The 55,793-nt window shown below is 40.8% G+C and overlaps 2 protein-coding genes across 3 annotated transcripts in view; one reads left to right on the top strand and one right to left on the bottom strand.

Annotated features, from left to right (window-relative positions):
- ALDH7A1 (aldehyde dehydrogenase 7 family member A1) overlaps positions 1 to 13,786 on the bottom strand; it is a 17,739-nt gene extending 3,953 nt beyond the window's left edge. The window contains exons 1-13 of the mRNA XM_031588766.2: positions 13,553 to 13,786; positions 13,376 to 13,429; positions 13,100 to 13,165; positions 11,599 to 11,679; positions 9,807 to 9,930; positions 9,084 to 9,216; positions 8,458 to 8,502; positions 6,032 to 6,109; positions 5,239 to 5,336; positions 4,256 to 4,297; positions 1,600 to 1,694; positions 685 to 769; positions 339 to 445 (exon numbers count right to left, since the gene is read on the bottom strand). Coding sequence (XP_031444626.1) covers positions 339 to 445; positions 685 to 769; positions 1,600 to 1,694; positions 4,256 to 4,297; positions 5,239 to 5,336; positions 6,032 to 6,109; positions 8,458 to 8,502; positions 9,084 to 9,216; positions 9,807 to 9,930; positions 11,599 to 11,679; positions 13,100 to 13,165; positions 13,376 to 13,429; positions 13,553 to 13,738 — 1,194 coding nt within the window. The 5' untranslated portion in view covers positions 13,739 to 13,786. The remainder of the gene's footprint in view (positions 1 to 338; positions 446 to 684; positions 770 to 1,599; positions 1,695 to 4,255; positions 4,298 to 5,238; positions 5,337 to 6,031; positions 6,110 to 8,457; positions 8,503 to 9,083; positions 9,217 to 9,806; positions 9,931 to 11,598; positions 11,680 to 13,099; positions 13,166 to 13,375; positions 13,430 to 13,552) is intronic.
- Positions 13,787 to 34,680: 20,894 nt separating this feature from the next.
- Positions 34,681 to 49,094, top strand: FEM1C (fem-1 homolog C). 2 transcript variants are annotated; one of them, XM_031588765.2, is made up of 3 exons: positions 34,681 to 34,904; positions 35,143 to 35,804; positions 43,410 to 49,094. In XM_031588765.2, the coding sequence occupies exons 2-3, from the start codon at positions 35,261 to 35,263 to the stop codon at positions 44,717 to 44,719; spliced, it is 1,854 nt and encodes a 617-aa protein (XP_031444625.1). In that variant the 5' UTR covers positions 34,681 to 34,904; positions 35,143 to 35,260; the 3' UTR covers positions 44,720 to 49,094. The 2 variants fall into 2 exon arrangements, with proteins under 2 accessions (XP_031444625.1, XP_031444624.1); XM_031588764.2 differs by having other exon boundaries at positions 35,078 to 35,804.
- The last annotated feature ends 6,699 nt before the right edge of the window (positions 49,095 to 55,793 follow it).

Genomic DNA, 55,793 nt, shown 5'->3' with positions numbered 1-55,793 from the left:
TGAATCTTCAACATTTCTCAAAGTTTGATACAGTGAACCCAGGAATAGAACAAATTCTTTGTTATGAGCCCAACTGTCACCATTTACATTGCTGTCAGTATTTTCACCATCCTCTGAGATGGAGGAATAGTGCAGGGAATTGCTGAAAATTCATAGCCATTTCTTGGTATTCTATATAAACCTATCTTTACTGTAAGCACAGGACTCCAATTTGGACATTTCGTGACTGACTGACGTCCTGACATAAACTGAAATGCAATCTTGGCCTAAGCCACAATGCTACTGTATTTTTTTTCCTTAGAAAATTAACTGTAGAAGGGAGAAAAAAAGTAACTCACCTTTCCACCATAGACCACAGAGCCACCTTGTTGTTTTGCTTGTTCTACTGCATCAAGAAACATTTTCACTGCTTCTTTAGTATGAAGAGGACCATACAGAGTGTCAGCTAAAGAAAAATCCAAATACATTATTTCAGGAAAACTGTAAACTTTTAATAACATTCTTACAAAATCTGATGAGTAACTATTTAATCTGCCCAAGTGATTGGGCATGAACAGTGCTCAATGAACAGTGATAGCAGGATTCTTTATCTCCCTTTCAGGGCTTGTATTCGCTTTAGAATTTAAACAGAAAGATGCAAACTTAAATGTCTCCTAAACCCATGAGTTGGAAACTGCTACTTACAATCCCACGGATCACCGATGCGGACCTGGGCATAGGCCTTCACAAGCTTTTCCACCACCTCATCATGGATACTTTCATGGAGGAACTAAACAAAACGTGGTAAGAAGATTGTAAGCCAGCAAAGCCTATGTCATTCCTCCTGAACTACTACTGCACTTTGAAGAGTGCCAAAGGAAGCGTAAAGGTAGCGCTGCTCATATTTAGCAAATACTGTGCTTAAATGAATACAGTAGAAAGTTTGAAAACAGGAGCACCACCAAGAAGGCAAATCATGAAGGTTTAAAAGAAACAAAGGTACAAAAACCCATTTTAAAGTAACTCCATTAGAGACTTATGATTATTCCACACAGTAATTATAATGTTTTGTCATAAGTGGACAAATTTTCAGTGATTCCTCAAATTACAGCAATAAAGTAAAGCTACATCCTTTTTGACAAAAATGAATCTAATCAACACAATTCTGAAAAGACTATGGAGATGCACGTTGACATTGTAATACTTCTACATTTCTTCAAAATGGTTGGTTTGAAAAATTGGGGGGAAAAAAACATCAGGAGACACATGCATCATCCTTGCTCTTCTGAAATTCCACAAAGAAAAACCTGAGCAAGCCACAATCAAATTTAAGTTCTGGCAACAAAAGTGGAAACAAAGAAAACATAAGCATTCTTTTTCTGAGTTTTAGGACCATGTGAGAAACACATTCACAGAAGCCCTCTGGTGCTAGAATTATAGTGACAAACTATAGCTATCTTCTTTTCCTATCACCACAGTGATATCAGAGAGAATAAAAAACACCTAGCAAATATTTCTTATTCTCCATAATATAAGTCACCGATAGGAATTTCCTGAGCTAATTTGGAATTAATTTTTGAAGTCAGATCTATCCAAACCAGTTCAGTTAGATTTACACACCAGTCTTCTTGCAGTTGTGCATCGCTGACCCGCTGTTCCCACAGCAGCAAACAGAGTAGATGGGATGACTAGGTTCAGGTCTGCATCTTCAAACACTTAACAGAAGTTAAACATCAGTATGTTAATAAAGCAAAGAGATAAGGTGCAGAGTGGTGTTTAAGTGCTGAAGGCTCTCTAGATTTGCTAGATTTAAGACACTAAACAGCATGCAATAAATTCTAGCAAGCTACTAAAGAAGTATGAAGAATAACAGCAATAGCACAGCACGTGAGTGCACACAAAGGATGCTCAGAAAGTAATGCCTCTTATTTCATTATGTTGACCCATGTTGGCAGTGGTATGGCAGTAGGGACTGAACCTTCCCACAGTTAGTCCACTACATCTTGTTGCCATGGGGCAGATGGCAGCAGAAGGGCAGTCGGATAAAGTGGCACCTGTTACGGAAGTGTATATAAAACAAATGTCTAACTGAATTCTTCCGTGAGGTAAAAACTGCACCCAGTGACACTCAACACTTGCTGAACATTCATGGAAACCAAACAGTGGATGCTACCACCGTGAGGCAGGGGTGGCATGTTTCAGCAGTGGTGACTGTGCCAAGACGCACTGTGTACAGGACAGTCACACACAGCTGTCACACCACAAAATGAAGAGCACCTCAAAGAACACATTTGCACCAATCAGTGAATTACAATCGGGGAGTTGTGTTCAGAGGTGAATATCAGCTTCAGTGTGTTGGAAATGATGGTGAATATCACAAAGTTTGCACCATGGGCGACAGAAACAGGAGTTACAAGGTATGCAGGTTTGTCAGGATCCACTGAACCAATGCAAAGCTGATGCTAACAATCTCCTGGATCACATCATTACCAGAGATGAAATGTGGTGTCACCACTACAAACCATAGTCAAAATGGAAGTCAATGAAATAGTGAAGCATGAATTTGCCATGAAAGTTCAAGACATAGCCCTCAGTGGGTAATGTGATGTTCAGACTGTCTTTTGGAACAGAAAACAATCCTTCTGGATTTCTTGAAATCCTGTCAAATCATCCACTGTGACTGCTACAACACAACACTAGGAGGACGGCTCAAACTTCTAAACATAGAGCAGAGAAGACAACCTTTCTCTATAGACATGACAATGCCAGGCCCCATGGAGCAAAATGACATTCTCAGATGGACTGTTCTCACACACTCCACACAGAGTCTGGATTTCATGTCTTCTGACTTCCATTTGATTGGGCAGATGAAAGAAACTGCACAAGCAACATTTTCCTAGCAGCTATGCAGTCAGAACAGCTGAGAAACAGGGGCTCACCTCCACTGGTGCACATCTGTATGAGCATGGCATGCAGGCACCTGTACATTGCTGGCAAAAATGCATAGCTAATGGTGTTGACTATGTTGTACTTGAGAATCTGCTCTACCAAATAGTGTTACTAAGCTCTTTGTTACAGTTTCCATGGACATAAATAGGAGGCATTGCTTTCAAAATGACTTATGTACAAAAACACCTCAAAATTCCCATACTTACACACCTGAATTAAAGGCACATGCAATTGGACATAAACAGATCTCGAAACTACAGTATAGAGCTCATTTTAATTTCATAAAGTACAACTAATTTCTTCTCCACATTCCCTGCATGAGAAGTCTAGTAGCATGAAGAGAAGTGTATACACGTGGCACACAAAAAAATAGTAGTTACAATGCACAGCTACCCAATGTAAATGTAAGATGAAAATAAGCTGAAGAAATCTGTGGCTAGAAGACATGGAAATATTTAAAGTAAAGCAAGTAAACATAAGACCCAGAGGATTCCCAAAATATCATTTAGTTGAACTGGACCCACAGAATTTGGGTGAGACAAATCTGAGTCAAAGTCCAAGCAAGTAAAGTTTAAGCCTTCATTCAAAGTCAACTTCAGAAAGAACTGGACTTTTATATGAAAAAATAAGCATTCTTCTCTAACTATACAGCAAGTTCATTCTATTCTGTACAAGAAAAAAAAAAGACTGCTCAAATTGGATTTTTGAAAGTGCTTAATATTCTAGACAGGCAATTATATTGGTTCAAATCACAAGAAAGGTGAAGGAAAAGGCTTTAACAAAAAATATGAACAGCAATTTAGGTATTCAGTTGGTTCATATTTTCTCTCTTTCTAATGTTCATTTTTACAGTATTTATTTTATTTTTACCTGTTAATAAAAACATGATCTAAATCACCTAAACCTGTGAATCAGGCTATTGAAATGAATACCTATGTGCTCTACTTCCAAATATTTTAAGTGGTCAAATATTGTCATAGATGTCATTCATATGTCTGTGCATATGTACATGTCCTTTTACTCTGCAATGCTAAAAATTGTGCTCAAGTGTTCAGATCCTAAAGTCAAATTTCACTAACAGCATTGTTCACAACCCCATGCTATTCAATACAAAACTAACAACATGAGTCTGAACTCTCATTTTTATCCTAAATCACTGCCCCTCAGCAACACCAAAGACAGAAAAAGATAATAAAAACACACAAAAACATTCTACTGAGCACTTTTTAAGTTCCAATGACAGAAAAAAAGAACAAATTGTTACAAACACATGTATACTAAGTTTCAAATAAGGTCTATGGGCCTAAATTTCTACACTGCATATTACCAATGATGGCATTGTTTCCTCCCAGTTCCAGCAGACTTCGGCCTAATAAAGACATACAAAAATTACATGAGTAGTACATGTATTCAGTATGCATTTCAGCAAAGTCATCAGTAATCGGATTTAGATTTCATTCCACTTTATTTTCTGGACAGAAATTTTTAGGCATCATTGTCAACAAACTGCACTAGACAAAGGAGTAAATTACATTGAATACTACATCTATAACAGACTGAAGAATGACACCTAGAGCACAGCTGGAAAAGAAAGAAAGCTTAAAAAAAAAGAGGTAAAATAGCACTAGAAAGGAAAAGAAAAAAACAAAACAAGCTACAGAATAAATAATACAAGGCAGATGAAGATTAGGAGGTGCTGTGCATACTAAAATGAATAAATTAACACTTCAGCAGTCTTAGTTATTTCCCTAGCAACTGCTTTATCTCAAATCTGAAAGAAGGAATCACCATCTACTTCTGAATGAAAGTTTGCAATCTATTCTGAATTTTTTTTGGCACTTAGGATAATCTTGTCTACAATATATTCTTTTTAAAACTAAAAACTTAGAACCCTGCAACCGTGCATGGGATCACACCTATGCAATTTTTATTGTAGGTTTTTGAAGATGTATCTTAAAGGTCCCAGGTCTTTTCCTATATTTATAAGGAGCAGAGGTGAAGGGATATTTTTTCATGAATGGATGACTGTCATTTGTCAGTCTCTGTAAGAAAGTCACAAGAGCTTACTCCAAATTAACTGCAGTAAAATGGATTTTTGGAAATCTTGGGAAAAAAAAAAAACAACTGAATTGTGACTGAACTAGAAAAAAAAGCAGTAGCTAGATCTGAGGCGTTTCCTCACCTTACCTTCATCAAGACGAAGAAATGTTAAAACAGGAGATAGGTGAAACAAGTTGTATTTTAAAATCCTATGAGGTTTACCCTAACTTTCCCAACCACAAAAAAGAGAAATAAAAGACTCCCACTCACCGAATCTCTCCTGAACCATGAGCGCTACCTGCTTGCCCACTTCCGTGCTGCCAGTGAAAGACAGCAGGTCCATTCTCCCATCTCTCGCCATTGCTGTCCTGCACAACAGGACATGCCACCACATTTACAGGAAGAGAAAACAGCTGGAAAAGCTGCTCACACTTCCCATGTAAACCAAACATTGGGTAAACGACTGAAAAGTCATCTTAAAAAAGCTTCTTATCACTCAGAGAAGAGGGACAAGACTGCTTCCCTGCCTTGTTTCATGCCACATAATAAGTGCATCACCTGTACCATTAAATACATGCCAAAGAACACAATGAGATCAGTTTCAATTGTTCTGTTCCCTAAGAAGATAAGCATCCCTACGACTTTAACAGCTATCATCTATTTCGATATCACTTCTCTTGAAATGCTGAGCTATGCATTTGTAGTAGAAATTTACACATTTTAGAGCCTCCAAGCAATGTTACACATCCACGCACAGGTGCGCAGCTTAGCATAAGCATGGAACATGGGGAATCATTCTTCTCTACAAATGGTCTGAAAAACTGATGGACTAAAAAAAATAAATCAAAAAAAGAGTAAGATGAGTGGAATTTTATGTAGGCCATATTCTTTGGATGTAACTACATGCAGTAGAATGACAACTGAGCCACATCTCTTCATCTCTTCACTTAACTGGAATGCCTGGTAAGTTACTTGTTAGTAGCTAATGTCACAATAGCAAGTTGGAATACATAGTATGTTTATATTAGATACATACTCACAAAATACAAGAAACGTTACCTACCCAATGTCTGCTCCACCACAGACCAAAGAACAGACAGCTCCAGGTATCTTGTTATCCTCCAAGACTTTGGCAATTATCCTAGAATCAAAAACATAAAAAATTCAGTTATCCAATGGGTGCATATAATAGGCAATGAGCTATTAAAGACACATGAGAAAGCTTCACATTATTATTATTATTATTATTATTATTATTATTATTATTATTATTATTATTATTATTATTATATTTCCTTTTTTTAAAGCAACAGTCCTGCAGATTTTTACAATTTATACAAGTTTATACAATAAATACTCACTCAAGAATGTTACAATCATTGCTCGGGCAGAAAAACACTTGAAAACACATTCCCTATGCATCCACATAACTGGCACAGAGAAGCATTAGAGCACTGTATAAAAACATCATCCCTACAATCTTTCACCATTAGAAAGAGATGTTTACATAACTTCAAGAAGTTACTTAAAAATCATAGAATCACAGGAGCTAGAAGGATCCTCTGGAGATCATGTAGTCTACCCCCCACAGGATCCCCAAAGTAGGCTGCACAAGAAAGAGTCCAGGGCCTTGAATATCTCCAGAAATGAGGCTCCACAATCTCTCCAGTGCTCTGTCATCCCCACAGTAAAGAATTTTTTTTCTCAACTTCATATAAAACCTCCTCTGCTCCATTTTAAGCCTCGTCCTCTCACTGGGCACCATCAAAAAGAGCCTGGCCCCATCCATTTGACTCCTACCTTTTACATATACGTAAGCATTGATAAGATCCTCTCTCAGTCTTCTCCAAGCTAAACAGTCCCAGGCATCTCAGACTTTTCACACAGGGGAAAAATTCCTGACACCTACTCATCTTTGTGGCTCTCCACTGTAATCTCTGTAAAGAAAGATGGGTAGTTCCTCATCTTTCTTGAGCTGAGGAGCCTGCAACTGGACACAGCATTCCAGACATGGCCTCACCAAAGGCAGAGTAGAGGGGAAGGAATCACCTCACCAGACCTGCTGCCAATTCTTCTTTTTATCCTCCCACGATACCACTGGACTTTTTAGCCACAAAGGCACGCTACTGGCTCACAGCCTACCTGTTGTCCACCAGAACACACAGATTCTTCTCCATAGAGCACCTTTCCAGTAACTCAGCCCTTAATCTATACTCATGCATGAGGTTATTCCTCCCCAGGTGTAGAATTCTACACTTGACCTTATTCAATCTCATCAGGTTCCTCTCTGCCCAACTCTCCAGCCTGTTGCAGCACTGCCTTCTGGTGTGCCAGCCACTGCTTTGCAACGTCAGCAAGCTTGCTGAGGGTGCACTCTATCCCTTTCTTCAGGTCACTGACAAAGATGTTAAAGACCAGACCCAGTATTGATTCCTGGAGAACATACTGCTAGCTACAGGCCTCTAAACAGACTCTGCATCACTCATTACAATCCTCTGAGTCACCCAGATCTCAGCCCACCTCACTGTCCACTCATATATCCCACACCTTCTAAGCTTACCTACAAGGATGTTACAGGAGACAGGGTCAGAAGTCTTACTTATGTCAAGGTAGACAGCATCCACTGCTCTCCCCTCCCACAGAATTCCACCAGGTTGGTCAAGCATGATTTCCCCTTAGTGCTGACTACTCCTGAAAACCTTATTTTCTTTCACTCGCTTGGAGATGACATCCATAATAAATTATTCCATCACTTTCCGAGAGATAGAGATGAAGCTGAGTGGTCTGTAGTTTCCTGAGTCTGTCCTCTTGCCCTTTCTGAAGACTGGAGAGACACTGGCTTTGTTTCAGTCCTCAGACACCTCTCCTGTTCTCCATGACCTTTCAAAGATGATAGAAATTGGTTCAGCAATCACTTCTGCCAGCTCTCTCATCACCAATAGGTGCATCCCATCATGGCACATGATGGCACATGGATGTATACAGGTCGACTTCGCCTTGATGATCTCTGACCAAATCCTGCTCCACCAAGGGGAAGTTTTCCCTTCTTCAGGTTCTCTCTCTTACCTCCAAAATCTGAGATTCCTGAGGGTCAGTCTTAAAAATAACAATATAACAACACTGAAGCAAGGAGGCGTTTAGGAATGCCTTCTATACATCCTCCATTACCGAGGCACCCATCTGATTCAGCAGCACACCCACATTTTCCCTAGCCTTTCTTTTGCTATTAATATACTTAAAGAAGCCCTTCTTGTTTTTCTTGATCACCTTTGCCAGACATAATGTTTGCAAGAGGTCTGGGGCCATGTTCTCCGGTCCACATTAAAGTTACAAGACTATAAAGGGCAACAGTACAGGCAACAAGCAATATACACTGTATATTCTTACATTATATGTTACAAGGGAAAATAAGTTCACACCACTAAGCACTATCACCTAGAAGATAATTTGTTTAAAAAGGAAAACAGAAAGCAGGGAACCAGAACTCACTTTGTAACAGCTACACTTATGAGAGATGTTGTGGGAGCACCTTTCCTGGAAAAAAAAAAAAAGACACTGTTTTCAATTCTTCAAATGAAAAATAGTTTAATTATGCATTTATTATGGTATGTCAAATACAGCATGCTTAAGCTGGTTGTCAGACAAATGTTAAGGCAAGAACTCAAATGCTTCTGTACAGCACTGAGCATTTAGATCTGATGAGCTCAGCGTGAACTGGAGAGGTGCTAGATATTATACCGAAGCAGACAGATGGAAGAGAAGCAGGAGAAAGCAAAGTTAAGATACTTAATTTTATCTCTACCAGTTCTGAAAAATACTGATTTTTTTATTACTATCAGTGTTGCTAAACCTCAATTTATGTTTTCACGTCACGTTGCCATTTGACTAAATCCTGAATGGGTCTGGATCTCAATACCTCATTAAAGACATTAACAAGTTTACAAAAAAAAACCCACAATTTTGACTCATATACCTTACAAAAACAGAAGTTAGTCCTACATGAAATAGAATCAAATATATGGAAACACGTGAAATATGATAACAGTTACATGCCTGAGAAAACAGTTCTGCAATTTTAAAATACTGTTACAGCATGCTGGGCAGCTATGCCTTACCAGAGACAAGCATTTCCACAGATCATTGCAATTGCACTGTTCCACCCATACACTGCCACAGGGAAGTTAAAGGCCGTGATGATTCCCACTAACCCAACAGGATTCCACTGCTCTATAAGAGCATGACCAGATCCTGAAGGAAAAGACAGACCATACCATGATTTGTATCCATTCAATGAATGCATAAGATGCTATGAGGAGAGGGCCTGTCATCATTCCTCTGTTTACCAGAGCATTAGCTTGTAGAGAGCTGTATTACAAGGGCTCTGCAGCTCACTGCAGCAAGATTAGCTAGACTGTGGGGAAAAAAACTAACAATAGTGAGAAATTTTGCTATTTTAACTACTCAGTTAATAGAATGTTGGTTGCTCAGTAAGTAACAGCTGACAAAAGACTTCTCATTGTTAAGCACACTTTACATGCTTTCCTCCAGCACCTTTACTACAGAGATGGCAAAGAGAATATAATACTTCATGGAGTAGAGGAAAAATCTCTTGCTTCTCCTGATACACGCCATAGGACAGACACTTCATTAGGAGGCACTACTGTGCACATCCATTTATAGACAATATGCTTGATAAATAACTCAATATGCTTGATAAATAATCAAGGAGATTTCGGTACAGTACACCACTCCATATTTAGGATGTTACATCCTCGTCCTTCCACTAACATGAAAACTAAAAACTGAAAAAATGGTGAAGAAAAAAGCGGAACACATACTTTCTGAAGGCAAAACAGGTCCACCAATCATTCGGGACAAACCAACAGCATAGTCGCAGACATCAACATACTCCTGCACTTCCCCAACACCCTCAACATAAATCTTTCCCATTTCCAATGAGACCTGAAAATATCAATAACAAGATATACATATATATATATATATATATTTTAATGCACATTAATTTCCAATACATTTTGTCTCCTACTACTACCAGGTATATATGCACACCAAGTAAAATTCAATATAGACTTTTTCAATATAAGACATTCAATTCTACCTGAGTTATTCAAAGCTTAAATAAACAACACAACAGATAAAGGAGTCACACTCTCATACAGTAGTAGGAAATTAATAGAGGAAAATAATAGAGAAATTTAAAAAAAAAAAATCTAATGAAAGAATTATTCAACAGTAATGAGTCTCATAGCTTGGGATTAAAGAACATTTCATTTCAGTCAGGACACTTGCATACATTTTTTTACATGATGTGGAGTAAATTGGAAAAGAGGGATAACTACCCCACAACAATGCAGTAATTTAGATTTTTCATGAGCAAATGACTTGTTTTTACAGCATCTCAAAGCAAGTACGCAAGATTCAATTTTCAAACATTGCTGAAAATGAACACACATCTTCAGTCTTACAGCAACCTGTTTAATATCTTTTTCTAAACTATGGCCCTCTGTTAAAAACATGTATGTACACAGCAAACAGAGACTGCCAATGAGTATGTTGTTATCTGTTGATATCAGTTCGTGCTCATGTATGAATTGAGAAGTCTCCTGTTCACTCCTATTTCATTTTACAGTGATGTTATGATACTTACAAGCAACTTTACACAAATATCACCTACCACTTGAAGCTGAGGATTGTACTTTGAAAAAGCAAAGATTGAGACAGAGCTGACTATATACATTCCTAGGTATTTCTATGGTGCCTGTCGTCCCAAAGACTTGCTAGGCTACTCTGCTCATAGGGGAACTCCACATCTGACTTCTGCTTCAACCTAAAGAACAGGGAGCCATTAAAGAAGTGAGGACACAAGTGTTCATGTAACACATTTGGTGGAAAGCTGTTTAGAATTTGAGCAAACTCAGAACAGGATGTCTGGACAGCTCAAAATAGAAGAAAGAGTCTATAGGCTAACAATATGAGCTTACCTACCCAAAGTTATTCAAGGATAGCTGTTTCTGAACAGCAGCACATATAGGTGAGCACTGTAAAAGGATAGCAGCAAGGCCCCCCACTTCGACTCTTTTCTTCCCTAGCAACTAAACAGTGTTTTAAAGGAATGGTTCTTCTACCTTTATATCTGACACGGCAGTGGAAGATGATCTCATTAAGACCATCTCACCTTTTGAAGCCTTATACATCCACATCTCAATTCTCAAAACCCTACATATCACCAGAAGAGAGCTCAAGGTTAAAAGCTCTGTATCAGAGGGAAGTCTTTTTCAGGACATTTTTAGTACATGACAGTAAGCAACATGTCAGGTACAATGAGAAAACAGCATGGCAGCAGTTACAACGCTCTTGCCTAGCCCATGTACAGGCTCAAAATGAATTACACTTTTTTTTATCCCCATAACAAGTGCAAAAAATCATTTTCAGTATACAATGTTAGAATGTAATCACCTGCTTTTTTACACATTACATCTAAAATCCTTTAAGCAAGTTAACAGAACTAACAGCATTTTAACAGCCATTAATGTTAGTATTGCAGAATATGTTAAGACCATAGCAAAAGAGTTTTGACACTTTACACCCTTGCTTCCTAAAACACTTTACCAAGCTTCCTAGAGCTTTGATGTTTTGTCTCAGGGCATCACCAATCTGTCGTACTATTTCTCCACGCTTAGGTGCAGGGATCTAGTAAAAAAAAAAAAAAAAAAAAAAAAAAACATTTGAAATTGAACATCTGTGATTTCTTCACTTTCTATGCCTGCAGCAAGAGATCACTGAGTTCGGTAATTTTTCACTTTCTTCCTAAGACATGGTAACTCGTTCATTTTTATCACGCAGTTTTATGACAAATTTCTTCCCACCTCACAGAAATCAACAACACTGCACAAAACACATCTGTATCTATTTAAAACTTTCCACTGAATACACAGAAATATTCATATTGGTAGTTGTCTTTGTTTTAATGCTTCTGTTCAGAAGTCCCAATCATAGAAAAAGTAAACTTACATAATAATTTTTTTTTAACATGGTGCTAGTACATTAGATAAGAATCAAAAGTTAGGATTAATAATAAGCCATTTTCATGCAACAACATATATAGGATTAGAAAGTGCTAATGAAGAGATAGCTAGAAAGTAAGGAATCCATCAGTGAACAAGAAAACGTACTGATAGGCAAAATCTTTCAGATGAGCTCATTAAAACCAACATAATCCACAAACTAAAAGACAGCTTTGAGATGAGATTTCAAAGCCCTAGGTCTGTTGATTTTTATTTTATCCATTAAACTGCTTCCAGATTATCTCCAAATACATTATAAGCTGGCACCTACTCACTAATATTACAAATTGTAACACAATAATGTTCTGAGATATCTCAAGGAAGCCGTGCTATTTCCCCTAAGTTTTTGTTCTCTTCAGTAGGAATACAATACAGAATGCCTGATACCTTACAAATTCAGTTATATCAAAAAAACATCTAGTGTCTGTAAAAACAAGAAAACAGATGCTGCTTGCAAACATCTTGCACAGGGACAAGACAACTACAGCTTCCTACGGGGAAACAGCAGTCTGATACAGTAACATGACACAAAAGTTTCGGAATAACAGCAGTTCTGTGAATAATCAGGATTCAACAGATGGTCAAAAAAAACACAGTCAAAACCAGCAGATTTACTCACACCACGAAAGCAAGGTTATCTCCAGGAGTTTGATATCCAAATACTCTGTAGAAGTCTCACGCATGCTAAACGTGATCTTCAATATACGTGGAGAGGGTAATTCTTTGCTTACAAGATTTCAGAACTTCAGCAGAAGTCCAGCCTGCTGGCGATAGCTTAGGGGCACTAACTTGGGTAAACATGCCAGGCTTCTCAAACAAGCATTTCTCAGAAGTCAATGTGCTCATTTCTGAGCTCAGTGGTTATGAATGCTAGCTGTGCAGCTCTACGTTTGAGGCAGGCCCTCAGTACAGATCTTTGCTTTACTGCAACATATGTGACACGATCACGTTTTTACATCTCCAACCAACAGGGCAACATAACAGCCTCTAGCTGCCAGAGACACAATTAAAAAGACAAAGGTCATAAAAGATAACTAATAACTTACATCAGCCCAGACTTTCCATGCCTCCTTAGCCTTCCTCACTGTTTCTTCATAATCCTCCAAACTAGCCTGCATGAAGAAGCAAGCCAAAGAGAAAGTTAGGAATACTGAAACGCCAAAGCAGAGCCCGCAGAAAAGCTTCTGTGCCCAGCTCGAGCACAGGGCACCTCGTGAGGAAAGGCGGCACTACAAAAGATCGCTCCCAGAGGAAATTCATATCCTCTCATAGGATACAAACGGACACAAGCGGTCCGCCACGCCAACAGCCGGCTCTCCTACCTGCCGCACTCTGGCGATGGGCTCGTTGTTCGCAGGACAGTACGTGGTCACCACCTAAGGCAGAAGGACGGCGTCAGCCGACAGACACGAGGCCGAACATCGATGCGGGCAGACATCCGTCCCAGCAGCCCCGCCGTCCCCTCCCCCCCCACGCTGCCCACCCGTCCCCGGCCGCACCTGGCCGCCGCCGCCCCAGCGCCCATTGTACACCCCTGGGTTGTCTTCCTGCAGGCCCAGCTCCCGCAGCCAGGCGTACTGCGGCTGGCCGACCAGCAGCGAGGACATGGCGGCTGCGGGCCGCCGCCACCCGGCCCGACTCGGCAGAGGCAGCAGCAAGGCGGCAGCGCGGCGCCAACCCAGCATCGCCAGCAGCCGCGCGCGGGTGGGGGGGCGACGCCGCGATGGCCGCCGGGCCCGCCCTCACGCAGCCCGCGCCGATTGGTGGGGGCGCGGTGGTGCCCCCCGACAGGCAGCGACCCCTCGCGGCGGCGCCCCCTGTCGGTCGGCGGTGTGGCAGCCCGCAGCCCCTGCCGCCCCCAGCCGTCCGCCTTGCGGCCATCCGCCCTCAAAAGCAGCGCCCGCCGCCGCCTGCCGTTCCTAATTTATGTATACCGACTAGCGCAGTTACTGCGCTTGGTACACATTCATCTTGCAAAACTGCAAGTGTTTTTTAACCCGTGCTTTTAAACCGTAGCTTCCCCTGACAGGCTGTTGAAGTGTAGATAGCAGGGGGTTTGAAACTAGATGATCCTTGAGATCCGTCTCAGCCCAGGCCTTTCTATGATTCTTTGATGATTATCATGAAATACCATTTATTTTTGGCTGTGTAATATTTTCTGAATGGCGAATCAATTGGGAATAAGTGCTGGTACTAACATCTAAATGCCTTATCACTTTCTAAAAGGATCCCAAAGCCAAAGCCACAAATCCCAAGTCTGTTATAATTTATCTTTTGATTTCCATGACTGCTTACTGTTACTTGCATTAACTGTAAATAATTCACCCCTTGAGAAAAGATTATTCAAGTTGGTTTTTCAAATGAAAAGCATATTTGGATGATTATTTTAAAGTAGTCTGACATAGTTTAAGACCTGCATATGCACTTTAGTACGTGCAAGACTGAAGCTTCACTTGTACAAGAAAACTGGTTTGGAAACTGTCAATGGTTTACGGGCTGGTTCGGCCTGGTTCCGTGACCAGCGGGGCAGAGGGATTTTGCAAAATCCACACCTCCGGAAAAAGGGAACAGAAGACCCCAAAATAATTTAAAGAACAGCAGCAATGATCTGAGGAGAAACAAACTAATTTACTAAATATAGTATCGGAATGCAAGGTAACACACTATAATACAGTGTAATTAAAATTTAAGCTAATAAGTCAAATATAATGAGAGAGAGAATGTCCAAAGGTGGATAGGCCTCACCACAACACTAAGGCGAGATGCGCCGTCCAGTTGAGCAGCAGGGAGAAAAGGGAGGAGAGCTGACGACGAAGAGCGGATGAAAAGAGCGCAGCAGGTGGCCTTGCCAGGAGTTATATCTCAAGACTCTCTGTGACTGCAGAGTCCCCTGGGGAATGTAGTTCTTCTCCTCCGGGCAGGTACGCAGAACTTGAGCATTAGCAGTTAAACTCCCAGGGCCCCACATGATGTTATGATGTGGAATACCGAAAACCAAAAATCACAAAACCATGACAGAAACTTTAAAACCTGTAGGAGAGATCAGTGCATTCACATCTAAAGGAAGTACATAAAGGACATTGAACAAAAGCATCTTGAAAAGGAAATCGGTATATCTGAAAGATAAAGCTCTCTTGCAGAAAGAGGATGAAACCTTACATCTGTCTGGTTAAAGAGCACAGTCAAAAGAATCACAGAACAGCAGATTTATTCCCCTGCTTTGACACTGTGCTTTTACAAACTTGACCTCAAGAAATTATCCTGAGGATGGTACAGCAAATCAGTCCCTGGAGCTGATTGTTCACTGTTTGTCCTGCAGAGCCTACCAAGAGGGCCCTGGTCAGAGCTGGAACACCTTCTGCTCCTTTCACATTGGCCACCAAAACACATCAGGTAAGTTTCAATTTCATACTTGACCTGGGGTGAGTTAGTTTTGATCTATTGACCCAGAGGTGTAAAGCATCCTTTGAGCTGCCCTGTCTCCTGATGACTGTTAGTCATAGCACAAACTATCACCTTCTCAAAAGGTTAATTTAGTATAGATCAAATATACACATGAGTTAGGTTCCAGTTTCTGAACAGCTTTATGCACCTGGAACTTCAGCAGTTCCTCATAGGCCTCAGGGAACAATAGGCTTTTGAAAGCGTATCTGGCTCACTTAATTGAGACGCTTTTGTGGGCATACCTGTCATTGCATATTATTCATCCTGTATGATAAACCACCAGCAGAACAGAAGCCCTCTGCCTTATGTTTGAAATTGTCAAGAAACCTTGTGGAAACTACGGATTCTAATTACTCTACTGAAACTTCTCAAAGATGACCCCCATAAGATCATCTCCGAGGCTTTGATGCCTCCCAAAGGGATAACAATAGGCAGGAGAAATACAGTAGCACAAGGCTTTCTCTCAGTATTAAATACTGAGGTTGTAAATCCACCACCTCAAGACAATCAGGGACCTGACAGCACTAACAGGCCTTAATAGCTCTAGCCAGCCTCACACAAGCCTCCAATCCTCACTCCCATCCATCTAGGCTCTATCAGAGCAGGTACAAGTTCAGTCCTTGGATCCTTGCTGCCTGAGTTGTACCAGAGGAGTGCTGAACAGCCATGCTGCTGCCTGACCATGTAACCCAGCGAGTCAGACTTGGGCTGCTGACCTCTGTCCATCACCGTCAGCTGCCAGCTAAGTCCTGACAAGCACACTGACTTCCTGGCTTGTCCTTGTCACCACAATATGGTTTTTTGGCCTTCACCATGACTTTGGGTGGTGAGCCCCTGTCCTGCTATTGGGGCTTCCTGGGGAGTAAGAGGCCCTTGCTGGGGCTGGTATTTTACAGTGATCTTTGTAAGGTGGCAGTTACTGATGTATTTCACTGTGGAATTTCACCTATTTTTTTGCATAATATATATGCTTAAATGTATATTTCACAATAACACCTACAAAGTGCCCATCCCGGGGATTGGGTTCTACAGGGGAAAAACAAAACAAAGGGGAAAAAAAAAAAAAAGGAAAAAAGTGGGACTGAAATGTTTAGGTCAGTAGCTGTGGCTTCAAGCAAGAAGTTTTTGCTTTCTAGCTCCTGCATGTACTTTCACCATAAGGGAGCTGTCTCTTCAGCTATGACTACAAATGTCTGTTGGTATGGCAGCTATTGGTCAAGCAGAAAGAAAATGGAAACCCTGGCACTGTGCCTCACTTAGCCCTCTTCTTTTTTGCTAAAGAATGTCCCAGCAGTTCACACTGTCGCTGTAACAGTTGTTGCCAAAGTCCTTTCAGGAGGAACATGGGCAACCTACTCCGCAACTGTGGTCAGTGATCAAATATGCAGTATTACAGCTTGAGTCACATTGGTTTTTTTCGACCATCAGGTAGTGAACCTGATGTGCCCAAGTCCACATCTAAATCTAATATTCAACTCAAAAAAAAAAAAAAGTTTTTTTGATTATGGCTCTGCACTAGACTTCTATAAGATCTATATTGCTAGAGAAATATATCCTTCCCTTCTCAATCATGCCTAATTCATGTCATTACTTTTTGGCACTACAAACATTTGTGAACAGCTCTTTTCCAGGTTGAAGTACAGGAAGAGCAAAATTTCATCAGAAATCACTGATGAGCACCTTGAGGCCTCACTGAGAATTTCTTCTATCAAATAGTGTTATTGTGCTCTCTTGTAGTTTCCATGGGAATAATCAGGAGATATTCCTCTCTAATATACCTATATATATGCATCTCAAAGCAATTTCTCTTCACTCAGTGTAACCCAAGCAAGCCAACAGATGGAGCACGTGGTTGAGAGGATACAGTAAAAACGTGCAACAAGGTGCTGTGCAACAAACAGGCCAAGACAGAAATCCAGATGAGGGGCCCAAACCTTTCTGGGCTGATGTGTGCATGCAAATGGACTTCCAAGGTTGCATAAGAGCTGCACAGACCTTTGGTGGTGTGGAGCTCTATAATCTGGAAGAAATCCAAGGTACTGAGTGAGGTGAAGAGAGTCGTGGGTACAAGTTTGCTCAGCTTGGTGATCTTTTTGAGCAGCTGACCAGGCTGTGAGAGGAAGTCATCAGGCTGAGATGAATCCAGCAATTGGACAGAGGGACTGACACCCACTATCATGTTGTGGCACAGACAGATGAACAGCTCTGTCTTAGGACAAGGCAAAGGGTAAAATGCAAGCAGGCTTCCAACAGGGGTCAATACTGGTGTTGTCCTGTTTAATTTCTTCACTGATGACCTGGGGAAGGGGACAGAGTAAGTTTGCAGGTAGCACCAAGTTGGAAGGAAGTGTAAATCTGTCTGGGGATAGGAAGGCCCTACAGAGGGACCTGGACAGGCTGGATAGCTGGGCTGAGGTCAGTGGGATTAAGTTCAACAAGACTAAGTGTTGCATCCTGCAATTTGGCCACAACAACCTCAGGTAATGCTACAGGCTTGGGGCAGAGTGGAAGAAATGAACCTGAGCATGTTGGTCCATGCTCAGCTGAACATGAGTCAACAGTGTGCCCAGGTGGCCAAGAAAGTCAATGGCAACCTGGAAATAGTGTTGCCAGCAGGAGCAGGGAAGTGATTGTCCCTCTGTACTCAGTCTTGCTGAGGTTGCACTTCAAGTACAGTGTTCAGTTTTAGGCCATTCATTATAGAAAAGACACTGAGGCCCTGGAGAGTGTTCAGAGCAGGGCAGTGAAGCTGTGAGGGACCTGGAGCACAAGTCTTATGAGGAGTGGCTGAGAGAACTGGGATTGTTCAGTCTGGAGAAGAGGAGGCTCAGTGGTGATTTTGTCATTCTCTACAGCTACCTGAAGGGTTGTTGTGGTGAGGTGGGGGTTGCCTATTCTCCCATGTAACTAGCAATAGGATGAGAGAGAATGGCCTCAACTTGTACCAGGGGAGATGCAGGCTGGACGTCAGTAAATACTTCTCCAAGAGTGTGTTCAGGCACTGGAAAGGACTGTCCAGGGAGATGGTGGAGTCACCACCCCTGGAGGTGTTCAAGAAAAATTTAGATGTTGTACTGAGGAACATGCTTTAGTGGGAAATGTTGGTGGTAGGTGGATGGTTGGACTGGATGATCTTAGAAATCTTTTCCAACCTTGGTGATTCTATTCTAAGCACAGGCACACAAGCACATGGCATAGGGAGATAACATGCAGGCTTGTGCAGTATCTTGGCAGGGAGTATAGTAAAAAAGGTGTACTGCATGCTGTGTGAAAATTGTTCCCAAATATTGTATTCCCAAGTATTGTATGAAATTGCCAAAGTCATGTGTCATTAAACATGATCATGCTGTTCTGCAGATTGATTTCTTAAGCAATATTCATTTAGAATTCTTGAATGCAATTAAAATTTTGTAGCTGCAAAAATAGTTTAGAGGAAAAGGATATTAATGTATGGATTTCTCATATAGTTTTCTGTAATACTATTTTGTCACAAAAACTTGCATCTAACCTGTGCTGATCAAGAAGAGAGATTAGGACACAAAGTAGAAGTATTAAATATAAATATTTATCCTTGTGCATGAAGTGATCTGGCTATGTTAGGGCATTCTCAGTGTGTTTTTACATAGATTTTATATCTTTCAGGCATACAGATATAATATAAATTAGCCAGTCACTAATTAACATAGACTATTGACTCCCACTCACAGTAAAAATTAGCAAAGCAACTCAACTATTACTGATTTTGTAACAGTTACTTATCTATGATGTCAGACAATGATGGGGTGGGCTGGATTTCAGGAGGGGGATAAGATGCTAGCATTATCCTGGTTGTTTTGCTTGTGAGTCTACTACTCTTGTCATCTGAGTAGCAAAGTCTATATCTCCAGGGCAATGTGCTTGTGCCCTTTTAGTTTGCTTACCCAAGCACATACAATACCAAAGTCCCCAGTAAAATTCCACTAATCAGCGTATGAGGCAAACAAATGCACTGTAATATTTAATGATTGATTGGTACATTTGTCAGGGAGGAAAATTTCATCACAATGAGGAATGTTAATGGAATGGAAATGAGTGGAAAGAGTGAGGTATGTATATGTTTATCTAGAAGTGGTGACAGTTACAGTCCAGTAGGAAGAGTAAACTGATTGAATGCATACAACACGTATAGGAAAAAAATTTCCCCATGCTCTCTCTGTTTCAATTGATGGACAACATTCTGGAGGTTGGTCCAGCCCCAAGAACTTGACAGGCACCACTGGTGATTCCCTTTTTCTGTCGTCAGGGTGGAATAGCAGCTGCTCCCTCTACTTTATGAATGAGTCTCTATTCTGCATCCTCGCATATTCTCTTTTATTTACTTCCTTCTCAGTGCAGGTTGCTCCAAGTGCATCTCATATGGTCTTTGCCTTTAGCAAATTTTTTTGCTGATCTCTGTTGATTTGACTTTTTTTTCCTCCTCTGTAATTTTCCATCTGATACAACATGATCTGACAGCAGGACAGTGTTGACCTGATAACAATGGAATGTCACTTTCCATTGTAGGTAGGTCTGAAACAGTCTCTTTAACAGAGGGGAGTAATGTTGAACAGAACCTATCTAAAGCAAAGTGCACACATGCTGGGTGAAGAGCTCTCCTCTTCCAGGCAGACTCAAAGGTTCTTTTCCACCCATGTTTCTTACAGACTGCTAGGAAAAATCAGATGTCCACATCTGTCACCCCACTCCCCACCAACAGAGGTATGTTGAGAGGGAGCAACTAAATAGCACTTCTCTATCTCTGCATGTGCTTCAGTGGTCTATCAAAACTTACCTGTTCTCAAAGAAAATTAAAAGGCAAATGTCCTGGGAGAAACAGCACAAGTTCCCAAACTTTCTCCAAAAATGGCATTTCATCAGAAATAAAGATGTACTGAACTCATTTTCTGTCATTTTGTCTCTTCATTTACTGCTGTAAGCTTGACAGTAAAGCTGTCATTCTTAGGATTCAGAGTTTAAGCAGAAGGTAAACCTGAATGGGTCCTACTTGGAGCTGTGTCTTCCTCAGACACAGGGCTGATTTGGGCAGCTCAAGGTCCATAGGTGATACATGAGTGATGAATTAGATTAAAAATAAGGGATTGAAATTAAGCTGCTAGAGTTCTACGAACAGGCACTGGAGGAAATACTTCCCATTCAGCAGTGGTAAGCATATGTGGGTTCCTGCTGACACAAAATAGCTATGTGGAGTGAACTGCATGTGCTACTTTAGGTTGAAACCTCCACTGCCCAGATAGGTGCTGAGGAATGGATCCTCCGTGGGAGGGTCTCAGTAGTCCTCGTGGATATTTCATTGAATCATAAAGCCATAGAAAGGCTTGGGTTGGTAGGGACTGCAAGAATCATCAAGTTCCAACACCCCTGACACAGGCAGGGCTGCTAGCTGCTAGATCAGGTACTAGATCAGATTGCCCAGGGCCAATAATGGGGGACAATCATCTCCCTATCCCTACTTGTCACCCATCTCCTGATGGAGCCCAGGATACCATTGGTCTTCCAGGTTGCTCTGGCTGTGACCTTCTAACCAATTAGTTATCCACCAGATAGTCCACCCTTCAAATCCATACCTCTCTAATTCAGATATAAGGATGTGGTGGGGGACCATGTCAAAGTCCAGGTAGACGACATTTGTTGCCTTCCCTTTGTCCACTGATATCGTCTCTCTATTGTAGAAGGCCACCAGACTGGTCAGGCATGATCTGCCCTTGGTGCAGCTGTGCTGGCTGTCTCAGACCACCTGTTTATCCCTCGTGTACCTTAACATGTCTCCCAGGAGGATCTGTTCCATGATCTTCCCAGGCACAGGCAGAAGTAAGGCTCACCAGATTGTACTTCCCCAAGTCCTCTTTCCTCCCTTTCTTATAAATGGAAACGATGTTTCCCTTTTTCCAATGCCCAAGGACTGCACCTGACTTTTCAAATACGATGGAGAGCATTTCAGCAGCCACCTCAGACTGCTTCTTTAGGATTCTGGGATGCACATCATCCAGCCCCATAGACTTGCACACATTCAGTTTCATGAGCCATCTTGGACTTGCTCTGCCCTTACAGTTTGGGGTATTTGCTCTCCCAGTTCCCACTCGGAGGTCCAGGTTCAGGGATGTAAGTATCTTGGATGCCAATAAAGACAGAGGCAAAGAACTCATTGAGTACCTCAGCATTCTCTGTATCTGTTGTAGCCACTTCTCCTTTCCCATTTAGCAGAGCAGGTACTCTCTCTCTGGCCTATCTCTTCTGACCTTGGTACACGTACCACCTCTTCTTGTCTTTAACATCCCTTGCCAAGTTAAGTATTTCACTAAAGACCACCAAGAGTTAATCTCCAATTGAAATTAAATGGAATATCAGCCATTTTCTGTATTTTAGTTCCAGGACTGAGGCCCAGGTGGAGTTCAAAGTGCTTGTTGTTGAATATTTAAAATACTGAAGTGCTTCATTTTGGTTACACAAGTTTGAATCCTTGGGAAAAATGGTAATATGTTTAAAGAGGGCTGAGTGTGGGATTTTTGATAAATGATATGTTTTTTCATTTTCATGCACCACCAAAAATGAGAACACAAAATTCTTCCCATAGTATATGAAGTGCCTAGATTCCTAAAGTAACTGGGCCAAGTCCTCTGCTTATCATCTGAATTAACTGAGGCTTTGCTCAATTTCTCCAATATCATAGGCTGAAAAGGTCAGAAAGGAGAGAAAACTTGTCCTGAGAATTTCCTGAGATGATACCAATCTTGTATTAGTTATCACAAGGAGGGTTTCTGTTCTGGTGTGGCTTTAGTCATAACAGTATTGCCAATAAAATTAATGTACTTGCAAAATTCTTTGGAACATACAGATCTCTGTGGCCATCACCATGTCTAGGGTGTTTTGTAGAAGGACAGAGCATTTGTGAATGAGTGAAGAATGAGCAGTGCATGCAGGGTGGCCAGCTGTTCCCAAAGGCAACCAGGGACCTGCCTGCCAGGGCAGACAGGGCTGCAGTGGAGATGAAATCTGCTTTGGTCACCAGATCTTCAGTAATTAAGTACCAGTTCTACTTTCAAGCTCTGTCACTGGAAGACTCAGGCTAACTTCGAGCACAAATGACCTGCTATGTTTTTTGAACCTGAGGGCAGCTACCCAAGCTATGCCATGGGTGTTCAAATTTTGGCTTGCCTGAGCCACGCTGAGTGAAGAGGAATAGTCTTGGGACACATATACATAGGTAATAATGAAAATAACGGCTTCTTAATTATTTCCATGGAAACTACAGAATATGCAAAGAGCACAGTAACATTATTTGATAGACCAAATTCTCAGCTACAAAACCTTATCTTTTCAACATAGTCACAACCATTAGCCATCCATTTTTGCCAGTAATGAAGAGTCTGCATAGCATGCTCATAGAAATCTGTGCCAGCTGAGGTGATCACTCATGCTGTCGCCACCACTGAAACACAGCACCCATCGCCTCACTGTGCTGACACACACTGTTCAGTTTGCATAAATGCTCAGCAAGCATCAATGAATGTCTGAGTGCAATTTTTTCCCCATGGAGGAATTCAATTCCACACCATTGCTCCACCTACACTTCCATGTCAAATGCTATTTTGTCTGACTGTCCCTCTACTGCTGTCTCTCACATTGCAACAAAATGTAAAGGAATACTGGTGGGAAGGTTCAACCTCTACTGATGTACCACCACCATCAGCCTCTGACGCCATGGGCTAACACCATAAAATAGGAGGCATTACTTTTGGAGCAACCCTCATAAAACATATAATATAATTAATGTATATAAGTAATGACTTATTTTAATGTTTAATATTTTTTCTTAAAGCATTTTTTAAAAAAGAGAACAACAAAACCATAAAACTAGTGGAATATTTGCCTGGAGAAAAAAAGGCTGCAGGGTGACCTCATTGCAGCTTTCCATTACCTAAAGGGAACCTATAAACAGGAGGTAAGTCAACACTTTGAAAGGGCAGATAACAGCAAGACAATGGGAAATAGTTTGAAGTTGAGGGAGGGAAGATTTAGGCTGGATGTCAATAAGAAGTTCTTTATTATGAGAGTGGTGAGGTGCTGGAACAGGCTGCCCAGAGAGGTTGTGGATGCCCCGTCCCTGGAGGTGTCCAAGGCCAGATTGGATGGGGCTCTGGGCAGCCTGGTCTAGTATTAAATGTGGAGGTTGGTGGCCCTGCCTGTGACGGGAGGGTTGGAGCTTCATGACCCTTGAGGTCCCTTCCAACCCAGGCCATTCTATGAGTCTCTGATTCTATGAAATCTTTTTTTGTGATTTTGTGAAACTAATTACAAAGTCACAGAGTCACAGAACTGCAGAGGCTGGGAGCTGCTTTGCCAATTGGCAGGGCCAACAGGAAAGACACAGACACCAACAAAAGGGATAGACTTATTTTATTGTCTGTTTAAAAATAATACTAAAATGAAGCAGTGCATAAAGTCAAAAGATAAGGTTAACGGTAAAGAAAATAAGCAAAGTAATGCATCTATTCATTACTAGATGATGTTAGTGACAGTGATTAAGAAAGATACTTCACCAATTGCCCTATACTTTTCCATCATCCAGATCCAGTTGCTGGGGTGCTCCGGTTGCAGCAAGGAACTGGAAAACCAATTCCGGCAACTGGAAAGTTCTGTGGTGGTGCATCCACCTCATAGGTCACTGCAAGCAGATCCAGCCCTTATACCACTGAATAAAAAAATCTGTGTAACAGCATAAACTAGGTGTTAGTTATGTCTAGACAGAAAAGGTAATCAGTGTTTTTCTACACATATTGAACAAGAAAGACATAGAAGGCTTGCATTTGAAAAAGCATTTCACTTTGAGTAGTCTACTGGCTGCTTGTTTGCAGCCTCATGAAGTACAGATGTCCTGTGTTCACTGTCAGTGAGTGCACCTGCTGAGAGTAAGGTGCTTAAGTGTATGAAGAGCTGATGGTAAGCTCTGACATGAGATGCATTTCCTTATCAGGTATACAGGATCTTGAACGTCACTGATTTCACTTCTTGAAGTTGAAAAGAGACTTAAGCTGAAGAGTGGAGGTCATATTTTTGCAAAGGATTACCTTTACTCACACAATGCAGCTTTCTTTCAGTTTTTATGATGTTACAGACAGAAATCTTTGCAGAAGGCAAGTGATGCAGTGCCTTGAGAATTTGCTCAAATATGTCTGTGGGATCTGAATAGTAAAAATCACTGTGCTTTTAGAAAATAACACCAATAAAAGAAGGGATAAGTATATAAATCACCTTTATCTGTGATAATACATACATACAATCTCATTACTCTGACCAACTCTTTCTCACATGTATTTTGAACCTTGCCTTAGAAAATAAAGCAGATGCTTACAGGCATTTCCTTTTTTTTACAATCACGGAAACAAATAATTTTTTTTCTTTGGTACAGAATGCTTTCATCTTCTTGAAAGGAAAGTGCTGCTTGTCTTATTCTTGAGGAAATGCATTGTTTCCTTTCCTGTATGTTGGACAATGCTTCCAAGAGAGGGCAGCAAAGAAGCACTGAAACCACATAGCTGGTCCTACAATAGGTTACATGTGAATTTATTCCAAGGGATCATTAGAACAGAGCTTTGTATCTCACTGTAATTATGTTTGAAGCATTTAACTTGCTGCCAACTCATTCCTACTCCAAAATAAACCTCTGGTTTGTTTCGTTTTCTTTGTTTTCTCTCAAACAAAAGAAATGAGCCCAAACCTTTGCTGAATCATTTGAAAACAACTGCTGCAATGTGAAAGCGTGATCAGACACACCAGAGTCTGCTCTGAGGTCAGTGCAGAAGGAACAAATTCCACCCTGCATTCCCACTCCTGCAGCTCGCAGAGTACTAACAGCATGTAATTAATGAACAAGGACACGTAAAGCTAAGTTATGTTCTTCATTTCCATGTGTAAGATATCTTAATTGTTCATGCTGTAACCTTCCTATTGCAGACTTCTACAGATAGTATGCTGTCTTGTTCTGCAGCAGGTAGCATTTTTTCTGAAATCCATCATTCTTTTAATTTTCAGAGCCATCTCTCTCCTGTTCAAGCCTGCACGACCAGTTCAGCACATATTATTAAAGACATTTTTATTCTATTATCTGTTGACCATATCTGTGGGAATACAGGAAAAACTGTTCCGAGCAGCAGCTGTGGAGCACGATAAACAGCATGAGAACCAAGGACACCTCTAGAAGAAGAAAGAATGTCTCACGGCTCTGATTGGATAAGTGCCTGCATGAACAGTTGAAGAGTGTTTGTAGAATGCTCTGTTGACATGTAAAGGCGGATGGGAAAGATGTAGGGGTGGATGGGAAAGCTAGAAAAAGAAAACTTGTGAAGATATATATGTGATGTGAGAACTTGTAATAAATTATTTGGATGGTTCCCATCTGAGCTCATGCATCAGACACTGCACATATCTAGGCTGATCATGTTCCAGGCACAAAAGCAATTGGGCTGGGGGCAGCTGGGTACCTGTACTTTCGAGATCTCAAGATCAGAGCATCACATTCACTGTAGGTCTTCACTTAGAGGGAAGTGCCACATTCCAGCAGAGGACAGTTGCTCCACAACAGGCCTTTTCCTGCTGCAGGACACATGCACTATGGCTGCTGTCCTCAGTGCCAAACAAAGATAATAGTACTTCACCTAGCTGTGGGAAACACCTGAGGCTCTAGTGGTAAAGCAGAGCTAACATTTAGTGACAGAAGGAGCAGAAGCTAGGGCCCAGTACTCTGTACAGAACTGAGAGGATTTAGCACCATGGGACAGCACTATTCAGTGGGTGATTCTTGTCACAGGTTCTATACTTAGACCTAAAAGAATTTATGTGGCTTAATCTTGTGTCCAAGGAAGGGAAAGCAGCAAGACAGACTTGACACAGGAAGTAGCTGTGAGTGCTCTTGATGGATGTCTCAAAGCAGGTAGGGCGGGACAGCACCTAGCCCACCATCAGCATATCCAGACCTAGGCTGCTTGCTTAATAAGCCTCAGCCTGGTAAGGGAAGACATCCATGGTGGATTTACCTGTGGATTTGCTCATGTCTGTAAAGTGTGTCCATGGTATTAAGAATCCCTGCTCTTCTAGCACAAGGGGAGGATACCCCTATATGTTTAGCTTCAGCCGTGTAAACAACAACTAAAGGAATAAACAGGAATGAGACAGCTCAAAGGCTGTTGGTGTGAGTTCCCCAGTGTGTCCCCCATCTCACCAACTTTATCTGGAGCAGAGCACAGAAGGATGGATAACTCCCCAGCCTGCACTCTTAGCAAAGCATCTCTCTTTACAGGACAAGATTCATGCCTAGAGCAGGATCCCAGGGCTTGGGTCCTCCATCTATTGTGACAGGAGTGTATCTACAAGACACATCAGACCTCATGAGTGACAGAGGGCTCAACATCCCATTCATCAAGGAAAAGAGCTGGCAAGTACTGAAATAGAAGTGTGGGTTTTCTCTCAGTTTTTCTTTCATTGCATGATAGCTTCCTTCAGACAAACCAGTATGTGGCATTTTAAAAAGACGGGGAGTTCTTCAGCATTGCCCTAACACTTTGTAGCTTTTTTGCTTTTTTATTATTTTTTAAATTTATTTATTTTATTTCTTTCCTTTCTTTCAGAGAGGAGACAACAGACACTAGTCATATCAGCAAACCTTTCTGGAGCATGACTATTGTAATAGGCAGCTCTAAGCCCAAACAAACTTCTCTTATCAGACAGCTGCGAGAAGCTAGCAGCCTGAATACAGGCCAGAGTGACTCTAGGTTAACTAATAACCTGCATGGTCAATCTATTGAAATCAGAGCTGCTACTTCGAGAAATAAGAATGTAGATATTTTGATTCTGTTGCATTCATGATGTTTTTATATACAAAAACATTTTCAGGTGTGCTTTGTTATTTCAATGGAAACATCCTGGCTCATTTTCACTAAAGACCAGTCTGTTTTTAAAAGGAAAAAATTAGGCAGCTGTGGTGGAGATAATGGTCTTCAGGGTAACTGTTACGAGTTGAAGAGGGCAGACCCATTGAACTTGCACTGTTTTGAATCACTTTTATTTTTATTTCCAAATATCCAAGTTCTTTAGCCATTATGGATAGATTTAAGAAAGATCTTCAGTGGTGCTTTTTCTTCCTGTGTTTGATAAAACTGCCACCTGTGATGCAGTAATCCACCTTACATTGGATTTCAGAATAGTTTGGTATTGCTGGTATAGACTGCAACTGCTAAAATGGGTTTTTTTGTTTGTTTGTTTTGTTTTTTTCCTAATGGAAATGCAATTAAAACATGGCAGATTATTATTTTCTGAAGGACTAAAAAAAAAAAAAAAGCCATATTCTGAATGTGAGGACACTCATTTCTGGTTAAAACTTTGCTTTGCTGAAGAGAAAAGACTGTGAGAGGGGCTCCAGTGTTGGGATCTGTACTGACACTGTAGTAGTGGGGAGTAAGCAAGCATGGTACTTGTGCCACTGCCTGCATTGTAGCATGATTTTGGACACAGTGTTTTGCATTCTGCCTCTGTTCTACTTTGCAAGAAAGGAGAATATTAGCTGTGTATCTGCCCCAAAGCTGGGGCAAGAACCAGTCACAAACACATAAAGTGCTCCAACCACCTGCAAGTCACACTCCTGTGCCATGGGAGAGGTAATGCATGGATCCAGGGAGATGCTGGGGCAGCCCTGACCTACCAAGCTGTTGGTGCCAGGTGCAATACCCACCTGGACAGGCAGCTGCCTTCAGACAGAGGCACAATTCAGCATAAGCGGAGGTGATATGCTGTGTCCCTGAATCCCTCATCACAGTGGCATTCTGGAGCTGCTGGAGCAGTGCCATGGGAAAGATTCCAACTGTGGGTGTACTTCTGAGTTCCTCTACTGGTGCTGATTCTTTTAATTTTTCTTACAGCATCTTTTTCTTCTGTTTGGTGTAAATTTAGATTTTCCTGTAATATTTAAAATGGAAAATGTAAGACAGTCCATCTATAGTGTACAGTATATAAAACTACACTCGTGGGAAGATTATGCACAGTAGGCAGAAAATAAAAGGAAAGGAGAACTGGAAAAATCTCAGAGAAAAGGGAGGAGAGGTGTATCCCCAGCTATTATGTAGCCAAATATTTCCAAAAAGGGAAGCCCATTCTCAGACTCCTGCTCCTGAGCTACCAAGTCAGTACACCGCTGTTGTTGTTTCCATTTCTATGAAGTCATTTCTTCTGGCTGTTCCCAGGAGACATCAGTAGCTCTGCAGTGAGAATCCAATACTTGCAGGCAATATTCTACTGTACAGTTTCCAGGCAATGTCTGGGGACAAGTCTCCAGGTCATACATGTCTAAATGCGGTTCTCTTTCATTAGCCATTTCAAATGAAAAATGTTCCCGCAGTGTGATACTGTCTGGTGATATTGCTGCATACTGCCTGCAAGAACCACACTTACAGCTATCCTGCATGCTAGATGCCTGCCAGTAAAAAGTACCATCTCATTTTAGTATCAACAAATGCAGCTTGTCATTACTGGTGCCATAACCAACCTCTGTTTCAGAAACCTTTACCTTTCCCATTGTATGATATGTGCCTGTAGCTGAGCACTGCTGGACTTACTGGGCTGCTTAGTGTGCTATCCAACAGCAGTCAGCTGCCCAGCTATTGAGAGCCTGCCAGAGAGTTGCAGACCTCAGCTAAGCAAAACTCCTATCACAAGCTTCAGACTGTACTCTCTGCTGACTGCTGCTTCTACGTGCCTCTTGTAAAGTTGGCTGTGTTTGGGCTGTCTGCAGTGTTCTCAGAGCATGTATTTTCCAGTGCTTAAAAGAGTGTGCGGAGCTATTATGAGAGGAAATTTGTATCATGCACTAAGAAAAGCCTGAGAAATGTGTAATGTCATCCAGCTATGATCTGCCCCTGCTCTCATGATTGTGATGTGATCAATGGAGAAGCTAGATGGGTCACCTTACCCCATCAGCAATATGGTAAAAGAATTTGTGAGCATACCACCAAATGAGCAACAGAGCACAACACACTGCATATATGAAATTAAGTCTGAGGCTGAATTTCCTCTCTGCAGAATATGGAGCGCAGTTGCCATGACAATAACATTTGTAGACTCTTGCTTGCATTCCAGAGCACACTGCAAAGGACAGCCCTGACATCACCTCCTCCCAGGTCCCAGATTTGGAAATCAGTGGTGGTGTGGCTAAGGGCTGCTCCAAGCACTGTGCATCTCCCACCTATTCTGGGACAACTTGCATGAGGAGGGAGACACTTTCCTGGGTGCCTGGGTGCTGAAAGTTCAGAAAACACACTGGAAAATTGTTCTGCAATGTGTCTGGTGAGTTAGGTGCTGAACGGCCTCTGAAAGCACACCAGCAACCTCTGTGCTTTATTACTTAGAGCTGTAAGCAAGGATAGCAATTCATATGTTGCTACCTGTATTTTATTTGCCAAGATCTATTAACTGGAATAAGACATATGCTCTTTTTTGGTCACTAAAAAGTATATTCCTGTTGCAAAATTTCTAGCCCAATCAACCTGGCATGTGGCAAACATGAAGCCTAGGTGCCATGTCACCTATTCATCCCATAAAGGGCAGGGTTAAGTTAAACCAGAAGCACTTCTTCTCAGAAGATAGAAATTCTCATTCAGCATAACTGCTAGGAGAGACAAAAGGCTATCAAAATAGAGCCATTCAGCCTTCCCACGCCTTCTCAAATTTCAGTGCCAGGGATGGTTTTCCTGAGCTCCTTGGCTGGCAGCCAGAGCTGGGGGTACCTAAGGAGAGGACTGTGCCTATGTACCCAAGGTAGTGGTAGCATAAATTCAAAGGATCTATAAATCTTAAATAAACTAAGGCCATCTGTGAAGAACAGGTTTAATAAGCTCAGTGTCATCAGTGTAGAAAAAAAACAAGCAAACAGTTCCAATCTGCTCCAGAAAACTCTTCTGAGAAGCATTTGTGAGAAGCCCTAGTAAAGTAAACTAATCTGTGAAAAAAAAAAACAGAGAGAGAGTAGATGCTCATATACTGCAGCACTGGAACAGGGAGGCTAGATAAGGAGGGAACTGGCTGCCATGGTATCTGCTGCAGATTTGCTCAGAAATGCAAACCCCCCTACTAAGAGTTGCTACTGAGAGGTTACGCAGGCAGATAAGGTGGCCAACAGTGGTTGTGGCCAGCAGCAGCTCCATAAGGAGAACTGTCCCCCAGAAGTCCAGTCTTTCTTAGCAAAAAGCCACCAGGCAGACAGGCAGAGGAGACATCCCCGTGCAAGGGAACTGGAAATATTGAGAGCGGAGCCTCGTGATGCAACATGCCTCCCAGCCTAGAGTGAAGCCAGGCTTTAAAATAGCTTTCTGACCAGCCCACACCAATGTTTCTCAGTAGTGAGTTGGGGACAGTGGTCAAAAGTAGACCAACAGAAAAGTCACAACTTGCAGTCTAATGAGAAACAGCTCCCAGAGATGAGGGGCAGCATATTTGCCTCTGACTAGCTGCCACTGCAAATGCTCTGAAGGCAGAAAATGAGAAGAGAAGCCCGCTCTTACCTGCAGACACCCCTACACACACAAACAGCGCATTGGCCTGCAGGTTTCTGGTTATATTCAGAAAGACAACACTCATACAAACTGCATGTTGCTGCTGCTGCACACTTCCAGCATCAGCTACAGCTGCAGATGTCTGAAATGTAGGGCCGTGCTAGAGCCAACATCAAAGCCAAGGACTGGAGAATTAGCAGAACATTCCCAGCCATTCCACAGCTTCTGCTGCAGCTGCCTCATGCTGTGCCATGCCATGCCATGCAGTGTTGCAGTCCTGCCTGTTGCCTAGCACTCATGCTGTATTGTTGTGTCTATTCTCTGTGCCAGTGATGCTTACAGCAAATGCAGCATTTCTCTGGCTTCCAACTGCTCCCGTTCTACTGAGTCTACTTGAGGGAAAGCAGCTTTACCACAGAGATGCTTGCTTCCAATGCTTTGGACACCCTAGAGCCTTCTTGAGCTCTGTTTCATTCCAGATGATCAGCTCCCTCCTTTTTCTGAGTGTGATCTAATCAATCAGTGGAGGGATGCATATTATCAAATATCACAGCTAGCCTAAGAGGCTCCATGGTAGGTGAAATACTTGTACTGTATTTAGAAAACAGAGGTTATTATGTATTTTTTATTCCACACACTGAGGAAATCTTTTCAGTTTCATAACTAGAGTACATATTTATCTGTATCAAAGCTGTCAGGCCTGTCTTTGCCTTGGCCTGTGAGCAAAGAAGGGAAAAGAGCAGGAGGATAATATGGATGGGGTAAAGAAGGGCAGGACAGAGACTGTGAGCAACCTCCCCCAGGATTTCACTTGTGTAACAAACCAGAACAGGTATAGCCTGCAGGATGTAAGAGGCTTTTGGTGTCAAAAGGTCTTGACCTGGATTTTAGCAAATCCAGGGATTAGTCACACCAGCTCACTGCATGCAAAGCCACTACACACAACCAGTGTCTCTCTTGTGGTGGATGCCATGAGGGCACAGCATGCATCGCTTCAGCCTGGATAGCACCATGAGAATTACCAGCTCTGCCTAATGGTTAAAATAGGGCAGACTAATTGCTAATGTGTTTGCTATCTACAGTTTAGTCAACTGCTGACTTGAAACAACCATACCAATCAGTCTGGGAGTATTCATAAGTGGCAAATAGTGCTTAAAGAAATAATTTTATTTTTGGCAGTTTAATTTAAATTCTGTTGTATTACATTCACTAGTTTTACTGTTTGGAATAGCACTTGTACACTTTCAATTAGTAGACCACTGTGCACATTTAGGGAAATGAATCAATAAATCACTTTCCATTATACATGTATATACATGCACTTGTGTACATATATGCATATAAATAATTTAAAAGCCTGTAAAATTGGCATGATTAGTGCATGTTTTTTACATGTTGTAACTAAATTCATTACTATTTCCTTATTTATCTCTCCAATTTCTTAGTACAACTATAGAAAATTAGCAAGCCAAATACTGGCGTGGCTTTCAGTGAGGTAAAATCCTAGCTCAGCTGGCATTGTTGGAGGCAAAGTTTCATCTTTTCTCTCCAGGGCACATGGCAGAGGTGCTCATTTACCTGCTGAAGTGAGGAAATAAAGGACCAGACCTCTCCCTCTTGGCCTGTGTCCACGCATGGGCTACAGAATGTAATTCACAGTTGTGAATTAATGGCCAGGGAGAAGGAAAGCTCACAACTTGCAGCAGGGCTGCAGTAGTTGAAGCAGAGAAGTGCTTTCTACCGTGCAGACAAGCACAAACACTACTCAGGATACATGCTGGGAAGGGGTCAGAAGTTTCTCAGGCCCTCCCTCCAGCTTTGGGGCACAGGTTTACATCCCCTGGCCAGCTCACATGACACAGCCCTATACATTCTTCCTGATCTAACTCTTGGCTAGACCAGCCTGGGTAACTGAGTACTTCTTGAGATAGGACATGAGATGTGTAAACCATGAAGAGCAGCTGGAGCACACATCTGCCTTGCAAAATGCAGCACAGAAATGTTGGAGTTAGCTCAAGGTTTAGCAGAAGTATAGTCATGCTGGGGGGTACACCCTGGCCTGTGATGGAAAGTGGGATAAAAAATTTCAAGGGATCTCCATGTTAATAAAGTTGTATCACTTTTAGTGTCTACACTGAGAGCTGAGATACAGCTCCCCTCATGAAGAAGCTGCAGGCTGCTGTGAGGCCTCCCATTAGTCTTCCCTCTGGGCTGAACAAACCGAGGGACCTCAGCTGTTCCTCATACATCTTCCTCTCCAGATCCTTCCCCATCTTTGTAGACCTCCTTTGGATATTCTCCAATAGCTTTGCATCCTTCTTATATCTTGCCCAAAGCCACAGGCCTTGAGGTGAGGCCGCACCAGTACAGGGACAGTCCCTCTCCCACTGGCAGTACTGGGTCTGTGCACCCAAGGGTACAACAGGCACTTTGGCTGCCAGGGCACACTGCTGACTCAGCTTCAATGTGCAATCAAACAGAACCTCCAGATCCCTTCCCGTGGAGCTACCTTTCATCTCCCAGTCAGTAGATATAACCATGGCTGCCCCGTCCCAGGTGCAGAATGTATCACTTGCTCTTAAGCTTCATGTGGCTGGTGACTACCAGGCCTATATTTTGTCAGGAACTCTCTACAAGGCTCCTCAGCCATCAAGGGAGTCAACATTTCCTCTCAACTTAGTGTTGTCTGCAAACTTAGTATGTCTCCAAGTCCTGAATCCAAGTCATTGATGAGAACACTGAAGAGAACTGGCTCTAGAATGGACCCTTGCAGAACCCCTTTAATGACTGGCTGCCAGCCTCATCCAACTCCATTTACTGAACACTTTGAGCATGAGACATCTCCCTGTTGTTTACCCATCACAGTATGTTTTCGTCGGGCTGTAGGCTGGATATTTTGCCCTGAAGGATACTGTGAGAAACAGAACTGGAAATTTAGCTGAAATGCAAAAATATTACATTCATGGTCTTCTCTTGGTCATCTAGAGGGGTGACCTTGTCATAAAAGCAGATTAAATTAGTTAAGCAAGACCTCCCTGTGTGAAGCCACATAGGCTGTGACCAACTACTGCACTTTCAAGTGTTTTTCAACAACTCCCAGCATAATTGCTGCCACGTTTTATTTAACAATTAATTTCTGTTTAGGTCCATTTGTTTATCACCTCCCTATTCCCTACAGAGCAGACCTACTCCCTTCCCTCCAATATGTTACGTATATACACTGTGATCAGTCCAATCCCATTATAAATAACTGTCAGAGTGCTTCCAGAACTCCACAAACGATTCCATCCTAACAGCACCTTCCTACCAGGATATTCTTTTCGACACTCAGCATGCACTTCCCTTTGTTCACATTCCTCCCACACACTGCTGATTAAAACTTGTAAGCCTTCAATCACTCCTCATCTCCATCTACATACCCCCCAAAACTTCCCTATTCTCCCTACCCCTTTATAGCTCCCATTTACACGCTTGTGCCTTTTCCTTGACCCCACAACCCACACCAACAGGCGCCACCTCGAGGCGGAGCGCCATAGCGCGCCCCGCGCCCCGCGCCATGCGGAGACCCGCCCCTTCCGCCCTCCGCCTCCCGCCCTGCCGCGCTCCCGCGGCGGCGTAGTCCCTCCCTCCGTCCGCCCCCAGTGGCTGCCGGGCGCCCGCGCGGTTTCTTCATTGGCGGCGGCTCTGCCTGCCAGGCTACGCTGCATCCTACGGTGCGCGGCCGCGGCTGAGCGTCGGCGGCGGGCCGCGGTCTGTCATGGAGGCGCTGGAACGGGGACGGCGGGCGGCGGGAGCGTCCGCGTGAAAGCGGTGGTGGCGGTGGTCCCGCGGGAAGGTAACCGTCCGGGCAGGGCGGCGGCGGTTGCGGTGTCTTGGGCAGGGCTCGGTCCGGCTGCCGTCCTGGGGCGGCGCTGTGCAGCGCCGGGAGGGTCCGCGAGAGGCCGCTGAGTGGGTCGTGCTGGGTGTCTGCGGGGAGGGTGGAAGCATTCTGGATTGCTTTTCTTGCAGATCTGTCAAGGAGAGTCGGTGATTGGTCTGGACCTCGCTCACGGACTTCATGTTGTCCCGTGTAGGTAAAACCGACCCGAGAGAAATTTGGGGGCTCGCTGTTGAGCGGTTGTGCTGCCGGGAGATTCGTGACTGAAAGAAGCGGGCGTGCATCTGCCCGGAGCTGGAGAGGCGGCAGGCTAGATGGATCTAAAGACAGCGGTGTTCAATGCAGCTCGTGAAGGCAAGCTGCGGCTCCTTTCCAAGTTACTGGCAAGCAAAACAAAAGAAGAGGTGGCCTTACTGATGTCAGAAAAAACCGATGGTGCCACACCACTTCTGGTGGCAGCCCGTTATGGTCACCTTGACATGGTGGAGTACTTGTTGGACCATTGCTCTGCATCCATAGAAGTTGGCGGTTCGGTGAGTTTTGATGGAGAGACCATTGAGGGAGCACCACCGCTTTGGGCAGCGTCCGCTGCCGGCCACTTAAACGTGGTTCAGTCCCTGTTGGATCGTGGTGCTTCAGTCAACAACACAACTCTGACAAATTCAACGCCCCTCAGAGCTGCCTGTTTCGATGGCCACTTGGAGATAGTGAAGTACCTTGTGGAGCACAAAGCAGACCTGGAAGTATCAAACCGGCATGGGCACACATGCTTGATGATTTCCTGTTACAAAGGCCACAAAGAAATTGCTCAGTATTTACTTGAAAAAGGAGCTGATGTTAACAGAAAAAGTGTTAAAGGTAAGTTGTTTTATGCTCCTAGATAGAATTACTCTTTTAGGAGACTGTGAGGATCCAAAAATAGTCTCATGTAGAAGAGCAAGAGATGAACTATACTCAGCTATGTCTTTACTGTTTCTTCAGTGTACTCTTTTAATACTGACAAGACAATTTCTTTCTAGACTGATTAATGTTAAGTCTCACATTCTTAAAATGTCATGTGAACTAACACCTATGCACATGCAAAGAGCACATAAACTTTTGCTGAGAATGACTGTTGGCTAATAGAGTCAAATACTTAAATGTGTAAGCATGTATTTTTAGGTTTTTAATGCTTTCTTAAAAAAAAGCTCTACTTAAAATTGACTTGTGTCACTAACACTAGAATAGAGGAAGATGTAAAAAAAAGAGAAAATAATCTTTCCTACTATGAAAAGAAATGAGAACTTTACTCTTTCCCCTCCTCTACCTTCATATTCTTGCATCTTTTGGGGCCTTTATTTTTTAAAATGCTAGTAAACAAAAGTGCATATTAGAATTGTTTCAGGTGGCTGAGCAATAACATCAGGATATCTACAAAATAGAGGCAGAGTCATGCCCTTCACTATTTACACCATAGGCAGTCCTGCTGTTGCAGACTCAAAGTGAAAATTTGACATTTTGGCTTCAGTAGGAATTGCGTAGCTTGTTTGGTTGAACCACTGCTATGTTTTGTTATACATCAGAGTTTTATGTGGTCATGATATTAGCCTAAAAAAGCATGACAAGTATTCCAGGTTGCAGTTAATTTTTATCTCACTGACCCAGGATTGTGTGTTCATTGTGTTTCAGTGGCTTATTTTATGTATTTTTTTCTGAATATATGCATATTTTTTGCTAAATTGAAGTTCTTTTTTTTTTTTGAATAACACTTCCACTGCCTGTTTCTGGTTAAATTGTATTTGTCAGAAAATAATACAGTTAGTGGTTGATTCTGTCAAAATTTACTTTGTACCTGGATTATCATATTATACTGGTAAATGCCAAACATGCAAGTAATGTATTTGAAAAAGCTGTTAAGCAAATATACTCTATTTCAGCAAATCATGCAGACATGGGGGTTAACATAAAGCAAGATAACACAGATTTGTCATAAGTGTAGGCAGAGAAAAATAAATCCTCCTTTGTAAGGATTTAAGCTTATTTATGAATCATCTTGGACATATGTTAGGACAAAAATGTCATTTTTTTAGAGAGGGTTCTCGGAACAACACATTGAGCATAAAATGTGCATCCTTCTTGGTTTTGAACAGAATGTGTCCCTTTTCATGATAGGTAAGGGCAGAACAGAGGCTGTTAAGTATCTGATGTAATGGGGCGAGGGGGGATTGGGGGTGGGGAGCAGGAGGAGGAAATCTGAGTCTCATTCCTTCATGTTGGTGAAGTAGACTTAGATTTGCTACTTCTTATTATTTTACTTTTCTACTCTGTCAGGGTTTTTTGTTTGCTTAAACAACTGAAAGGCACTCCTGAGAGTTCTCTCCTTACTCTTCATTTCTCTGTCTTCGTTCCTTACTCTGTTTATGTCCTTTGGTTTCTGGTGTGACTCATACCTTAGGCACATAAGCAAAAGTTACTAAGGTGTAACTGCTCCCTGTTGATTTAAAAGTTGGATTGGATATGATTTAGATTGTAATAATTCAATACCTTGAGCTGCAATGCATCTGAATGATTCTGTTTGAATAATATATCTTGGCCAGGTGTGGCCTGCCTTTTTGTACTTAAAAATTCTCTCTTATGTGACTTGAGCATGTGTTTTGGCATCTTAAGGTGATCAGATCTGTGAAGTTATTCAATAAGCAGTGAGAAGGTAGAGCAAGAGAGTAAGTACTGTAAAACCTGAACATGAAAGATGAGAGAACAGAGCTGAGTAGTATGTAGCAGTATGAGTGTTGCAGTGGCTGAGGTTCAACGAAGTAACCTTCAGAACTTTTCCAATGATATTCAGTAGCTGTTAATTTCAAAGTGACTATCATGGAATGGCTTGGATTGAAAAGGACCATAGTGATCATGACTTTCACCCCCCTGCTACGTGCAGGGTCGCCAACCACCAGACCAGGCTGCCTAGAGCCACATCCAGCCTGGCCTTAAATGCCTCCAGAGATGGGGCATCCACAACCTCCTTGGGCAACCTGTTCCAGTGCCTCACCACCATCTGGGTGAAAAAACTTCCTCTATCACTCATCAAAGTGTATTTTCCTATTTCCAGCGGGATTTGTGCTACATTGTTGTATTCCACCTCTTCATTATTTTCAGTTTCTCCTCCCCACTGTGTATTAAAGAATTGGCAAGGTTTAAGGCTAGGGTAGTAGAAAGATGGAAGACTTGAGTGTTCTGCTCTTGAGAAGTAGATCTTGTTCCTGTATCTGAACTCTTTTTTAGATAGGTTCCTTCCTGGGCCGTTTATGGGGAAGTCTGCTGTTCTGTGAAAGATGTATTTAATGTAAACTTTGCAGCACTTAGAATTGTCAAGTTCTCTATAAAATCAAAGTGGTGCAACTTCTCTAGAGGTAGATCTGGAGAATTGCTGTTTGTGGGAGTTTATTACATATTTTCTTACATATACTATTCTCTCAATCAGAAAGCAGTTGGGTTAAATTGCTTGGTCTACCCACTGTATTTCTCCAACAGATTTTATGTTGTAAGATAGGATTTTATTCACATTTTCAAAACTCTGAAAATCTAGGGAAAAATGGGAAGACATCTTTGTTGGTTATTCCAGGGAGAAAATGAAGCATATTAAAAAGGAAAGCTGGAGTGTTTGCCTAGTTCATAGGCATTTCCAATACACTACTCCTGTCTTGAGAAGCTACAGAATAAAATTAACAGAAATGAGAGCTGCTCTGAAAGTAATGCCTCCTGTTTTATTCTGTTGGCCCAGAATGTCAGAGGTGCATGGTGGTGGTATGGCAGTTGAGTCTTCCTGACAGTATTCCACTGAATTTTGTTGCTGTGCAATAGATGGCAGTGAAGGGACAGTATAACAAAATGGCATCTGACATGGAAGTGTGTGTGAAGCGAAGGTGTGGAGGTGAATTCCTCCACGCGGAAAAAACGGCACCTGTTCACATTCATGAATGCTTGCTGAATGTCAGTGGGGACTTAGCAGTGGATGTCAGCACAGTGAGGTTGTGAGAGGTGTGTTTCAGTAGTAGTGATAGTGGGTCACTTCTGGCACAGACTTTGAGTGTGGTTTGCAGACTGTATTTCACTGTGAGCAAAAATGCGTAGCTAATGGTGGCAGCTATTTTGAAAAGCAGCATTCTGTAGGTGGGAATTTGCACTATCAAATAGTGTTACTGTGCTCTTTGTAGTTTCCTTGGAAGTAAATAGGAAGCATTACTTTTGAAGCAATCTACATATTAAAGTTTCACTGGTATAAAAAATCTTGGGCAGCTATTAATCTCTGTTCTTTTTTTTTTTTTCCCCCAAAGAAAAGCTCTCATAATCTAAAGATGGTAAAGCTCTCAAGTTGCTTATTAACGGAGAAACCTGGGTTTTCTTGTGAGAAGTTTGACTGCTGATTGGTTGAGGAGGAACTTTCCACATTTTGGCTGCATGAAGTTTCTTGTTTGTCTATATTGGGAACTCTGCAAATGATCTGTAGTTAAGAGGTAGTGCTCTTTTGCCACATTAAGAATAGTCTTGTAGTTTCTTGAATACATGTTTAACGTATTTCTTTTAGCTGGTCAGTACAGGGAGGAAGTGCCTACTGATGCACTTGAAGTGATAGCTGTCTTTGCTGTACCTTGTGATTACTGATTTGGATTCTCTTGGTGATAGATCTGGAGTTATGTTTGTTGGAATTGGATTTTATATTTAAATAAAGAATTTTGTGTAATTATTTTGCCTGCTGACTGTTTTTAAACAAATCTTGTACTTGGAACTCCAGAGAAAACACGTAGATCTTGCGTTGCAAGGATCAGTTATACATGCTCTAATACTCTGCATTATTCTTTATTCCCCTCATCCCAGGCCTGGTGCAGTAATATAAATTCATTTACTTGTTTGAAACTAACAAGTTAAATACACAAGTTAAGCACATGGTTGCAGTCACTTACGGCCTTTAGTACTGCTGTAGTGGTTGGAGGAAAAAATGTAGTGTTATTTTTGCATTTTCAGATTAAATTGAAAATCTTGCTCTCCCTAGGTTATTCTAGCTATAGCACAGAATTTGATTGGAATGACTTTATAAAATAACATGAAGGATGAGTATTGTTTACTTGGCTTGCTTATTTTGCAAGCAATGGAAGTATGCAGACCTCAGTCACTACAAGTTCTTTATCAAGAATATTCAAACAGTAGTACTGTATTTTAGTTCCATTTTTTGTGTGGAAGACTGGAAAGTGTAATGCTCAAAACTGTTAGGAAAGAAAAAATCTTTAATTATTGTTTTAGTTTTTTTTCTCCTTGTTTTGGCTGAGCACTACGTTTTTGGGTCTTCTGTATATGATGCGATGTGAACCTCAGTGGGAATGACTGGGAGTAAAATAAGGAAGATACAGTTTAAAGAAATAAATCATGATTCCAACTAAAGGCAAGTTTATAGTGAAATTAAATGGTTAACAATATACTTTGTATTGTTAGTCTTGACAATAGAAGTTATCCTGAAATACATTTGTGAGCAAGGGATGCAATTATTCTTGTTATAGAATATCAAGAATCCACTAAAACTTATTAAGCTTAGCAGTTCTTTACAATTTGCCCTTGATTTCTTCTTACGAGGAAGACCTACCCAGAGCATTTCTTTGTTGCACATACAGTGTGTAAAAAATGTGAAAATTTTCTTACCTTATTTCTATGTTATAGCTCTGTATATCTTATTTTTTTTAATAAAAAAAATCAGTACAGCTGCTGAAGGATTGAATTGCTTCCAGAGCTGTACTGAAAATCAGTGTTATGCAAACAATTTCATTTAAAAAAAAACTGATTAACTTAATCTGTAAGGATGCTTGAGTAGATACACGTGGCTGGTTTTCCACACTGGTCAGTCATTCTAATTAAATCTTTTTTCTATGATGTGTAATGTTCAACAGCTTAGTATTCATTTTCACAAACAGATCCTGGATATGAAGTCAGATTGGTACAACATTTTAATGTAAGTTTTACTACCAGAAATCTGGTCTTTTTTTTTCCTTCTGTTAGGAAGTGAGTGTACTTAATATAGGTTGCAAATCAAGTCTAATAATTTTCTGTGTCACAGTCTTGCTTTCTTTTGATTCCTGTGTTACAGATCTATTCTGGGAATTACTTCTTTCTGACATAGAAAGAGACAACCTCATTACAAATTTGAATCCCTACCCAAATGAGCGTTTTGTAACACTGGAGACTTAGGGATTTGATCTGTGATACGGAAGATGTTTTTGTAATGCTTGTGATATGTTAAAAAAGTATCAAAAGAAAAAAGCAGGCAGTTATGATGAGAAATGACTAGCTTTTTCCCTAATCTTTCCTTGCAAAGTTTGGGAAGACCAGAGGTAGGAGTTACTCCCTTTTCATTTCATTACAGTTTTTAATTAGAATAAGTTATTAGGTAGTGTGAGTAATTTTTTTTTTTATTACAGACAGAAACTTAAGTTGTATTAGCAATGCAATGTCCCAGCAATAGGTCTCCAGCAAAGAATTACCCAGCCTACTGTAACATTGCCAGCTCAGTTTTCTTCCTGTGCAAAAATGATGAGCCTCCCATGTTCTTGTAACATCTGCTGTCTTCTATATGTGATCAAATTCCTGCAAATGATTTCAGAATTGAAAATAGATTTAACAGCGTTTAGTAATATATTATTTGAAATATCATCCACAACTTTAAGAAAAACAACAAAAAATACCCAAACATGCAAAAAAGATGTCAAATTCAAGTTTTGCCACTTAGAAAGTTGCTTACCAAAGTGACTTTCAAATGCCTTTCTTTAAGTTTTTTCTTTTTAATACAGCAGTAGATGTGTTTATTTTGGTTTATTTCTAAATAAATAATGTTACAGGTGCAGGACTGCTTAGCTTCTGAAATGCATAGATAACATTTAGACACTGTTTATTCATGTCACTGGAGATAGTGCAGTATTTTTGAAATGGATGGAATTTTAAAAGTCAGAATAATGGTTTATCATAGTTATTTGAACTGTGCATAGAATCACAGAATGGCGTAGGTTGGAAGTGACCCCAAGAATCATCGAGTTCCAGGCCTCCTGCCACAGGCAGGGCCACCAACCTCCATGTTTAGTACTAGACCAGGATGCCCAGGGCCCCATCCAATCTGGCCTTGAACACCGCCAGGGACAGGGCATCCACAACCTCTCTGGGCTGTTCCAGCACCTCACCACTCTTCCTGTAAAGAACTTCCTCTTGACATCCAATCTAAACCTTTCCTCCTTGAGCTTAAAACCATTCCCTGTTGTACTATCACTATGTGATAAATGTTGATTCCCCACCTTATTTTTAATCCTCTTTTAAAAACTGAAAGGCTGCTAAATGTGTGCTTTTCCAAACATTGTATTAAAATCTCAAGACTGTCACTTTGTTTCCGAACCTGCTGTCAGTCTCTTGTGGGTCTAGGGATACAACAAAGCGTGCTGCAAACTGCTGTCTTGTTGGCATACAAAAGCCTAACAAAAATGTAAATGAGAAACTTCTATGAAATTTCTCTCTCTTTTTTTAAAATCAAAATCCAGTGACTGTGATCTTGGAAAAGATCTTGGTTGGGACTGTGGAAACTTGCTGACTGTTATAGAAATGGATGATCTGGCAATCAGTTAATTAGGATTTCACAGTGCTTATAATATAACAAAAACTAATTGAAGCAATAGGAACAAGTTACATGAGCTTTCTGTTAATTATTATTTTCATATTTTCATATCAGTCACTTCTCAGTGATGTATTTGTATTTGAAAGTGGGCAAAATTTTCATTTATTTGAAACATAGTAGTTCAGTATTTAACTGTTGTGTCCAATGTTATTTCTCGTTAGCTTTGTATATTATTTTTCATCAAGTGGTACTAGTGCGTGCTACAACTTTCTCTACAATTTTAGAACTTGAGCCCTTTTAAATTACAGACTATGCAGTGGCAGGCATAGAAAAATAATCTGAATGTAAATAAGATTCTTGCAAAGTAGATGGCTGTGTGTTTTGTTGACGGCATTTTTTTGTTGAGTTAGTTCGCCTTTAGCTTTCATACAGATCACATTATTTTTAAACATTGGTGAAGATGGGGAGAGGAAAACTTGACAGGTGAAGAAGGAAAAAGAAAACATGAAGATAGCAATTTAAAAGTTTTTGCTTCCTATTTAGAAGCAAATCTAAAAGAAAAATCTTGTGTGTAGTTGGGAAGTCTGCTTTAATTTTCTCTTTATGAATGAGACAAAAAAGCCTGTAAGACTTTCCTAATTCCTTCAGACAGTAATATCAAGCATTTTGATTCCTTTAACTGCCTTGTAATCTTGATGTTTTAGTCAGATCTTAAAATATTTTAGCTGTCTGCAAAGCCTTTCATGTTGCATAAATGTCAAAACAGACTTTTTAAAACTGTTAAAGCAGTAGGATTTAGCCTATAATTTGATTGTTTGTGTAACTGATTTTCTTCTCTTGTGTAGGAAACACCGCATTACATGATTGCGCAGAATCTGGAAGTTTGGAGATCATGAAGATGCTTCTCAAGTACTGTGCTAAAATGGAAAAGGATGGTTATGGAATGACTCCACTTCTGTCAGCTAGTGTGACGGGCCACACAAATATTGTGGACTTTCTGACCCAGCATGTGCAAACCAGTAAGGCTGAGTGCATAAATGCTCTGGAACTTCTAGGAGCAACGTTTGTTGACAAAAAGAGAGATCTTCTTGGTGCTTTGAAGTACTGGAAGCGAGCTATGGAAATGAGATACAGTGATAGAACTAATATCCTGAGCAAGCCAGTGCCACAAACACTAATTATGGCTTATGCTTATGCTAAAGAGGTAAACAGCTCAGAAGAGCTAGAAAATCTTATTGCTGACCCTGATGAGATGAGAATGCAAGCTCTATTAATTAGAGAACGTATTCTTGGCCCATCTCACCCAGATACATCCTACTATATTAGATACAGAGGTGCTGTCTATGCGGACTCTGGAAACTTTAAGCGTTGCATCAACTTGTGGAAATACGCGTTGGACATGCAGCAGAGCAATCTAGATCCGCTGAGCCCTATGACATCCAGCAGTTTACTGTCATTTGCTGAACTTTTCTCCTTCATGCTGCAGGATAGGGCGAAAGGCCTACTAGGCACTACTGTTACATTTGAGGATCTGATGGGTATACTGTGTAAAAGTGTTCTTGAAATAGAGCGGGCCATGAAACAAATCCAGTGTCCTCCTGATCCAATACAACTAAACAAAGCCCTTGCCATCATTTTGCATTTAATTTGCTTGTTGGAGAAGGTACCTTGCAGTTCAGAACAGGAGTATTTTAAGAAACAGACTATTTATAAGTTTCTTAAGCTTCAGCCTAGAGGGAAGAATAATTTCAGTCCACTTCACCTTGCTGTTGACAGTAGTACTACATGTGTGGGTCGCTACCCAGTTTGTAAATTCCCTTCTCTACAAGTTACTGCTATCTTGGTGGAATGTGGTGCTGATGTAAATGTCAGAGACTCTGACAACAATAGTCCATTGCACATTGCTGCACTGAACAATCATCCAGACATCATGAATTTTCTCATTAATTCAGGTTCACACTTTGATGCCACAAACTCACGTGGAAAAACTGCTAGTGATTTGCTGGATGATAAAGAAATAGCCAAAAACTTAATCCAGCCCATAAATCATATTACATTGCAGTGTCTTGCTGCTCGTGTTGTAGTGAATCGTAACATATACTATTCAGGCCACATCCCTGAAAAACTAGAGAACTTTATTTTGCTCCATAGATGATAGTATGAAATCCCAGAGCACTGTTTTATCTGAAGCACGACTAGGTGACAATGTTTTGCTTTGAACAATGTTGTGATACACCAGCATTCTCTTAGCTTGCTCCATCTTGCTTTCATTAGCTAAAGCATTGTTAGCATCAGTTTGGCGGAGTTGGTTACCTGGTATTTAATGTATGCCATATAATATATTTTGTGAGTTAATTAGAAATGAAATGCCATATTTAGACTCTTAAAACTGTTTGCCAAAGGCTTGTCTATTCTGGTCTTAATTGCCTGATGGCTCTTTGGAACTGAGTTGAGTGTTTTCCACTGAAGTCTTATACTATAACTGTCATATGGATTTTATACAGTTGGAAGGTCATCTTTGTTTTTCTTTTTCTTGAGCATTTTTACTCTCTTCTTTTTTATGGACTCACTGCTAAAGTGTTTAAGTTGAATGGACTTGTTAACATTTGCAACTACCATAAGTGCTTTTATCTTTTCTATGCACTGGTTGAGTTACGACTGTTGCGTGTGAGCATACTTCTATGCAGCACTTGGCCAATTTTGAACTAAATGTAGATTTCATTTTGCAGTTTGTTTTGGAGATTTTCTGAGAATGCTGGCTTCATAGCATGATACATTTTGAAACTATTTACCAGTTCTCCACACCTGGATTTTACTTCTCTGAGTGCTGTAACTGCGGTTTCTTTCCTATTGATCCTCAGGAGATTTAAGCTAAGTTTAGGAGAAGAAAATCTTTCACATGATAATTCCCCTGAACTTTAAATCTGAAAATCATTCTGTTGCATCATACAGTTAGTGGGAGGGTTCTCATTATATACAGCTAACACCTTGCCCTTTGCAGTCATGTCTTGCTTGTGCTGGTTATGTGACTAGATATGAAGTTTGTTCAAAGTTTAACTTCAGACTTAACGATACACTTTAATGAGAAGTAGATCAAACGAATGCTGTAGTTTAAATTTACAAATCAACTTTAGCTACAAAAGCAACTAAAGCATGTTGGTGGCATGACGCTTATCAGTCCAGATCTAGACATCAATTAACATTATTTTGACTGTGTGGCTGTATGGCAAAGTATTGGAAGTTCTATAGAAGTGTCCCTTTTTTTCATTTTGAATATCTTTACGAATACTTGCATGTTCTTTTCTCTAGTGTGTCGGCTATACTTAAAAAAAAAAAAAAAAAAAAAAAAAAAAGCAGAAATTCTGTTGTGTATAAAGCTCCTGATGAAAGTACCTATTTTTATAATATTTGCACAACAGCTTAGCTTTTACAACAGAAAGGGCTCTTTTGACTTGTTAAATCTATAAATGGAGATCATAAATGTGCAATTCAGGTAATTAATATAATTCAGCACTTTACTGTTGATTAATAGTAGATTATATTATGGCACATTAGCCCTGCGAATGTCTTGAAGTGAAATTCAGTTCTGTTGAGTAAAATACGCTTGTAAGTTTCTTAGCCTAGCATATTGGATATTGTTGACTTAAGGTTTCATTCCACTGGTGGGTAGTAAGCATACCTATGGGCTTCTTGCTCCAGAGATTCAATAAGTTGGCTTATGGCTTTCATCAGATTTATAGAAATTTAAAGGCCAAATTAACTAGATAAAGCTATTATAACAGAGTAGTTTTTGATTTTCTAACTTTATGTTGGAACTTCTTTGTCTTCTGTGAATTAAGTTGAGGAAGAATGTATCTTGAGAGCATGGTAGAATAGGTCTTCATTGCTTTCTGACGACTCTGAGATTCTTTTTAAAGTGTACACTTCTAGCTTGGTCATTCTTGAAAAAAATACAGGAATGTTTTTAAACAAAGTTATGTTGAAAGTGCCATTGGTGTATTGTCACTTTTCGGATTTATTTAAAAGTGACTTTCACCTGCTTATCCCATGCCACGTGTACACTTTTGAAAGTCTGGGAATGAAGAAATCCAGATAATACAATGTATTTGGAAGGTAAACAGTTGAATTAGCTGGATTTTTCTGGTTTCTGATGATTAAAACATGTGCCACCCAAATTGTCCTTTCTGAGAACAATAGCTTGACTTTTATATTCCTCATTTTTATTTTTTATGCTTATCTACTACTTTGTAAGTAGAGGCAATCAAGAAATGATGCCACAGTATAAATAATCCATATTATTATACCAAGTCACAAGCGTACTTCTCTTTCTATAGCTTACAATTTATAAATAGACAGATTTTAACTTCCTTGGGTTTTTTTAATACTCTGGAATCTTACTTGGTGATTTTAGTTTAAATTTGTCTTCATAATTTTCTAATAACCAGTTTAAAATGAGTTATTCAGACATTGTTAGCCCAGAAATATAATCTTAAAAATTAACTTTTAGCAAACAATGTCTATTCTCTTGAATGGAAGACATTTCCAAAATGGTTGGAAAGCATATTATCATTGAATATATGTAAGTCCAGTGGAGACTAAGTTTTCAGGGAAGGCCTATCCTATGGACTATTTGCTTTAATTTTAAAAACTGTCTTATGTGATAGAGTATTGATTTATTGTGTATAGTTCTGTCTAAATACCTGTTGACGTATGTCAATTTCTGAAGCGCATCACCTCCATTCAGAAGTTAATTTTTCATGATGTTGAGGCTATCTGCTGAACTCAGTGTTGTGATTTTTGCCAGATACTTGGTGCATTTGTCTTTTCCATTTCCTTCTTGACCTGTATGTTTACTCTTTTAATTTTTGCTTCATTAAAAAAAAAAAAAAAAATCAGTACAGGGCCTGTGTCAGATAATATGTTATGGACTGATTTCAGGATTTTTTGATTAGGAGAAGCATGGCAGGCCTTGTTATATATGCTCATACCATTGTGGCCAGTGCTGATGGGCAGTAACAGATTTTCTTTCAGCTCCTTGTTCAGCCCAGTGTTGTCTCCACTGCATTCTAGATATAAACCTTCTGGACAAGAGGTTTTGTTTTGTTTTTAGACTTGTTACTCATTCAGAGGTGGCAGTAAAGTGATTTTAGTGAAACCTATTGATGTTATATGCAATAGTACAGTTAGCTGAACTTGATGTGGGCAGGGCAATGAACTAAAGAGCATTTGGAATACATTCAGAACACAGTTTTTTGTTGTAACTTTAACTATTCTTGTCATATCTGGGCTTTTCTCTGCTAAAGTGTGCAGTTCCAGAGCTACCAGCACAAAAAATGTTGAGAACACTGTGGAAAAAAAATTGCAATGCTCAGCAAGGGTGACACAGGTTTTAAAACTGATTAAGCAGTTTACAAGTGCAAAGATACCTCCTTGCTTGTTAAGACCTCTTTAAGGTGTATTTGGGGATTATGAGGAGGGAGCAGGGATAGAAATTCTCATTAGAGTTTTTCTTCCACTCTTCTTGGGCTTCAACAGAAATACTTCAGCCAGGTAGATGAACAGTACTGTAGTAAAAAGTGAGATGCTGTACTTATCAAATTCTAAGATTATATTCCTGCTCTTGTATCATACTGGTAACAAGGTTCCAGCTGTCTGTGACGTCTCTGTTCTTGTTAAGTGCAATATGAATGCACTTTCTGAAATGCAAGGCAACAGTTCATTTTCCGTTTGTACTTCACAGCAGTCCCTGGCTAGGAAGTTATTTTGTGTATTTCTGAAGTCCTCAAAAAGTTCTCTCTTAATAAATGTTTTGCAGCTCATTGAAATTAAACTTTCAATTTTTTTAATAAAACACTTAAAATTAAAAAAAAAAAAAAAGAAAAACAAAAACACTTAAAAAAGGGAAAGAAAAAAAAAGGAATAGAATGCCATAGCAAAATCTTTACAAAAGTATTTTAAAAGGGGATAAAAATGTGCCTCTCCTCAGTTTTATATCAGCTGCAAGGTGATGGTGACAGAACATGACTACTGTTGAAAGAACTTCCTCGAGCTTTGGAATATACAGAGTGGAATGCATGTTATACTCTGAAATGTTGACAGATGTGTCTGTGTAGAATTAACACTAATTTCTATTTTATGTGACTGCAATAAAGTCAAGTGGTATTTGATGTTTCAAAGTAACTATGAGAAAATCAATGGGAGACCTACTAGACTGTCCATAACTCTTGGCTTCGAGTGTGAATGTACTTGTTGAACCCTCAGTGAGGGCAGAATGAAAAGGTATTGTTTGTTTGGTTTTAACTGATTTTGTATCTCTTCCATTCTACCATAAAGAATTCCTGTGCAGGGTGAGCTTCATGTATGGAAACATTGCAGTTTCTTTTTTACGTGAAGTAATTTAGCTTTAGCATCAATGTAAAAAAAAAAAAACAACAAAAACAAACAAACAAAAAAAAAAAAAAACCTATCTCTGTGCTTACATTCTCTGGAGGCTCCAGATGCAGATTATATTAAAAATATGTTTTGGAGAATACCTGTCTGAGTCTATAATATCCCTTTTCTTTAAGGTTATACCAGTGATGGTTGATACGCCTTTGAGTTGAAGGTAACTAATGTCAATGATGGAGGTTTAGACTTTCATTTTCATGTCATTAAGAATTGTACCTTAAACAAAATGCAGTGTTTTTTTCCCTTTCTCACTGTGAAATGGTGGTCTACTCAAACTGCTATGTTCTGGTAATGGGCAATAGTTAGGAAAAGGCTTAAACTGAGAGATTATTTCTAGATGATATCTGTAGAGGTTGTTTAGGCCAGTTGCTAGATAATGCATATCTAGTCATGCTATCTAACTATGCAAGGATATTGCTAGTTTATAGCACAAAAGAAATTAAAAAGGCCTTGTAATAAATGAACAATTGGGATTTAAGAAAGTTGTACAGATTAGTTTTCTTAAAGTTTTTAAATTCTTCCCCATATTGCTTGCACTGTTTAAAAAAAAAAAAAAAAAAAGAGTTCTACAAAGGTAGGAGAAAAAAACTAAGATATCTTTCTTAAAAAGAACTGCAGAATGGAAGATTTGACAAGCATTCCTATCATAATTGCAAAATATCTCTGTAGGTAGACATGGTAGTCATAATCCCATGAGGTGGTATCCAGTTCAGAGAAGTGTTAGGTTTAGGCCTAGTCAGAAACACGTGCATCAAAAAATGATGTTCTGGATGAGATAATCTGATTCAGAGCTTTCATACACTTGTTAAAAGATGGCTTAATAAACTGAACATGGATTCACTGAATTAGGAAAGGGAAAAAAAACAGAAATGATAATTTACGTTGTTTTTCATCCCTCTGCAATTGCAGGTGATGGTAGCTGTTTCATTTAGATTGTCTACCTGAGCTGTATACCCATGCAGAGTGCTTTTTGGCAATAACAAATGCTGACTATCAGTTGAAGATGAAAATTCACAGTCTCATAGGGAGAGAGCAAAAGAGGCCAAGTAAATGGTAGGTTATTCTGCCAAAGACAGTGCACTTGTGATTTTTTTCTTCCCTCATGTAATTTTTCAAAAGCCACATACCTGAAAAACAAGGCCACACCTCCCTCCACTCCTTGCCTTACTGTCTTCTGACACAAAGGAAAAAAAATTGATAAGGGTGGACATGGAAACACAAAAGTTACAAAGAAAGGTGTGCATAAAGGAGGAAAAGACAATTGCTTTCTGACTCTTACAAGTGCCTGTTTAAAGTATGAGGCTGTGATGTAAGCAGTAGCCTTGTCTCCCAGAGGGCTGTAAGAAACATGGGTTGATGTCTGAAATTCTAAGGATTCCTTCCATTGCATCTCCTCAAGTTTTAACTAGTTGTAATTTCCTTGCCAGATTTTTCTTCCTTGATCTGTTTGGCACTGCAGCCCTTCAGTGAACTTAATTCCCATTCAGTGTTTATTTTTTTCCACACTTATGTTCAGTATTTGTCCTTGATGCAGAGAGTTAACCTCTCAGTGTTCAAGTGAAAGGCCGCACAAATGCTCAAATCAAGCTTTCTTAACTGTAAGGATAAGCAAACAGAGTCATCTAGTCAGTAAAACCAACCTTTTGATGGCTTGGTTCCTCCTTTTTTTTCTACCTCCCTTGACCTAGTCACACTTCTCTTGATGCAGCCCAGGTACAGCTGGCCTTCTGAGCTGCAAGCACAGTTGCAATACTGAATTATTTTCTCTTGAGGTAGTATAGCCTGTGTTGTCCTGTTCTAGTTCTTGTTAGATACTATTTCTTCCTTTCAACTGCTGCATTTGCCTAACTGAAAAGAGAGGCTAAATATTCTGTGTGAGACAGAGATTATTTTGTATTGTCCTCCCATAGTTTCAGAATAGCAAACTTGCTTTTCTGCTTTGCTCTCTTCTTGCACATGTGACTATCAGAATTGCGCTGTCTCTTTTAAATTTCTCTGCAGCTTTGCTCGCTGTAGTCTGGCAATTCTCTATTTGCTAACCTGTATGATTCAGTTCTGAACTATCTGCGTGCTGCTTTCTGGCTTCATTCATCATGCTTTTGTTTCATCACATTTAGTATAAACTTCAGGGAGCTGAAAATAAATAAATCAGGACCTGTTAAATATTAAAATTCTCACTGAGGGAGATGGTCAGCCAGTTGCTGAACCAGGAGTGCATATGGCTTATTTCAGTCCCAACTCATGTTAACCTTGGAGCCAAAGGGCAAGTTGTCCTGCAGCATGGCTGGCCCACTCTGAGTGAACATGCTTCTAAAGCAACTCTTCCATTTGCCCTTACTTTCTATGCTTTTGTTCACATCACATGGTTGTTTTATTCCCTGACCTGGATTCCTTTTAAATGAAGCTAAGCTGAAAAATGTTTTTTTTTTTTTACAAGCTTACATAACAGACACTTAGCACTAATAGGGTGTTCAGTTTGTGGGGTTAGATGGTAAGTTGTTCTGAAATGAGCACTTTTTCCTCTCATTTTTCCCTTCTTTACCCCAGGAGTGCACTGTACAACTTTTCGTTCTTGGCACCAACTCTGTTCTGCAGATCTACTCCTTCCTTAATACAAACATAGTCATAATTTTGTTTATCTTCCTGCCTTAAATGCAGGTTGACACACTGTTTGGTGTTTTTTTCCTCTTCCTTTTAAGTGGTTACTGCATTTCCAATGTAACAACCCGTAATTTGTGCAATGGTTTGAGCTGGAAAATGAGATAATGTACTTGATTGCTATGGTGGACCTACCACATCATTAGCTGTTGGAAAATGAATCAGCCATACTCTACGTGTCTGACAGCATGATTGACCTTAATGCAAATGCTGCCAATGCGATATTAAGAAGTATGTGCTCTATTATAGAAATGCAGAAACCAAGGCACAGGTTCAGAGCTCTCTCAAAATGACCCTTGGAAGCTTGCCTGTAGCGAGGAACGTGCTCAGGTCATCTGGCTCTGGGAATGTTACGTTTGAGACCCTTTGCAGCTGGTATGTTATGGCCTCATTAATTTGACTTATGAAGAGTCTGCTTTTTTGGAAAAATAAAATCAAAAAGTTCTCATCTGTTTCTTTAGATTCACTTCTTAGGGAAGTGAGGCTGATATCACTGCATAGTCGTACTGTACATGTCTATCCTTAATAGTTTTTTTTTAACATGTTCGGCCAGTTTAGTATATTCAGCAGCAATAAGACAGCCTTAAAAGTGTCAGTAATTTTCTCAGTAGACCGCACAGAAGGCAGAGATCCTGACAGCAGTTTCCACCGTAGAACTGGTACAAGCTTGGCTGTTACTAGGCATGAGACCATTCACAAAGGGCTAGATTACTCAGGAGAAGCCTTTGGTATCTCACTTGTTGTTAGATGGCAGCAGCTGCAGTTGCTGGTCAGGGCGGGTTGTATATTTGTTACACCACATATCTCATAATCCTTCCACTTGCTCGTCCAGGTGGTGATATCTGACCAATGGGGTTATAGTTTGATTTCTCTTAATTTCATGATGGCAAAGAACAAACAGGAAAATTGGCTGAGATGGACAAAATGAGAACCTCTGACTGCTGATTGCTTCTTCCCACGATGTTATGCCTTGCATGAGACTGCTTGCATACAGAGCAGTTGTGGATGGTGTAAGCTGTGGTGATTCTGTAAGCAAATCTCATTCCAGAGTCGGTAGCATTGGATTCCCATGCAGGTACATAAAATTTTGCCCTCTGTCAAAACAGCCAGTCCTATGTTTTCAAACTTGCTGATTCTGCAGTTTGTGGTTTCCCAAACTGGAATTAAATATGGAACTATTTTCTCTACATCCAGAGAAGGAAAAAAAGACAGCTTTCAGGAAGTGAAGCACTGTATGTGCAATGATTGCACCTTGGCCCAAGATACAGGCACCTGCTGGTGGGTCTGGAGAAGCATGTAAATGCACTTCTGTCTGAGCCCTGAACCTGCTCACACCATTGTTCATTGCCAGCTTCATTCTGACTGAATAATAACACCTCTGTGGATTTACAGTAAATAGCACTGATTGCACAGAGCTGCTGAAGGCTCCTCAGTAAAGCAGGCAAAAGAAAATCCAATTTCAGACTGTTAGGGAGCTGTGTTTTAGAACAGAAGGAAGAAAGGCTTAGAAAGCATCTTTAGGAAGGAGGAGGATGTGCTGGGCAGTTGGAATTTCAGAGGCTATATGTGAATTAGGGAATTAGATGAACAGATACCTATTGTCAGCCCATGTTCATCAGCTCTTTGGAGTAGTCTTTCCTTGCCATCTTTCATGCTGCTGGGCAAAGATCTGGGCTTGATTCTGCTGCACTGAGAGCAAGGGACAAGGCCAAGAGGCACACTTCAGCTCTTACTGCTGTGGCCAGCACTCCTTTCATCTCATGCACACAACAGCCATTGCTCTTCTGCTGTTGGAGCAGATGCTGCGGAAACAGTGTGCTGGCACAGGCAGATCTCCACTTCAAGCTGGGCCATCATCTAAGCAGAACCAGTCAGGGTGCCTGAAGGAGTTGATCTGTCTGTAACAGTATTGAGACAAACTGGTGGGGTGCTACTTTTTTCTATACCCACCTGACTTAGTCTTCAACTGTGCAGCACCAATTGTACATGAACAGAAGGAAAATGAATGAAGAGCATGCAGCTATCTCAAACCAGACTGGTTTAGCAGGCAGTTGTATGTTTTATTTCAGCTATGAGAGAATGCTGGAAAGATGCTTGGTGGGAAAATGAAGTGTCATTACTGTACCAGTGGCAAAAAGCAACACAAGGCAGCTACTATAGATAGAATACTGGTGTCTCTGTTCACATATAGTAAACTGCCAGGCTAGAAAAGAAATTTTAAATAACACTTCAGTAATTTTAGCAAGCTTCTAAACCAAAAAAGATGTAAGTACAAATCTAGCTTTGTCTTTTCTAGCAACTGAGATTTTATGTGTAGTCATCAAACCATTATCTGATATGGTGCTAAAATCTCCACCACAACAGATGCTAAATCACTGCAGTGTTTTCTGTATTGGACCACTCAGTACAAACTTTGTTCCTGCAAGAAACTCAATGCTGAATAAATTGTTGTTCAGAAGATGGGAAGAAAACATACACAGAATCAAATGGCTTGGGTTGGAAAGACCTCAAAGATCATCTAGATCCAACCCCCTGCCATGGGAAGGGTTGCCAACAGCTAGATCAAGAACTAGATCAGTTTGCCAAGAGTTCGCATTCAGCCTCACATTGAACACCTCCAGAGATGGAGCACTGACAGCTTCTCTGGGTGTATGACAGAATGGCTTATGTTGAAGGTCACTTTAAATCTAGTTTCAACTCCCTTGCCATGGGCATGGTTGCAGCTGATCAGTTGAGGCTGCCCAGCTTCCATCCAATCAGACCTTGAATGCCTCTAGGAATGGTGCATCAGCAGCTTCTCTGGGCGATTTGTTTCAGTTACTTATGACCATCTGAGTAAAAATTTTCTTTTAACATCTAAACTAAATCTCCACTCTTTTAGTTTAAAGCTGTTCCCCCTTCTCTTATCACTATCAGACCCCTACTGCTTATAAGCTCTTTTGAAGTACTGGAAGGCCACAGTGAGGTCTCTCCAGACTGCCAAGATAAACCAGACCAACTCTCTCAGTGTGTCTGTAGAAGTCCAGCCCTCTTACCATCCTTGTGGCCTTCCTCCAGACCCTTTCCAAAAGCTACACATCTTTTCTGTGTTGCAGGCACCACAATTGGGCACAGTACTCTCTACAGTGCCTGAAAAGGGCAGAGTATAGAGAGACAATCATCTCCATTATCCTCCTGGCCACTCTTCTGATTCAGCCTGAGACGCTGTTGGCTTACCAGGCTGCAAGCACACACTGCTGGCTCATGTTGTTTGTCATCTGTCAGGGCTAAAGACAAAATACATTAGTAATACTGGACTCACAAGTGCTTCAACTATTAAATACTTTGCTGGCTTTGAGAGTAGGATCCACAAAGCTATTTGTACTACATACTGTAGATCCATCAGCGTATAACTGTTGCTCTTGAAACTTTCCCATCAGCCGGGCCTCACAAGGGCAGAGCAGAGAGGGACAATTACCTCCATTGCCCTCCCGGCCACTGCTCTTTTAATGCATCCCGGCATAGTGTTGGCCTTCCAGCCTGCAAGCACACACTGCTGGCTCATGTTGTTTGTCGTCTGCCAGGACCCCCAAGTCCTTCTCAGCTGGGCTGCTCTCAAGGAGTTCCTCTCCCAGTCTGTACTCATAGCCGGGATTGCGCTGACCCAAGTGCACTTGGCCTTGTCAAACATCATTAGTTTTACATGGACCCAAGGCTGCTCAGGTCCCTCTGGATGGTATTCCTTCCTTCTGTTGTGTCAACTGCACCATTCAACTCAGTGCCACCTGCAAACTTGCTGAGGGTGCACTCAATGCCATCATCCAGGACACTGATGAAGATGTTAAAGAGTACTGGTCCCAAGATAGACCTTGGAGGACACCACTCATGACTGGCCTCCACCTGGGCATAGAGCCGCTGACCACAACTCTATAGCTGCGTCCTTCCAACCAATTTCTTATCAACCAAATAATTCACCTTTTGAACCCATGTGTCTCCAATTTAGAGATAAAAGTACATCATTCTTTTAATGATTAGCAGCTGGAAAAAAAAAAAAAAAAAAAAAAAAAAACCATTTCCATCATCTGTAAAAATTGGCTAGAGACCTCCAGAAGAATGATGGCTGAGATTGTTCAGAGATTTTATTG

The sequence above is a fragment of the Phasianus colchicus genome, chromosome Z, assembly GCF_987193195.1.
Source record: "Phasianus colchicus chromosome Z, bPhaCol1.hap1.1, whole genome shotgun sequence".
Lineage (NCBI taxonomy): Eukaryota > Metazoa > Chordata > Aves > Galliformes > Phasianidae > Phasianus > Phasianus colchicus.
This window is presented reverse-complemented; position numbering and strand designations above follow the sequence as displayed.

Bases quoted from the DNA above. Each gene is read 5' to 3' on its own strand.
- FEM1C (XM_031588765.2), top strand. From the start codon at position 35,261: ATGGATCTAAAGACAGCGGTGTTCAATGCAGCTCGTGAAGGCAAGCTG. The intron at 35,805-43,409 runs GTAAGTTGTTTT...TCTCTTGTGTAG, and splicing joins TAACAGAAAAAGTGTTAAAG to GAAACACCGCATTACATGAT.